The 70,308-nt window shown below is 52.6% G+C and overlaps 1 protein-coding gene across 1 annotated transcript; it reads left to right on the top strand.

Moving 5' to 3' along the window:
- The first annotated feature begins 39,699 nt into the window (after positions 1-39,699).
- SLC2A1 (solute carrier family 2 member 1) lies at positions 39,700-67,913 on the top strand. Its single transcript, XM_044237996.1, has 10 exons — positions 39,700-39,900; positions 51,745-51,840; positions 62,448-62,608; positions 62,757-62,997; positions 63,626-63,788; positions 63,886-64,073; positions 64,330-64,434; positions 64,891-64,992; positions 66,217-66,420; positions 66,837-67,913. The coding sequence occupies exons 1-10, from the start codon at positions 39,883-39,885 to the stop codon at positions 67,035-67,037; spliced, it is 1,479 nt and encodes a 492-aa protein (XP_044093931.1). The 5' UTR covers positions 39,700-39,882; the 3' UTR covers positions 67,038-67,913.
- Positions 67,914-70,308: the final 2,395 nt, after the last annotated feature.

Here is a 70,308-nt window from a genome sequence, read left to right as displayed (position 1 = left end):
TCTCCATTTTTGCAGATGAGCACGCTGGGGCTTGGAGAAGGAAAACTGCCAGTCCACGGTGACCCAGCTAGCTGGGCAGTGAGCTGGGATTTCAACCCAACTCCTTCCCACAGAGACGCTGTGGCCCTTCCACTGAGGACCCACTGACTGCCTCCCTCCATCTCCTTCACTATTATCATGCTCCTTCTGGAGCACCATATGCTGGGCATCCTGCTAAGGGCACTGTTGCCGGTATCGATGCTCTCACTGACTCTCCCCTGAGATGGGGACAGGCAGTAGGTGTTATTTACTGACATGGAATCCAAGGCTCAGAGAGGTTTGCCACCTGCCCCAGGTCACACAGCTCTGGAATGGGTGGAACTGAGATTTGCCCTCCGTCCTACTGGGTTCCAGAGCTCTGTTCCCTCATGCTGCCACCACCCTGTCTCTCCGACCCTTGGCAAGACTCCTCTGCACAGCAGAGAGCACCTTTGTGGTGGCCTTCATGAACGTTCATGAGAGTCAGCTTTTCTTCCCCCTTTGATTGATTTTTACAAAGTCCCTCTCACAGGGAGTCTGGGTAACAGAAAGACGAAGGGAGAAGAGTGCTAGAGAAGGGCAGATGGAGGAGGAATGTTCAGCAATTTATCAAGCGGTGAGAACCAACACCTCGTTCTTTTACAGGAACAAAAATTCAGTTTCTGGAAAATCAGCATAGAAACATGGTAAAGAAAGAGACCAAAGTGGGCGCCTGGGTGGCTCAGTGGGTTAAGCCGCTGCCTTCGGCTCAGGTCATGATCTCAGGGTCCTGGGATCGAGCCCCACATCGGGCTCTCTGTTTGGCAGGAGCCTGCTTCCTCCTCTCTCTCTGCCTGCTTCTCTGCCTACTTGTGATCTCTCTCTGTCAAATAAATAAATAAAATCTTTAAAAAAAAAAAAAAAAAGAAAAGAAAAGAAAAGAAAGAGACCAAAGTAAAGACTTGAAACCAGGACTTGGAGGTACAGTTAAAGGAGCTAGAACTACTTACCCTGAAGAGAACTAGTTCCGTTCATTCAACTAACAAATATGGACAAGACTCCTCCTCTGGGGCAAGCATTGTGGAAGGTGTTGGGGACATGGAAATAAACAGGACGGGCATGGCCTCTGTCCCCGTGGAACCTAAAGTGGGTGGAGTGATCATGGTCTCTGCCGGCAAGTATCTGAAGGGGTGTCGGGGAAGAGAGGACGTTCTTGTTGCGTGTGGGTCCAGAGGACGGAACTGGGATTGTCGTTTGGAGGGGGACGGCTGCCTCAGGGAAGCAGTGTGCTCCCTGTTCTGAGGGGAGAAGAGGGTGAGCTCTTTGAGAGCATGTGGAAAAGAGGCTGTGTTTGTCAGCTAGGTCTGCCAAAACAAAACATCACAGACTGAGTGGCTTTATTTATCAGAATTCTGGAGGCTGGGGAGTCCAAGATCAAGGTGTCAGCCAATTTGCTTTCCGGTGAGCTGTGCCTGACTTGCAGATAGTCACCTTCTCCCGGTGTCCTCACATGGCCTTTCCTTGGTGCCTGCATGGCGGGGAGGGAGGGGGATGACTCTGGTGTCGCTCCTTTTTTTTTTTTTTTTTTTTTTTAAGATTTTGTTTATTTATTTGACACAGGGAGAGAGATCATAAGCAGGCAGAGAGGCAGGCAGAGAGAGAGGGGAAGCAGACTCCCTGCTGAGCAGAGAGCCTGATGTGGGCTTGAGCCCAGGACTCTGTGATCATGACCTGAGCCGAAGGCAGAGGCTTAACCCACTGAGCCACCCGGGTGCCCCAGGTGTCTCTTCTTATAAGGGCCCTGTCCCCATCAGGAGGGCCCTGCCCTTGTGACCTCATCTAAACCTAATGATGGCCCAAAGATCCCATCTCCAAATACCATCACATTGTGGGGTTAGGGCTTTGGGGACAAACATTCGGTTCCTAACAGGGGTCTCGGCATAGACAGGGCAGCGGGATTGGGCTTCCCCTGGAGAGCCCTTCTGTATCTGAGTCTGTGCTTCTGGGGAAGCTGTGGCCCATGCGGACCCTTTGTGGAGGGTCCGCTGCTGACCTTGAGGGGTGGGGGGGTTGGTTAGGCATCAGACAGAACTCCTGTGTGGCTCACCCATGGCTCCCCTCAGCTCTGGGAGGAGAGGTGCAAAGATGAGCCAAACCACTCCTTTCTTATACACCCTGGGCAAGCGCCCTGCCCTCTTAGAGTCTTCTTCATCTGAAAAAGCGGGTGTGATCCTCCCACCTACTCAGAAAGCTATTGCGAAACGGAGATGATTGGGGAAATGTGTGTTAAAGCTCACCACAGAGCCTGACATGTGAAAAATACTCAGTGGATGGGAACTGTCATTTGTTTCTTTGTTTCTTTCTTTGTTTCTTTCTTTGTTTCTTTCTTTGTTTCTTTCTTTCTTTCTTTCTAGAAAGGGGCAAGGAAGGGACAGAGGGAGAGGGCTAGACAGAAGCTTAAGCAGACTCCCTGCTGAGCACAGAGCCTCCTGTGGGACTTGATCTTGGGACCCTGAGATCATGACCTGAGCCAAAATCAAGAGCCAGTTGCTTAACCGACTGAGCCACCCAGGTGCCCGAGAACCATCATTTCTGATGACTCAAAAGAGTTATAACAAGTGCCTGCCATGGGATTTCAACCTGGGTGGGGAACATTCAGGAACACAACTGAGGTGGTGATGGCATGGGGTCTCTCTACCCCCCCAGGATGTATCATTCTCACAGGGACCCCTCCTGGAGTAAGAGCAGGGAAAGACTTCCTGATGGAAGGACATGCTGAGCTGAAACATGAAGGAAGCCTGAAGAAGTAGAGAGATTTAGGGCAAGGTGGATGAAAGAAAAGACAGGCTGCTGGGCTTACTGGAGAAGGTAGCTCAGGTGACCCCACAAATACAGTCACCCATTCTCCCACTCCATCATGCACCACCTCCCACAGCCTCGCCTTGGACCCTGCCGACAGCTGTCACGGCTCCAGCTCTAAAATCACAACTTGAACATCCGCCAGTGGACCACAACCTCCATGTGTCACCACATGCACTGCCTGGGTCTCCTGCAACTGTTCATCACACTGGTTTCTCCAGCCACTGGCCCTCTATGTTCTTCTAGTGCATCACCTTTTCCTCCTCATGCCTTTCCCCTAACCCCCAGCCCCCAGCCACCCTTCTCTTCTGTCAGTTTCTATGAGTTTAACTGTTTTGTTTTAAGATCCCACGTATGAGTGATACGATCTGTATTTGTCTTTCTCTGACTTATCTCACTTAGCATAATGCCCTGACAGTTCATCTGGGCTGTCACAAATGGCAGGACTTCGTTCTTTTTCACGGCTGGATAATATTGTATTGCATACACACCAACTTTTCATCCATTCATCAGTAGATGGACCCTTAGGTCGTTTCCGTATCTTGGCTGTTGTGAATAATGCTGTAGTGAACCTGGGAGTGCACATATCTTCTCCAAGATCTTCTTTTCATTTCTTTTGGATATATACCCAGAGTGGGATTGCTGAGTCATGGGGTAATTCTATTTTCCATTTTCTGAGGAACCTCCATACTGTTTTCCATAGTGCTTACACCAATTTACATTCCTGCCAAAGGTGGACAAGTGTTCTCTTCTCTCCACATCCTCACCAACACTTGTTCTATCTTGTCTTTTGGATGATGGCCATTCTACCAGGTGTGGGCCATGTCCTCCTTTATTACAGCTCAGAATCAAGGTCCAACATTTCAATGACAGTCTTGCCAATGCCATGAATTCTCTTGCTCCCTGATCTTTTGATGGACTGGTTGAACAAACCTCTCCCCATCTGCTTCCTGTGGCTTCCTGTGCCGGGCAGTCAACTAAAGCGGAGCGCTCCATATCACAGACCAGAGGGCTTTCCCAGAACTCTGGAACCCTCAGCTCAAAGGGCTCATCTCAAAGGGGCCTTGGGCACTGCCCACTAATCAACCATTCTCCAATGGCCTTGTCACACCTTTACCACACTCCTCAAACCAGCTTCCACTGCTCTCATTCTCAGTGGTGATCTTACCTTCAACTTGGCAAAGAAAACTCCATCTCTTATATTCTCCCATAGACACACACACACACACACACACACACACACACACATTTCTACAGCCATCCTCTTTTCTTTTCCTTCTATTTCAGCATGGAAGCTGACTTTCTCATTAAAGGTTGATGTTTCCACCTGGATTTTAGAGCTCTCCCTTCACTCTTTTCCTAGAAACCTTGTATTTCTTCTTACCCTTTCTCTGTCTTGGATTTTTTCTTTCTACTTCAAGGCCCGCGAGGTTGGGCTTCCTCTCTCCTCTCCAGTCCCACTGCACCTTATGTGCCCTCTGTTCCTGAGCTCTCACCACACTGGCCTCTTTTGAGTCCCTTTTACTTACTAATTACTTTTACTTACTTTCACAGGTTTTTGCGCATGTTGTTTTTTGTCTGGAATGTTCTTCCCATTCATACTGCAGACCTTGGCCCAAGTATCAGTTCCTCTGGGAAGCCCTCCTGACTTCCCTAAGTTGGTCAGATTATCTTGTCACATCTTCACTTAGCACTCTATAGCTCTCTTTGTAGTAGTGCCATGGTTGTGACTTGATTATCTGTACCCTTATCTGTTTCCCTTACAATATCACTTCCTTCTCTGAATTTCTAGGCAAGAGAGTGGGTCTTTGCTGGGCCTTATGTCCTTAATGCCAGACCTAGTGGGCCTAGTCTCCAAGATTACTAGTAACAGTAAGGGTTCAATTAATGGGCATATAGGGAACATCTAGTCTGTGCCATGCTCGTCCATGCGTGTAATCCTCATGACACCTTTTGCTCTTTATACATGAGGTCATCAAAGCTCAGAGATGCTAAGAAACTTACCCATGGTCACATGCTGGAGATGACTGAGCCTGAGCAAGAACCTGTCCATCTGATTCCAAGCCAGAGTCCTTATCTGTTTCTCCAGCTGCCAGGAAAGGGAAGGAGACATTCTGGTATCTACTCCCATAGTCTGAGGGCCCCTGCCTACTAGATGCTCTAGAACCTTATCTCAGTTCACCCTCAGAATTTACCTATGAGGTGGGTGTTCCATCCTTTTCCAAATGTGGTCATTGAGATACAGAAAGGTTTTGTGAACACCTCCCCCCACTCCCCCCAGTTACTCAGCAAAATAGCAGAACGGAGCTTCTAACCCAGGGCATCAGAGCTGTCTTTACCATACTAGGCACGAAAGAACAGGTAAATGAAAGCTTAGCCAGGGTGGGGGATCTTTAAACCTCATGAAAGAACTGAGCTGGTTTCTGGGCCTCTTCTTTGGCCCACACTTGACAACTTGAGTCATCTTGGCTTTGAGGAATACTCGTGCCTGGAATTGCTCTGTTGACCCAAGACCCTAGTTCGGAGCGTTTCCAGACAAGGCGGGGAAGCAAGGGTAGGAGTCATGCCACATCCCAGAGCCAGTTCAAGGATCCATCGTCAAGATGGCAGCCGGCCTTCCACTTCCACTTCAAAATAAACTGTCTGGTCTTAGGGTGGCTTTTCAAGGACAGCTCCTGTCACCATCACCCTCCCTCCGGGGCACAGTGTGGAAGCGTGAGGGCAGGTATGGCCCCGGCAGAAAGTGTGAGGCGTCCACAGGCTCTGGGAAGAATCAGCCAGTTTCCAGATGGAGTAGAACCAAGAGCCCTTGGGCGCTGGAGCTGCTTGGGCCTGATCCTCACTGCCTGACCTTCTGGTAGGCAGGAGAGACACATTGCCTGCAGTGGCTTGTGCTAAGGGTGGGGTTCCTAGGAAGGCTTCTCTTGGGCTGGCAAAGTGACAAAATCACCATCCGAGGGGTGGGATGGACATTCTGCCCACGTGGGCCTCCCTGGAGAGGACCCACTAGTGCCACCATGGTTTCCTTGGCTCATGCCTTTATTCAAGAAATAACCGAATACAGCAATGTTTCTCAAATTATTGACAACATGTCTCAGACCCATCTTTTCGTTATTTCGCACTTAAATGTCAAATTGCTACAAAATCTTTCTAAATGCTTGCTCAGAATGTTGGTATTTAACTCACTGTGGCCTAATGATGAAGAGTGGCTAGTTCTTTGCCCAAGGGTCTTCTGTAGCAGCAGGATTGGAGGACTGATGGATTGGGTGGGCAAATGTTCTAGCTTCCTTGTCCCCCCGTGGGACACTTCTGCTGTGTGTTCTACACAGTTACTCAGAGGCCTCCAGTGGGACTAAGCCCCAGTTACCCAAGAGGCAACTTGCTCACTTTTATTGGCTTTCCTCCCTCCTCTCTCTCTTCCCCACTCCTTCACCATGCTTCCTGGGGACACCCTCTTAAATACAGACCCTGCACCTGAATCTTTGATTCAGCATCTGCTTTGCAGGGTCCCCAAATTAGGACACTTTCAAAGTTCAAGTCCTATCATACCCTTTCATGCACCCTTAACTGCAGCCAACTTCAACTATAAACTGGATGCCCCATGCCTTGGCCTTCCGTGTCTCTGTTCTTGCCGTGCCTGTTACCTAGAAGCCCTTCTGGCTTTCATGTTCGTCATCTCCTATCTGTTCTTCAAGAACTAGCTCAGGTTCCATTTGTTTCATGATAAGAACAAAGAGAGATGGCTCAACCCTTTGAACTCCCAGAGGAGTCTATCAGTATTGGTATGATCTTTGTCTTCTGGGTTTCTTGACCCAGTGGAGTCAACTGACAATCTCCCTGCCCTCCCCCCACCACACCTGCCGCCCCACTGGGGTTTGATCACTTACTCCCATGGCCACAACTACACCTTACCATGGCTCAGAAATGCGCAGGCTCTGGGATCTTAAAGGCCAGGGTCCTCAGGGTGCCCACAGACACTTCTCTTTCTCTGTCACTCCAAGGGTGTATGTCGTCATAGGTTATCCAGACCTCCATCTTCTCCTCCTTCAGCAGGACCTACTCACACAGCCCCCCGGTCTTTTCCCCAAACTCACCAGCCCCTTGGTCCCTTCAAGCCCTGCAATTGTACAAAATCCAGCCCTGGGTCGGTCCGCCCATCAGCCTCCTGGGTTCCCTCTTTGCCAGGAGCCTGAGAAGAAACACAAAGTGGTTCAGGGCACCCACACGAGGTATGGGGGTTGGAATCCTGGCATCACATACTCATTGTGTAACCTTGGGCAGTTATGTAAGTTTGGGTCTGCAGGTTCCTCATCTATTAAAGGGAAAAATAAGATATACCACTCAGACGGAGGTTCAATTTTTAAATGCCAAAGACACAGCAGACTCTCCAGAACTGCGTCTGTCCATATTGCTTTATTACTGTGTGCCCTTTTCCTTGGGTTGGTGGTGGAAATTCAATGAAATAATACTTGTAAAGCCTTCAGAACCAGGCCAAGCACTGGGTAGACACCCGTAAATGTCGGCCACTGGTATAATTACTGAGTTAGTTTCTCGGACAGCCATAGTAAATCACGGCAATAATAAATCACGGGTGGCTTCAATCAGCAGAAGTGTATTGTCCTCAGTTCTGGGAGCCCAGAAGTCTGAAATGGAGACCTCGGCAGGTTGGATCCTTTGGAAGCTCTGAGGGAGACTTGATTTCATGCCTCTCTCCTTGCTTCGGGTGGATGCTGACAATCCCTGGTGTTTCTTGTCCGTGGCTGTGTAACTAATGACCTCTGCCTCTGCCATCCTCTCTGTGCATCAGTCCCAGATCTCCCCTTCTCCTGTAAACATACCTGCCACCCTCCTAAATCCAGCTAATCTCATCTTGAGATCCTTAACTTAATTATATCTGCAAGGCCCGTTCCAAGTAAGTTCACCTTCATGGGTCCCAGGGGTTAGGATCTGGCCATATTTTATGGGGGACAGCATTTCACCCACTACAGGGATCGTTACAAAAAGTTTCAGTGGACAGGTGGGAGCAGAAGCCTGACTGGAAAGAATTAAGAGACAAAGAGGGAGAACAAAAAGAGAGAGAGAGAAGATTAATTGGGGGTGGGGGGAACAAAGGGGAGATGAAGAAATGTAGATAACTTCTGGGAAGACTTGGTCAGGAAGGAGAGCAAATGGAGAGGGAGCTGGAGGAGAAGGAGATAGACGAGGAATTTCTGTTCTTCCTTGAAATTACAGTCAAAACCTGGGTCTCTTGGGGGAAAAGATGGTAGAGAAGAAGGAAGACCTTCAAGATGGTTGAAGGAGTGAGGGGAGGAGCAGGCCCCAGAGCAGAGTCGCCCTCCTTAACTCAGGGCCAAATGGCTGACAACAAATCCCGGGATGGGCCCGCCATGGAACAAGTCAGAACAGAGACATCATCGGAGGAGCAAAAGGTGAGCCAAGCAGCCACCAAAGACAAGAGAAAACACAATCAACTAACTGCGGAAGAGCCTGAGACTTAGAAAGACTGAGTCAGAGATCATACGTTGGACAGTATGAAGCACTGTCTCTGTAAAGTTTTTTCCGGCGAGATAAACACAACACCAGGCAAAGTGGGTGCAAGGCAAGATTTATTTATTTATTTATTTATTTATTTTTAAAGATTTTATTTATTTATTTGACAGAGAGAGATCACAAGTAGGCAGAGAGGCAGGCAGAGAGAGAGAGGAGGAAGCAGGCTCCCTGCTGAGCAGAGAGCCCGATGTGGGACTCAATCCCAGGACCCTGAGATCATGACCTGAGCTGAAGGCAGCGGCTTAACCCACTGAGCCACCCAGGTGCCCCTAAGGCAAGATTTATTAAAAACACTCTCCGGCGAAGTTTCAGGGCTCAGGAGAAGGGGAGCCGAGAAAGTTGCACCGGGAGGAGGTGGGCACCCTCGGGCGAGGTTCCGCGACTCTGGAAAGCAGAGTGGCAGAAGTCCCGCCGAAGGCAGGGAGGAGGGGGCTTTTAAGGGGTCTTGAGGGGAGAGCTCAGGGGGCTTTTGGAAGTTTCCCTTATTCGGATATCTCGCCTGCTCGTCGGGATCCCATTGGTCCACTGGAGCCCGGGGCGGGAGGGTCTCAGATTCCTGCTTGGGCCTTTGTTCTCCTGTCCGAGCTCAGGTCTTGTGGCGGGAACTTTCGCCATCTTAAGTAACCCTTCCTGCCAGCCCAACAGTCTCCAGTCTCTTATCTGAGGTTCCAAACATGGCTGGAGGGCAAGCCGAATGATGATGGCCCTCAGGTGGGGGAGCAGAAGGCCTTGGGGTGACCAAAGAATCCACAGAGCCTCTAGCAGAGGAAGCAGGAAGCCCAGGGAGGGTCTGGGGTTGCTCTAGCTGGGCGCAGGCAGAGACACCTTGGAGGCCCCGTGCAGAGGTGGGCACTCTCATTGTACTGTTGCTCCCATTTCCTTCTGCACTCTCGACCCTGGGCTTCTTTCAGCTGGGTCAGCCTGGTTTTCTACCTCTTGGATCTTTCTCAAGACCCTTTCCAGAGCACCTCTTCTTCCTTTGACCCTTGACAGACCCCAAACCAGATTTAGCTTATTTGCTAGCTGGCTCCTCTTCTTCTGTTGGTTGGCACTACCGGCCACAAACCGGCCTCTGTCTCTCCCAACGTGCTGTCTCTATCACCAAGCGCTGCGTATTCTACCTCCTACGTACCTCCTAAGGCTGCCCGCCCCGTCCCGTTCTCTCCATCCCCAGGCCTTGCCAGCCCAGTCTTACCCAAACCCTGCAACAGGTCTCCCTGCCTCTTGGCTTCTCCAGTCCATCATCCAAATGGCTACACCCCAGTCTTCCTAAACGGCAGAGATGATGTTTTTTGCACACCTGTTGCTCACCTGTTTAAAGGTCTTTGCTGCCTTCTCACCTCTGTTGGGGAAAGCAAAACACAAACTGGCATTCGAAATCCTTTATGATCCAGGTTAATTTCCTCACAGTCTTTTTCCATATGCGGTTAGAACCTGGTAGAGTACCCAGCTCCCCACTACCCATGGCAGCCATAATGCGTATTTATATAGACATTGTATAAAATTGGAGTCATGCTGTTTCATAACTTCCCCTTTTCACTTACTAGCATATCTTGAGTGTTTCCTCATCTCTTTAATATTCTTTGAGAGTGTGAGATTTAATTTCCCTGCAGCCTTCCTTCTACAAATGTGGCATAGCCTATACCTCTGTCATTGAGAATTTGGGAAACTTCCAGTATACCCCAGTTATAAATAAGGCTGGGATAAATCACCCTTGATTTTTAGGGCGCATCCTGGAAGCAGAATTGCTAAATCAAAGTAGAACTCTTTCAAAGGCTTTCACACATACTGTCAAAGGGTCGTGCAGAAACGTACAATTTACCTCCTCAGCAGAGAAAAACAGGCCTCTGTCTTCCTCCACATCTTACCAACATCTGGTGTTTTCATTATTTTTATCTTGACCAATTCTATAGATAAGAAAAGCCGGAATCTCCTTTTCATTTGTACTTTGGGATTTCTGACATTTTCATAAGGTTTTTGTATTTCCTCGGTGAATTAAGTTAATCATCCTCTGCCCCTGGTGTCCACAGGTCAGTTCCTCTCATTGTTATGGGTTTAGCTGGACTTGAAAGGGCCGCTGCCGACGCGAGCCCTTGGGCAGCTTCCTCCCCGCCCTTCTGACCCACCTCCTCCCACATTCCCACCCTCCGGAGCCTTCCTCTGCTCCCCAGGGAACCTTTGTCATTCAAAATAGCCCCTGCTTCCCAGGGCCTTTTCCCAGGGTAGCGCGTTCGCACCGCTCTCTCCACCTTTCGCTAGCCTTCCCTCCGGGAGCCCCACATTCCTCCAGCTTCCACCTCACCTCTCTCCACACCCTGCACACTCACCCCTGAAATTCCTCAAGGAGGCCCAAAGGGACAGAGGACCCAGACTAACCTAGCCCTAGAGCCAGAATCCCGGCCCTACCCTGTTCTGGCCTGAAAGGGGAAGGACTTGGGGAGATGGGGAGCAGTTCAGAGAAAGGGCTGTCCCCAGAGGAAGGCCTGGGAGAGTGAGGCCACAGTGCGAGGTCGAAGAAGTAGCTCATTTTTTTTTTTTTTTTTATGATTGAGGTCTTTCTAGCCCAGAGCTCAAACCCACCCTGGGTCACCTCACTATCTGGCAGGGTCATGAAGAGGGGAACTGTAACATTATGTGTAAGCATGTGGGATGGAGGTCAGGTGCACAGATCACAAAGCCCCAAGGAGCAGGCCTGGCCTCCCCAGGAAGGATAGGCCTTGGCAGCGTCTCAGGCTGAAGGGACAGCTTGAGCCAAGGCTGGGGGACCAAGTTTCTGGTTGAGGAGGTCCTGTAAATGAAGGTTCTCAGGACACCCAAGGAGTCCCTAGGGTCGGTGCCAGGACAGGGAAGCGCCCCCTCCCCGCCCCCGTCCCGGCTCTCTTTCTGCCCCTCTCAGACTTCACTCCTTCACTCCTGCACTCAGGACACCAGTGTGGCAGTGGGGCCTGGGTCGGGCTGTGTGCTGGGCCTCGCCCTGTAGGTGGAGGGGATGCAAGCCTCGACCCGAGTGATCAGAACTGGAGGGTTCCCCGAGGACAGTGACTAAAACCGGGAGTCAGAGGCCAATTCCCAGAAGCAGCCTCCGAGCTAGGCCTTGAGGTGCAAGATGGTCAGGTGGCGAGGGGCGGGTGGCGCCTGGGAAGCGATCGCGGTCTCGGGGAGTCTCGGCGGCCGTCGCAGCTTGGGGAGCGCATGGGGGAGGGGCTGCCTGGGTCAGTCCCGCACCCCAGCGCGCAAGAGGGCCCCGCGCCTCCCGCCCCGCCCCAGCCAGCCGCCCTCGCACGTAGCGCTCATCCGCTCGGCGCGCCCGGACAGGTGACAAGAGGGCGGGGCGGCGTGGCGCCTGCCGGCTACTTGCCCGGCCGCCCGCGCCTCGGGGGCCCTGCGGACCGAAAGGGGCGGGGCTGCCTCGTGCACCTGGAGGAAGGCGGAGGGCTCCCGGAGCTGTGGTCGGGAGGTCTGGACCGGGACAGAGAGAGAGGGGGACTGCCCGCAGGGACGCGGCCGGCTGCCGGGCCGGGGGCGAGCGGGTGGTGAAATGCTCAGTCCCGGGGTGTACAGAAGAGGCGCCTGCAGGGCTCCCCAGTACTCACGCTTGCCCCGACCGCACCCCCACCCGCAGCGTGAGGACGAAGACTCCGCCCCAGACCTCTAAGCGGAATTCGATGTACAAGAACATCCAGGTACACAAGTCTGCGCTCCGGAATGTCTTATCTAGGAGCCAACCTAGATTGTCCGGTCTTCGAGCGGCTCTTTACGCAAGATGGTCCTGTCTTGTCCTCATCAAAGGGAGGGGGAGGGTGGCGCCGGTGGAGGTTAGTGGGGAAACGGACGCCGCCTGAAGCTAGCCGTGGCCTCGTGCCCCCAGGACGCCCCGGTGTTCGCTCACAATCCCGCGGGCACGTGTGTGTGGTCCCACAGACCCGCGCCCACCCCTGATCTCATACACGCACACGTCGGGTGGTGGGCCCCAGCAAGAGATCCGGCTGTCCAGAAGGGTTAGAGGATGAATCCCAGAAGGATCCTTTGCGTTAGCCCTCCAATTCCCTGCCTCCAGCCCCCACTCCCTCTTCACTTTGTCCTCGGTGCAGGGCAATCCAGGGGCAGATGGAGGAGAGGAATGGGGCCTGGCTCACCCGAGATCAAAAGCAGTTTGGAAGGGAATGTTTTCTGGACCCAGAGCAGCTGTTCTCCCCCGCCCCACCCACGGACCATCCCCCATCAAAGCAGCTAAAGGGAAAGCCAGAGGACCACCCAGAGTAGATTTGCTGCAGGGCCCCTTCCATCTGGGGGAGGCACAGTTGTTGCTTGCTTCTGCCTTATCAGTACAGTGGGGAACAGGGCTGAGCCCTGGGATCTGGCCCCTCCACTTCTGCCCTTCTGCTTTGGACCTAATCTGCAGACCTAGAGAGTGGGGCCCTTGTGTTCACAAATACCTCCCCCTGGCAACCTGGCATAGAGCCCCTGTTCCTTGGAGAAGGTGCTCTGGGAGCAGCAAAGAGAAGGTTCAGAGAGGTCAGCTAGCCTGGTCGATCTCCCTTAGGTCAGCCAGAAAGACAAGGAGACCAAACCCACCCACCCTGTCAGCCCCAGGTGCTGAGCCACGCTTGCAGACTTAAGTGCAGATCCAGGACAGCAGCCCAGGCGCAGGGTCCTGGGGATTAGTGTCCAAAGAGGGAGGGAAACCTCCCCAGACAGACACAGGGCTACATACACAGAGGACTGAAAGAACGAGTAAGTGGATGATTGAATGAATGTCCGACGCCTTGAGTTTATCTGGGTTGAAAACCCTCAGCAGGTTGAGACTTTTTGTAGTTTGTCATTGCTCTGATCCTGGTGTGTGCTACAGCTCCCCAGGGGCTGGGGAAAACACTTCAGCCCCTCCACTCCTGCGGCCAAGGCCTGATGTCCACAGGAGGGCAAGCTGTGCTCTCGGAATACCCGGAGCTGGGGTGTGTTGAGGGTCCATTGCCCCAGACAGAGAACTCTTCACAGGCCTCTGCAGTGCCTGGGTCACCTTCCTTCCCGTCCTCATCTCAGTGTCCCCAACACCATAGGACAAATTGTGCCAGAAGACAAGGACCTGAAATGAAGACCACTTCCCAGCTGCGTGGCCTTAGCAGTCATTTCTCTCTCTCTCTCTCTCTCTCTCTGAGGTTTAGTTTCCTTAACTGTAAAATGGAGGAGACAAAAATGCCTTCATTGCGTTCCTGAACGTGGGGTCACCTGCAGCTCTGCCCCTCCCCCTCCACACCCAGGGCTCTTGAGTTCACTCTGAACACCTTCCTACCCGCTCCTCCCTGTCTATCTGCCTTCATACCCTCACTAGCAGTCCTCTGAGGGCAAGAATCCGGTGTCCCCCACCTCTCCGTGCCCTCTGTTACCCGGCGTTGCCCAACACATGGGCAAGCACCTGGCGGGGGAAGTAAGTGTTCCCTGAATGGTAGTGATGAGTGAAAGCCCTGTTAGCCAGATAGCTTTGGTCGTGTGATAATGTTTGAAGTCACAGAGCTTCAGGACCAAAATATATTTTACAAATGAACCAAATCCCCCATTTGACAGGTGGAAAAACTGAGGTCCAGAATGTGAGACTGCCAGGGATCCTCTCTGGAGGTTGTCGTGCTTGGACTTCAACTGAAAGTCTCCTAGTCCCCGGCTTGGGGTAAGGGGCAGAGAAAGCCTCTCCACAGGTTGTTCTCAACAGACTTTCCCCCCTCCCATCCCCCCAGGGCTCCAGCCAGTGCAGACCTGGGGAAGTCCAGCACTGATCGTCCTCCTTCGGTGACTGCCGACTTCAAGGCGCCCGAGATCGAGGAGCAGATCCGGGCTCTCAAGGGCTGGCGGTGGGGGCGCCATGTTATAGGGACTGGGAACTGAGTTGGTGATGAGGGAACAGAAGGCAAGCGGAGGACAAAGCAGGAGCTGACACCCAACAACCCCCACCCCCCATGGGATATATGTGACATTCCTCAGGCATTCCTGGCTGCCCTAAAGGAAAAAACAAATAGTTAACTTGTAGAGATCACAATCCTGCAAGACCTGAGTCTCCCTCAGTTTACAAAGGTCCTAGAACAAAGCATTTCTCGCAATAACTAGCTTCCAGAAGGAAATGTAGATAAAATTAAAATTCCGTATAACCCGCAGCCCGTTGACAGTGAAGTGGGCAGAGTGTAACGTTGCTCCAGGAAGCTCCCAACTATCTTCATGTTAATGCCTTGCCAAGGGGAAAAACAACCTTAACTTGACAATGGCAAGGCCTCCGTTCTCCAGTGAGTCTCCATTAACATATGAAAATCCTTTTGAAACCTCCCTTTTCCTTACCTCCCCCAACCCCATAGTATGTAATCTGTCACTCCTCACAACCCAGGTGCAGCAGCTATGTCTGCCCAGGGGTCCTGTCCCCGTGCTTTCATAAACCACCGTTTTGCACCAGAGACATCTCAAGAATCCTTTCTTGGTCATTGGCACCAGACTCCACTGAACCTCACCTATATTCCAAAACCTCATCAGCTGGTGGTGCCGGGGGTGCAGACTCCGTGCTGCGGTGTGTGCTGGGCAGAACTGGAGTCCTACTTGTGACTTCCGGCTGAGCCTGGGCAGGTGGGAGCAGCGTGGGCTTCAGGGGTGGACCAGCCTGGCCTGGAATCTCCACTCTAACACTCATCAGCTGGATGAGTTAATAGGACAAGTCACTTCATCTGTTAAGCCTCCATATCCTCACCTGTCCCATAGAGTATTAATGTATAGTTGAGAAAATTCCATAAAGACATAAGTACGGGGGAGCCTGGGTGGTTCAGTGGGTTAAGCATCCACCTTCGGCTCAGCTCATGATCCCAGGGGTCCTGGAATGGAGCCCCATGTTGGGCTCCTTGCTCAGCAGGGGGCCTGCTTCTTCTTCTCCCTCTCCTGCCTCCCCTGCTTGTGTCCTCTCTCTCTCTCCAATAAATAAAATAAAACCTTAAAAAAAAAGGCGGGGGGTTGAATACTTAACCAACTGAGCCACCCAGACACCTGTAAGTTAAGGATCATGAGAAGAAGAGAAACTTCTCTTGAATTGTCCAGGGGACCCTAAATGCCATCACATCACAAAGTGTCTTTATAAGAGAGAGGCAGAGGAACAGAGAGAGGAGAAGACATACAGACCCAGGAGAAGGAGGTGTGAAGACGGGGGCAGAGACCGGAGTGCTGGGCCACCAAGCCAAGGAACAGTCTGCAGCCACCAGAAGCTGGAAGAGGTAAGGAACAGAGTCTCAGAGGGGAGTGGAGCCCTGCTGATCCCTTGCTTTCAGATTTCTGGCCTCCAGAACCATGAATGACTGCATTTTTATTGTTTCAAGCTCCCTAGTTTGTGGTCATTCATTATAGCAGCAGCAGGAAACCAACATAGGTCTCGTGGTTCTGGCTCCAGCTTTTGCCAGTCCCCTGCCTCTGGAACTTCTCATCTCTTAGCCAAACCTGGACCTAGAATCTCAGGCCCTAAAGTCTGATTCTGGGTGGGGTGGGACAGCTGCCACCCACAGTGTCCGCTGCGTTTTAACTGCCACCTGCTCCTTGGCCCTATCTGCCTCTGATAGACTGTACCACCAGTTTCTGGCCCCACCAGACTCCAGTGGAAGTGGGAAGTGGGCATGTGTGCAGGGGTCAAGTACTGGTTCATTGGGCAAAAAAAGAACTTGGGAAAATCAGGAGGCCCATACTGCAATTTTGCCTCTATACGAACTTGGACCACAGTTTGCTCACCTGCCAGATTTGTGGGTTGGAACACATGCTTTTCCTGAGCCTTTTAGTTCTGACTGTGAATGAGCAAGGAAAGGAGTGGGAGCGTTTGGGAAGGAGGATGAAGATAATGAATGCTGAGCATAAAAATGTTGAGTTCTATAAATGAGGTTTGGGTTTCTCTCATGGATTGGATGATGAGCCATTCTGAGGTCACACAGTGACTCAAGGTTTACCCGGAGGCAGGGCCTCGGGTTGGAGGTCTGTAGGAGAGGCGGGACCCACCCAGCCACACTCACCTTCAAGGTAGATCACTCTGTCCCCAATCTTACAGATAACGCATAGACCCAGGGACTTTGACCCCGTAGACAGAACCAACCGGAAGGAAGAAGGGGGACGTGACCAGAAGGCTTCCTGGCAACCAGTGACATGGAGGGATAAGATGAGATAGGCAAAAGTAGACTGCTACACTTGGGAACTTGAAGGAGGAAACATTGGAAAACATGGTAGGAAAATGGGAACAAAGGAGTCATGGTTGGCATAAGTCCACAGAGCTGAACCTGTTCAAGCCAGTGGCTGAAATAAAGTATTAAAAGGAAGTGAGTTGGGGGACCTGGGTGGCTCAGTGGGTTAAGCCTCTGCCTTCGACTCAGGTCATGATCTCAGGGTCCTGGGATCGAGCCCCACATGGGCCCCTCTGCTCAGCAGGGAGCCTGCTCCCCGCCCCCTGCCTGCCTCGCTGCCTCCTTGTGATTTCTCTCTCTGTGTCAAATAAATAAATAAAATCTTAAAAAAAAAAAAAAAAAGGAAGTGAATTAGTGGGCAGAATAAAGTGAAGCAAAGCTGGATGCTAGTTGGATTGTTGAGTTAGTGTTGAGATGTGAAAGTTAAAGTCCACGCACTCCCACTGCTGGTGGTCCTAAAGTATTAAGAGAGACCACAGACTCAGAATTAGTAAGAACGTGGTTTATTAAAAATGCACTGCTAGAAAGAAGGAGGAACATGCCCGCCAACCAGACACTGAGGACAGCCTCCTCGTTTCTGAACACATCACTAAAACTGAGTTTAGCAAGGTCACAGGATACAAAGCCAACGTTCTAAATTCAGTCAAATTTCTTTATTTCTTTCTTTTTATTTTATTTATTAGGGCACCCGGGGGGCTCAGTTGGTGAAGCATCTGCCTTCTGCTCAGGTCATGATCCCGGGGTCCTGGGATTGAGCGCCCTGTTGCACTCTCTCCTCAGGGGGAGCCTGCTTCTCCCTCTGCTGGCCACTCCCCCTGCTCGTGCTCACTCTCTTGCTCTCTCTTTCTGTCAAATAAATAAAATCTTTTTAAAAAGAAAAAGAGATTTCATTTATTTATTTGAGAGAGAGTGAGAGCCAGAGAGATCACAGAGGGTGAGGGAGAAGCAGACCTGCCATTGAGCAGAGAGCCTGATGCAGGGCTCCATCCCAAGACCCTGAGATCATGACCTGAGCCAAAGGCAGACGCTTAGCCAAATGAGCCACCCAGGCGCCCTCCATCAGATTTTTATATAGTAGCAATAAACAACTAAAAACTGAAATTTTAGAAACATCTTTTGAAGTTGCTTCAAGGGGTGCCCAGCTTGCCCAGACAGTGGAATGTGCAACTCTTGCTCTCTTGGGCTTTGAGCCCCACATTGGGTGTAGCGATTAGTCCAAATAAAATCTTTCAAAAAATAAATAGAAATAAAAAAAATAAAATTGCATCAGAAAATCGAATAGTATTACATTTAACAGAATAGATGCAAGATGTGTGTATTAGTTATCTATTGCTGTGTAACAAATGATCCCAAACTTAGTGGTTTAAAACAACAGACATTTGTTGTTTTATTTCAGTTTCCACAGATTAGGAAATCAGGAGCACTTGAGCTGGATGGCTCTGGCTCTGGCTCTGAGTCTCTCGTAGGCTGTACCCCAGATGTTGGACAAAGCTGCTTCATCTGAAGCTTGCTGTGGCTGTCATCAGGTGGAATCCTCCATAGGACTGCTTACAACATAAGCTGGCTTCTCCCAGGGTGAATGATCTAAGAAAGAACAACCCTACAGGAAAGCCACACTATTTTTTTTTTTAGGACCTGATCTCCACTGTCCCACACTGTGACTTCTGCTTTATTCTCTCATTAGAACAAGTCCAGTCACTAAGCCCAGCTCACACTCGAGGGGAGGCGAATTAGTTTCCACCTTTGGAAGGGAGGTGTATTAAATAATTTCTGAATGTTTAGTTAGTTAGTTAAGATTCTATTTATTTATTTGACAGAGAGAAACACAGCAAGAGAGGGAACCCAGGCAGGGAAAGTGGGAGAGTGAGAAGCAGGCTTCCTGTCGAGCAGGGAGCCCGATGCAATGCAGGGCTTGATCCCAGGACCCTGAGATCATGACCCGAGCGGAAGGCAGACGCTTAACAACTGAGCTACCCAGGCGCCTCCATGAATGTATTTTTTTAAACCACCACAGCCAGTAATGCTGAAAACAACAAAACACTGCTGATTAAAATTTTTAAATGCAAAGATAAAGTGTGTTTGTGGATGAAAAGACCTGATACTAAATCCATCTTGGACTGATCCATAGATTCAGTACAATCTCAGTCAAAACCAGCAGGATGTCTCTGTAGACATTAACAAGCTGGGCACCTGGGTGGCTCAATTGGTTCAGCGTCTTAATGGTCTCAGTGTTTCTTTTTTTTTTTTTTTTTTAAAGATTTTATTTATTTATTTGACAGAGAGAGAGATCACAAGTAGGCAGAGAGGCAGGCGGGGGGGGGGGGGGGGGGAAGCAGGCTCCCTGCTGAGCAGAGAGCCCGATGCGGGGCTCGATCCCAGGACCCTGGGATCATGACCTGAGCCGAAGGCAGAGGCTTTAACCCACTGAGCCACTGAGCCACCCAGGTGCCCCTACGCAAAGATTTCTTAGATAGGACACAAAAGTCAGAAACCATAAAAGGAAAAAAAAAAAAAAAAGACCCTGATAAATTAGGTTTTATTTTTTTTTTTTTTTTAAGATTTTTATTTATTTATTTGTCAGAGAGAGAACAAGTGAGAGCGAGCACAGGCAGACAGAGTGGAAGGCAGAGTCAGAGGGAGAAGCAGGCTCCCTGCGGAGCAAGGAGCCCGATGTGGGACTCGATCCCAGGACGCTGGGATCATGACCTGAGCTGAAGGCAGCTGCTTAACCAACTGAGCTACCCAGGCATCCCTAAATTAGGTTTTAAAAATGAAAAACTTCTGCTCTTTAAAAGAGCAGAATCATCATTAAAGGGGAACCTGGGTGGCTTAGGTTAGGTGTCCAACTTTTGATCTCAGCTCAGGTTTTTTTTGTTTTGTTTTGTTTTAAGAGTTTAGAGCATGTGTGAGAGCGAGAGAGATCATGAGCAGGGAGAAGGGGTAGAGAGAAGCAGCCTCGCGCTTGAGCAAGGAGGCCCGGTGAAGGACTCGATCCCAGAACCCTGAGATCATGACCCAGGACCCTGGGATCATGACCTGAGCCGAAGACACTTAACCAACGGAGCCACCCAGGGTCCTCACTCTCAACTCAGGTCTTGATCTCACGGTTGTGAGTTCCAGCCTCACCTGCAGATGGGTGAAAGCATTTGCAAAACATGTATCAGATAAAGGACTTCCAGCCAGAATTTATAGAGTTCTGACAACTCAAAGTAGGAAGGCAACCAGTTTTGTTTTTTTTTTAAAGATTTTTATTTATTTGCTTGACAGAGAGAGATCACAAGTAGGCAGAGAGGCAGGCAGAGAGAGAGGGGGAAGCAGGCTCCTTGCTGAGCAGAGAGCCCGATGCGGGGCTCGATCCCAGGACCCTGGGATCATGACTTGAGCTGAAGGCAGAGGCTTTAACCCACTGAGCCACCCAGGTGCCTCGGCAACCACTTATTTTAATGGACAAAAGAGTTGATCAGACACTTCATCAAAGAAGATACACAAATGGCCAATAAGCGCACAAAAAGAAACTCAACATCATTAGTCATTTGAGAAACATAAACTTAAATCACAATGAAATGCCACTACACATCCATAAGAATGACTAAAAATAAAAAATGGCAAGTACGTGGACAGCTAGAACTCCCCTACTCAGCTGGTGGGACTGTGAAATGGTGCAACTTTGGAAAACAATTTGGCAATTTCTTGTAAAGATAAATATACACTTAACATTACATCCATGCCATTCCTTTCTTCGGTATTTACCCAAGAGATGTTTACCGAGAGATATTTACCCAAAGAGTTAATAAATGAATGTTCGTAGCGACTTTATTCTCAATGGCCAAAAGTGGAAAAGAACCCAAATGCCAATTAACAGGTAAGTGGGTTAACAGTTGTGTCTATACACATAACAGAATTTACTCATCAATAAAGAGAAACAAGCCACTACAGTTGTGATATATATATATATAAGAAAATGGATAAATTTCAAAATCCTTATGCTGGATGAAAGAACCCAGACATAAAACAATGCATATTATATGATTCCGTTTATAAGAAACTCCAGGAAATTCAAAATTATAGTGACAGAAAGCAGATCAGTAGTTGCCAGAGGCTAGGAGTTGGGGGAGAGGACTGACTTCAAAGGGGCACAGGGAAATTTGGGGGTGATAGAAATGCACTATATCTCCATATATCAAGGAATAGATATATGTTTATCTCTATATATAGGAATTACACAACTGTATACATTTGTCAAGATTCATATTTTACACTTGAAACTGGAGAATTTCATTGTGTGTAAGTGGTGCCTAAATAAAACCTATTTTTAAAAAAAATACTGGCTTCTTTTTATACATAAGGCCACCTCCCAGATTGGTCTTGTGGTTAGCAGTGGGGGAGGGGCCCCACAGCTCCGGAGTAGGAAAAATGAGACCTTGGGAAGTTGAGCCAGGAAGGGGAAAGGCACTTAGCACTTTCCTTAGCAAAACTTTTAAATTCGAAAGAAGTTCTAATACCATATGTTTGAATGAGTTTACTGTTTTGTCCGGTATAATATAAATGAGTTATAGGATTTGTCCAGTGGAGATTGTTATTAAAGATCTATAAAGGAATCACAGTTTGTCCAGTGAACAAATCATTTCAGGACCTCTTTGTTAGTCGAGATTACTGACATTCAGACCCTGACATGAAGTCCCGCTGATTAGATAGGGACCACCCTCATCATTAGGGGCCTTCCCAAATGTGGACCTCCCCAAGGCTCCGGGCTGTAGGGTCTTTGTCAGAATGTCCTTGGCATTTCACTTAGTGCTGGTTGCACCATACATATTCTCATACTCATACTAATGTCCCTTCATCCTTTGTTTCTTGCCCCTGAAAGCTCTTTACCAGAAAAGGATCAGAGTCGTAGTTTATAACTAAGGATTAGGTTGATTAAATTTAGGATTATGGGTATGGAAAGCCTAATTCACACTACTCCTCCCAAGTGTGTCTGCCACATAGGGAGTGGTGAGTATATAGTATTCAAATCAATGAATGAATGAAAACTGATTGAAATGGAAGGAAGCTGTTAGTTGGCTTCAGGTGGCTCAGATAACATCATGAAGGATAGAGAAGGGGTTGCTCTTTATTTCTCTGTCCTGACCTCTACAGTGTCCTTTGAAGGCTTCCCACCCCTCACCACCTACCTCTGTTCTGCTAAAAGCCTCCTTGTGCTCCCCTGTGCTGGACAGGGACCATAAAGGGGAGTGTCCCTGGTTGCACCATGGAGAAGAAAAGCCACTTCTCCTTCTCAGGAATGCCAGAAGTCTCCTTGCTTTCCACTGGCTTGGATTTGGTTTGGGGCCCAGCTCGGACCTTGGCTGAGGCTATATGGACTGGCTAAAACCAATCAGAACCTACTCTTGGTGCTGGGGAGTGAGCTGCTTTCTGCAGTTGTCAGGGGAATGGGTGTTTGGCAGTCAAAAATAACAACTGTCACAAGGATGTCAGGGTCTGGATTAGAGCTCCCAAAAGGCTCCAGGGTAGACTGAGCAGTGAAAAGGCTGAGTTGTGTTTCTTTTAGATCAGGATAGGGAGGAAAAAGCATAACACTTTGTGCCCTGTGTTCTGCTTTTCAGGACTGCCTGAAAACAAAAAAGCCACCTACCTAAAAGCTATTCTTCACAGTGTTCTTCATGTAGAAGAGTATTATAAGACCTCGTAAACATGTAGGGTTGGGGGAGAGGGAACAAATTTTTATGTACGTTACTGAGTTACGGTAGTAAAAATACTGTCTTTATATGGATAAAAATATGGAAAAATAAATATCACCAGGTGTGCTAGGATATTTAATGACATACAGGGATTGTTGGAAAGCAATTTAACGGCTTCAGTTTTCCACATATATCATCACCGTGTTTGCCTAATCATAAGAATACAGCGCAACAGGGGTGCCTGGGTGGTTCAGTCAGTTAAGCGTCTGCCTTTGGCTCAAGTCATGATTCCAGGGTCCAGGGATTCAGCCCGGCATCTGGCTCCCTGCTCAGCGGGGAGTCTGCTTCTCCTTCTTCCTCTGCCTCTCCTTCTGCCTCTCGCCCTGCTCATGCTTGTGCTCTTGCTCGCTCTCTCTCAAGTGAATAATAAAAAATCTTTTAGAAAATGTAAAAAAAAAAAAAAAGAAAAGAAAAGAAAACACATCAGAACAGAGTTTGGGTTAGGTAAGGGATGAATGCTGGGGCTTGGGTGCCGATGACCTTTCCCTTTGAGAAATGGTGTAACCTCTGCAAGCTTTGGTTTCCCCAGATGTAGGACAGAGGCAAGAGCGACAGAGACACCTCACAAGCGGTCGTGAGGGTTGAATGAACACTCTGTCTATCCCGTGTCGAGCACACAGCGGTTGGTACCCGCTAACCTCTCTCGGTATACCCTCGCGGTTAGGAGGAAGACAGGGGAGGGATGCCTTGTAAAGCTAGGACTAGCTGTGACTGCACACAACTGGCATCAGATTTGCAAAGCGGCTGTATTAGGGTAAAATGGACATGCAATAAACAACACATGTTTCAATTATACAATCGGACAAGTTTTGAGGATGTAGCCACCCTTACAACCATCACCACCACCAAGATAAGTCCCCTATCTACCACCCCCAAATGGTCCTATTCCCCTTGGAATCCCCCCTCTCATCCCTCCACCCTGCTCCGTCCAGATAACCATGGGTCTGCTTTCTGCCAACACAGATTAGCTTGCATTTCCTAGAATGTCATGTAAATGGAATCATAGACATTATGTACTCGCTCTCTCTTTTCTGGCTTCTTCCATTCGACTTGTTTTGAGATCTTCCATGTTGGTATTGTACTAATAGCTAGTTCCTGCTTTTTTATTGCTGAGTAGTACCCCATTATATGGCTATCTCACAATTACTTTCTCCAGTCCCCTGTTGGTGAACAAGTGGGTTGGTGCCAGTCTTTGGCCATGACCCAGAGTTGTTATGGGCTTTTGCTTACAAGTCTTTGGATGGACATACGCTTTCGTACATCTTCTGTAAATAGCTACCAGTATGATTGCTGGATTGTAAAGTAAAAAAATAAAAAAATATATATCTTTACAAGAAACTTCCTGGCAGTAAATGTGCCATTCCAGGTGTGCCCCTTTGCAGGTGGAGCCATTCCAGAGTTCAACCTCACAGGACCTCGGAGCCACGGGCAGGACAAACCCACTGCGGACTTCGGGTCCCCAGCTCAGCAGCAGGTGGTAATTAGAGTTAAGATGAGGAGGAGTCTGAGGGGCACCTTATCTGAAGGGGGTGCCAAGCATGAGCAAGAAAATAGCCCCAGGTGCACCTGTAGCCCATCTTTCCAGGTAGCCATAAAATTGAGGTGGTTCGTGACAGAAAGTTTCAAGAGCCCGGAGTCCTCTGCTCTTCGCCATGTAGCCTCTCCCTTCAGAATCAGGGCCCCGTGTGACACCCTGCCTGGCTCATGCGAACGCTGTCCCAGGGCTGGACCTTGCCACGCCCACTGGAGTCCTGCTGAAGACGCGCCAAGTCTCTAGACACAAACCGAGTTGCATCTGCCGACCTTGAGACTATGGAAGCCCAGAGCCCAGGGGTTCCAGGAGCTCAGTCTGTCTTCAACCTCAAGCTCTGGACACACCCAGCCGCCGTGAGCGGGGCCGGCTCTGCAGCCTGTCTGTCACACGCTCCCCTCCTTTCTTATGCCCAGACAGCCTGTCTGTCCCACGCCCCCTCCTTTCTTATTGAGCCACCCATCTGTCCCCACCCTGGTTCCGTCTTGGTTTCTCCCACTTGAGCTATATATCTGGTCCTCTTCTGGCTGCTCTACCTGGCCTCCCTTTCTCCAGCCCATTCCCTTAATCCATCTTCCACACATCATCATTCTAAGATGCAAATCTTTTCTTTTTAAAGATTATTTATGGGCGCCTGGATGGTTCAGTGGGTTAAGCTGCTGCCTTCGGCTCAGGTTATGATCTCAGGATCCTGGGATCGAGTCCCGCATCGGGCTCTCTGCTCAGCGGGGAGCCTGCTTCCTCCTCTCTCTCTCTCTGCCTGCCTCTCTGCCTACTTGTGATCTCTCTCTGTCAGATGAATAAATAAAATCTAAAAAAAAAAAAAAAAAGATTATTTATTTATTTGACAGACAGAGAGATCACAAGTAGGCAGAGAGGCAGGCAGAGAGAGGGGGAAGCAGGCTCCCCACTGAGCAGAGAGCCCAATGAGGGGCTCCATCCCAGGATCCTGGGATCATGACCTGAGCCAAAGGCAGAGGCTTTAACCCACTGAGCCACCCAGGCGCCCCCAAGATGCAAATCTGACGAAGTCCTTCCTCTGCTCCCAATTGCCTATAGTGGAAAGCTCTAGTTCCTTAGCCTAGCATTCAAGGCCCTCCATGGACTGCGTCTCTGACCTTTCCAGCCTCCACTCCCTCCATCCCTTGAACCTTCCCTGGGCTCTAACCATTGCAAACCATTTTTCACCACCTTTATACCTGCTGTTCCCACTGCTTGGTACACTGTTTTTAAGTCCCTATTCCTTCATTAAGAATCAGCCCTCCCTTGGTTCCTTCCTCAGTTTCTGGCACCCTGTGCAAAACTTCACAGTGACAGGGTGCCTGGCTGGCTCAATAGGTAAGAGCATGTGACTCCTGATCTCAGGGTTGTGAGTTCAAGCCCCAACTTGGAGACAGAGATTACTTAAACAAACAAAACCCCTTCCCGATGCCAACAGCCACGCTGTGTTAGACTTGTTCCATTGTGTTTGTTGGCCCACCCAGCTGGGGGTTCCACATGCCTATAGCTCCATCTTTAGTAGCCAGCACGTGGTACCTATATGTCGAATGAACGAGGGAAGAAATGAATGAATGGCAGAGTGAGTGAGTGGGACAGTGACCTGCCAGCACCCACGGTGGTGATGGTGTAGGTGGGTTGGAGCAGGCAAAGGATGGAGATGAACCAAAAGAACAAAAGGAAGACACAAAGAGACGGCTCCAAGGGGGAGGGGAGGAAGTCTCCACAATGATGATGTTCTAACCCTATCTCTCTGCATGGGTCCATCCTGTAACCGGGCTGTGTGCTCTGAAATCCCCCAGAATCCCTGTCATTTCCTCATGTTTGTTATTTCTGCTACCCCTATGAGGAAATGCTCCTTGACCTCGCCCTTGAGAAGAGTTGCTCAGGCCTTACCCAAGGCTGTTGCTTCTTTGCAAGCTGGGAGGTAAGGAGGGGACAGCACAGTTAACCCCTCCTCTGGGCTCCAGGACCCTCCTGGCAGGGGTCCCGTGGGGAGGGCCTGAGAGCTGAGCCAGCAAGGCCTGAGCCATATGGGAGAGGAGGTTGGGCCTGTGGACAGGGGGAACCAGAAAGCCATGGGGTCTGGAGGCTGGGCCACTGGGCCATGCTGCTGTCTCTGTCTGAGCACACCCCCCACCCACACCCACATCCCAGGTGGGTTTCCTGTCCTAGTTCTCTTGTACTTAGCTACATTCCTGATGACAAAGCACTCACTCCATGCTCAGCCAGCAAAGGGAAGCAGGACTGATGGAAAGTTTTTTGCGGGGTATGAAGTATCTGCCTCATTCGGTCTTCACCACTGTAACTTCAGGACCCGATACCATGCCTGGCACATGGTGAGGGAGCTCAAAACTCTGTCTGATGAAAGGATGGATGGATGGATGGATGGTTGGATGGAAAGTTCTCTTGCCTGGGACCAGAGGGCTGTAGGGGAGTAGCATCTCTATTGTCCATCCCTGGTGGCAAATGTGGCCAGGAGAGTGTGGGACTCCCTTGGAAAGGGGTAAGAGGCTGGGGGTCTGAGTCAGGGGTCTCTTATGCTACCTCCCCACCTTCTCAAGCTCTCTGCTCCAATCTTAGAGTTCTGGGATTGGAATCTCAATGAGGCCTATCCCTGCTTGGAGACACCCCTTCCCCACAGCAGAGGTCCGCATATCTGGCTAGGCATCAGAACTTCAGGGCTGTGTTTCAGGGGAGGTTGAACCACAATGATTCATGGTTTCCACCTGAGATCCACTGCTCAGAATATTGCTGGATGGGACCACAAATTCTGTGTTTTTTAAAGTATCCTGAGTGATTAGGAGTTCTGCCACCTACCGGATCAAGTTTAAACCCCCAAGTAAGGCATTCTGAGCCCTTTGCCATCGGGACCCAGTGTCCACGTGCACCCTCATACCTTGCCCTTCACCCCAAACATGTAGCCCAGTGAAACAGCGCCATGGTCCCCAGTCCTGTTCAGGCTCTCTCGCCACCTGAGCCTTCACTCAAACTCATCTGTCTTACCTGCCCCCCTCTGCTACCTGGAGAACTTCCATACATTCTCTGAAGCCCAGAAAATGCCACTTCCTTCCCCAGGAAGCCTTTCACACCCTTCTTCTATCCAGCCAGGCAAAACTTCAATCTCCTTCCTGTGAATTTCACAGTCCCTCCCACTACCTAGACCATTGCACCTGTCACCCTGCTTAGTCATTATCTGATAATGTTTGCACCAGCAGCCTTGTTAAATCCTCCCAGACACCCTCTGAGGTAAAGGATGACAATGACAGTGGCGGTAGCAAAGTCCAGTTATGCATAAAGCCTGCTGGCAGCCCTCAGCACGTGCTGCTAGGCCCTTAAATCCTCACAAGAGCCTGGTGAGGTAAGTACTGTTATTACCAGGCCCCTAATACGGATGAGGAAACCAAAGCCCAGAGAGCCAAGCACCCTTGCCCTGGGCCACACTGGGTGTGGTAGAGCTGGGATCTAACCCAGGCAGTGCTCCACATACCACAGTCTAACCCACCACACATCGGCCCTTTTACACTTAAGGCTCAGGGAAGTATTTGCCCAAACTCACCATTCTCATAAGCAGCCCAGACATTCTTTGCACCTAGGAGCCCCTGATTCTCGAACTCCACGCTCCCACGTGGCCCCTTTTTGGTAAGTAATTGCAAGCCAAGCCCCATTCCAGGCTCTCTTCCTCACCCCGGGACCCTCCCCCCCGTCCCCCAAGGACCTGCCCTCTCTTCCTGGCCTGGCCTGCCCTCTCAGCTCACTCCTGCTCATCCTGCCCCACCTCAAGTTCTGAGTTCCATGGAAGGAACGCCCAGCCCTTGCTGAGGCCACATCAGCTGGCAGGCTGAAGTCTGACATTGCTGGCAACTTCTCCTCCATGACTTTCCCGTGCAGCATTCTGGATCGAGCAGTCTGGGACAAAGCAAGCCTCCTCCTCCTCTCCCTCGGCCTCAGTTTCTCCATCCATAAGGCAGACAGTGGTCTTGCCCTGGTTGTCTTCTAGGGCTGAGAAGAGGCTCTGGTGATCACACTGTGACAAGGGGCTTGTTAGTGCTGGTGGGCCAGCCCTGAGTACCTCACTCCTGGGCCTGGTTAGGAGGGTCAGATCCCCAGTCAACCTGCAACCCTACACTGCCGCCCTGGCAGGTTACCTACCTTCCCTGTGCCCCAGCACCCCATTCAGCAAATGGGATCCCATGAGGACCTTTGCACACAAGCACTGTGGGAATGGACTGCAGAAAGGCATGGGGTACATATAAAGGGCACCTAGACCAGGGCAATACCGCCAGACATAAACGGTAGTAATTCCTAAGAGCCCTGCCTCCTTCTGAGGGACGAACAGACCAAAGCAGAATCACAGCTGGGAAGTCAGTCACCTTTGTAGACAAAAAAAGTGGTAACGTACATGCAGCAGTAAACTTGGCTTTCTAAGGTGGGTCCCCAGCCCAGCCATCCCACGCACTGAGAATGCTCTACCAGTCCAGCGGATGTCTGCAGGGCTTCAAAGTCGTACTGGGCTAGCAGATGATCTCCACGACGTGCCAGAGCTCTTTCGCATGTCCTTTTCTCACCCAATTCTTTACAGAGCCTGTAAAAGGAGATTCCTTGGGCTTTGGTTCCAGGCTGGCCTGAGCTCTTGTTTCCAGTTCTGCTACTTATGAGCTGTGTGATCTTGGGCAAGTTATTTCCCTCCTCTGAGCCTCACTTTGCCTCATCTGTAAAGTGGGCAGGTTAGTCCCAACCTTTGAAGATCCCGTGAGAGTTACAGGTATCAGGCATAGAGAAGGTACGTAATCCTTAAAGCTCTATAACCCCCTTGTTCTAGATGAAGAAACTGAGGTTCAGAAAGCCTCCACTGCCTGCTCCACAACCAGAAAGGAGCAGGCTAACTCTAGCTCACGACCCCTGCTACCACACAGGAGGGTGTCTCCCAGTTCACAAGTTTAGAGGTCATGAGGGATGGCTCTGGCTGTTCAAGGTCAAGGACATGGGGTCCTGCTTTACAGGCTTCTTATAACTCTCGTTTGTCAGAGTGGGCCAGATCCAGACCTAATCATCAGGCCCTCCAGAGTGGGTCAGAGGGGAAAGGACAGACCCAAGATGGCTGTGGCAGGCGTGACAAGTGTGACAGGTGAGGCCGTGCACCCTGTGACTACTGGAAGACCCACAGATACTGGGCCAGAAAGCAGAGCCCTTGCCCCAACCAACTGCACCATGAGGACACAGTGACCTCATCTCTACCATCAGGAGCTCAGCTATTAACACTGTTCCTTCTTAAGCCTCAGTCAGTGAACAGAACCACATTGCATTGCACTGGCTTTGTGTCTGCTGATTTTATTAGGGCCACTTCTAGATAAAGCAAGTTATAGTCGGCATGATTTGCATGGATACCAGCAGGCTTGATATGTTCTTTCCACACTGGGGTTTGTCCTCTTGGAACCCTCCTTACTGGCCCCAGCTCCAGTGCTGTAGGGAAGCCCGGGCTCTGCTGCTGGAGACAGAGGAGAATGTGACACCATGTGCTGAGGATGGCCCCCGCCAAGCATCTGGCTGAATGTCCCAGCTTCACCACAGGGAGCAGAAGTGCCGAATCCACAAAATTGTGAGAAATAATACCTCATTGCTGTTCAAAGTCACTGACTAGGTTTGGAGTCGTTATTCCATTCCATGGCAATGGAGAGCTGAAACACCCCAGTGTTTTCATTTCCTAGATTTTCAGTGTGTATATAGACCATTAGAGCGGAAGCACCTGTGTCTAAGCGCCTAGTGCCCTGTGTGCCCCCCACCCTGAAGGCAGAGCCTCAGCCGTCCCCTGATGATTGAGCCTCTACTGCTGGCCACACATTGTGCAGCTTTCCCAAACACCATCACGTCCTAGATGCGTACTACTTATTGAACAAGCAAATAAATGCCTTAGCACACACTGCAGTCCCGTAACAGTTGTTTTATCATCACTCAAATGAAACTGATTCTTTAGAAAAAAAATCAGAAAGATGCAGATATTACAAAAGAGGGAAAAAAACCATGACCCCTAACTCTACTACCCATAATTTCAATTAACATTTAGCATGTATGTCTAGAGATTTGATTATATTACGTATGTATCTTTACTTTGAAAAATGTTGTTGGGGCACCTGGGTGGCTCAGTCAGTTAAGTATCTGCCTTTGGCTCAGGTCATGATCTCAGGGTCCTGGGATGGAGCCCCAGGTCAGACTCCCAGCTCGGTGGGGAGTCTGTATCTCCCTTTCCCTCTGCCTCTCCGCCTTGCTAATGCTCTCTCTGTCTCTGTATCTCTCTCAAATGATTTTTAAAAAAATAAAATCTTAAGAAAACAAAACAAAACAGAAAGTTCTTTACATATTGATTTGGGACACTCCCCAAGATAAACCACACGGACCATCCTGGTGGCCACCACCTCACTGAGGGTTGGTGGCTGAAGTTGGCTCAAATGCATTTATGCTTGCAACCAAAAATTTGTCACAATTACTACTCTATGGGTTTGAGAAAGAAGGGACTCTCCACCACAAGGCCAGGCCTCTGAGAACCAGTAAAAAGAACAACCCAAGACAGAAGAATATTGCACCTTCCATAAGCAGAGGCTCTACTAGCCACCGTAAAAAAATGGGTACACAGGGGGCTCCTGGAGGGCTCAATCAGTTAAGCATCTGCCTTTGGCTCAGGTCATGATCTCGGGATCCTGGGATGAAGCCTTGATTCTCCTTCTCCTTTTGCCATTCCCTCTGCTTTGCACTCTCTCGCTCTCTCTCTTAAATAAATAACATCTTTAAACAAACAAAGCCAAACCAGGTACATAGGACGGAATACGAGCTGCCTGAGGGGAGGGCCCCATAGCCCAGCAGTCAAGGTCCTCTCTCTATGCCATGGCCTCCACCTTCCAGCCTCAGCAGCAAATATCTGTTGGCCACCTGCCTCATGCAGGGCACTGCGCCCAGGGCACAGATGTATACGGATGCATAGATGTCCATGTGTGACTTTGGACAAGTCATTTCCACTTCTCTGGGCCTCAGCCCTCTCATCTCTTAGTAGGCTGAAATGTACAGTCTGAGTATCTTTCCAGCTCTTAACCTATACATCTAAGCCAGTCCCGGTCCCAGGGCTCCAGGAAGGAGACAGCTCCAGAAGTGGCATTGGGCTTTCCAAACGCCTTCATCCATTGTCTCCTGTGATCCTCCCAACAGCCCCGAGGCAGGGCTCTTAGGCCAATTTGAGGGATGTGGAAATGGGAGATGCGGAGAGATGAAGCAACCTGCCCGAGGCCACACGGCTGTTGAATGGATGAGCTGGAATCTAAATCCAGGTCTGAGCCAACCGCCCCATGGAGAGAAGGAACAAACAACCCTTGACTTTTATTAGCATGGTTCAAGATGAGAAAGTTTCTATGAGGTCCCTAGAGCAGTCAAATTCATAGAGACTGGAAGGAAAAAGGTGGTGGCCTCAGGCTGGGGGGTTCAATGGGTAAGGTGTTTCCCTTGGGCAAGATGAGAAATTCCAGAGATGGAGGGCGGTGATGGTTGCCCAACAGCATGAAAGGATGTAATGGCATGGAACCGTATGCTTACACATGGTTGACAGGGTACATTTTATGTTCTGTATATTTTACCACTTTTTTAAATGAGAAAAATGAGGTCTAGCAAGATCAATGGAGTAGGTGTAGAGCAGTTTGTGAGAGCTCTAGGGGCAGATTGGGTTCAGTTCTCAGATCTGCCACTTGCTCACTTGCTTGACCTGAGGCAACTTGCTCTGGAACAGTGCCTCAGTTGCCCTCCTTGTAAAACGGAGTAGCACCCGTATATCTGGGATTGGTTAGAGGAATGAAAGAAGAGAAGTCCATGCCAACCCCTTAGTCATGTGCCCGGCACATGGCAAACCGTCTATACACGTGACTTCTTCTAATGATGAGGCCTCTCAAACAGAGCCACAAGAGCCTTGCAAGACACCTGTTGAAGCCCCTTTGTTACAAAATGGAAGAGACCGAGGCCGAGGCTTAGAAGGACTTAGAAAGGGACTTGCCTGAAGCCACCCAGCAGATCTGCAGCGGAGCCCAGCGAGCAGCAGAACCGCCACCCGAGATCTCCGTCTCCAGCCAGCCCACAAGACTTTTCCTTTCTTCAGCGCTGAACTGCCATGGATTTGGGATATTAATCTCAAGCCTGGAGGAGGAAGGGAGGGCTTCTCCGGGCTCCCAACTGGTTTTTCACTCTCCCTCTTCTGAAGTGTGAGCCTGCTCTGGTACAACCGCTGTGAGTCAGCTGGCATTCCGTGACGAATGCGCGTGTGACTGCCAGGTGGCATCCAGGTGGGGGCTGGGGGAGGGGGTGAGCACCATGTGACACCTGCTGGGTCATGCGGGCTGCTCGCTGCTTCTGGAACCAAGCAGCTACACAGTGGTATCGGCAGTTAAGGGGTCCACGTTTCATACCTTTAATCTGCTACCAAATTCCTCCTTTGGTGTGACCTCCAGCAAGTGCCTTTAACTTCTGTGTGCCTCAGTTTCCTCAACCGCCCCATGGAAATGTGAATATAGTCTTACCCTCAGCACAAGGTGTGAGGAATAAGGGAATGATATGTGAGAAGGTATTTTTTTTTTTTAAGATTTTATTTATTTGACAGAGAGAGAGAGAGAGAGAGAGATCACAAGTAGGCAGAGAAGCAGGCAGAGAGTGGGGAAGCAGGCTCCCTGCTGAGCAAAAGCCTGATGTGGGGCTCCATCCCAGGACCCAGGGATCATGACCTGAGCCGAAGGCAGAGGCTTTAACCCACTGAGCCACCCAGGCACCCTGTGAGAAGGTATTTTGCACACTCAAAAAGTTGTATCAGCATAAAGGACAGTGTTATTTCATTTCTCAGGAGAAATAAGTTTCTAAGAACAAAACAGAGCCCAGCCAAGCTATTTATTTGTTTTTTTCCCATCAGTCCTTGGACTTCTCAGGGTGGCTGAGACCCACCGGTCTCCTAGCTGATCCTATGTGAGGGTGCCAGATTAATTCCTCAGTGTCAGCCTTAATGGAGAGTCTACTGGGCACCAGGCCCAGGGGCAAGCCACTGAACCCTCCCCAGAGCCCCACAGGGTCAAGACTGTTCTGAGCTCCATTTTACAGAGAGAAAACCAAGGCTCAGAGAGAGAGAGCAACTTGTCAGAGACGGCACCACCGGCAGCATGGAGCTGGGCCATGAGGCCAACTTCTGACTAAACCCCACATTCTGTCTCCCTGTAGGCTTGAGAAAGAAAGCCCTGGGGGGCTGCATCGGGTTTCCTCCTTCCAATTCCAGAGACCTCCAGAAAACAGTACATGGAAACTGAAACAGGTCGATTCCTGCCACCCTGAAGTAAACCAGGCTTTGCAAATGGAAAACACAGGCAATATTTATCATATTTACCATTTTCAAGTATATATTACATGCCAGTCACCCGACAACCATGTTCTCACTTCCTGTTCTCAATAAATCTTTGAAGTAAGTACTGAGTCTCTCATCATTTTGCGGTTGGGGAAATGGAGACTCAGAAAGCCCAAGTAATATGCCCAAAGACACACAGCTAGCAGATCTGTCTCCAAGGCCTGTGTTCTACTCACCCCATATCGCTGTGAGACCTCTCATTCATTCGTCCTTTGTTCCGTTTCTTTATTAAACAGAGCCTCTTCCTTGTGCTAAGTAACTAACAGGACAGAGGGAGGGTGGGAGTGCTTGAGCCCCTGCCTGGGAAGAGGTCATTACCTGGGGAAAGATAAGGCTCAAATAAATTGTAATCTAAGTGATCGGAGCCAGACCCAGGTCCAGTGCCCGTGCTGGTGCTCCGTCAGGTAAAGCGGTGCTTCTTAGAGTTTGGTTTTTAATTTTTTTCATCAGAGGTGCTTGAATTGACCCTCACTACCTGTTCACTATCTCACTACCTACTCCCGGATCTTGGCCAAATGACTTCACTTCCTCAAATCTCTGTTGACTCTTTGAGAAAAAGGGAGAGGGGGCACCTGGGTGGCTCAGTGGGTTAAGCAGCTCAGGTCATAATCTCAGGTCCCAGGATAGAGCCCCACATTGGGCTCCTTGCTCAGCAGGGAGTCTAATTCTCACTCTCCCTCTGCCTCTGCCCTCATGCCCGCTCTCTCTCTGAAATAAATAAATAAATAAAATCCAAAAAAAGAAAATAGGAGAGAAAAACATTTATCTCATCAAGTTCTTGTGGGCATTAACTGGGATGATACTGTACCCATTCATTCAACAAATATGTACTGAGTCCCGGTTTGTGCCAGGTACTGTTTTGGTGTTGCAGATGCTAGAGGAAGTAGATGGCAGATATTCCCTTGGAACCATGGAAAGATCTGGGTTTTTTAAGTCAAAAAAAAAAAAAAAAAAGTTAATGGAGGTATACATAGTATGCATACAGAAAAGTGTAAAAAGTGGAGGTGTACAGCTTGATGAATTGTCACAAGCTGAACACACCTGTGTAACCAACACCGTGATTACAAAATGTTACCAGCAGTGTCAGGACTAGGATATGGTAAGTGAGGCACCCACCTCCACAGTAAAATTTAAGGGGGTGTTAAAAGCACAGTCATCACGATAAACAATGCTTCAATGTGATAGCTTTTTTTGTCGTTTTAAGGATTTTTATTTATTTATTTATTTGACAGAGAGATACACAGCGAGAAAGGGAACACAAGCAGGGGGAGTGGGAGAAGGAGAAGCAGGCTCCCCGCAGAGCAAAGAGCCCAATGCCGGGCTCGATCCCAAGACCCTGGGATCATGACCTGAGCTGAAGGCAACCGCCCAATGACTGAGCCACCCAGGCGCCCCAGTGTGATAGCTTTTAAAAATCAAAATTCATGCCAAAAAATTCATGATGACAAAATATCAAAATTTTAAATAAGACAGGATTAGTAATAGTGTCGTGTTGAGTCATATGGAAAGCTCAGGGCAAAAGGAAAACATCAGTAAAGTTGACCCTGCCTTACCTTTGTCCCAGCCCTGGTATCAGCTCCCCTCACAGTCACTGCCTCCCCTGCAAGGGTAACTATTGTCCAGACTTCTAATCCCAGAGGTAAGTTTTGCCTGTTTTTGAACTTAGGACGCATGAAATCACGCTCTTTTGCATGTGGCTTCTTTCACTCCACATTACGTCTGTGAGACATAACCATGTTGAAGCATGCCCAGGAAAAATGTTTAAACAAGGGAAGGAGGTGGTGGCTGGGTGTTTTAGAGACCAGTGTGGCGGCAGGTGGGAGCATGGATACACAGGGGGTTCTAGACCCTGCTGGCTCTGGGCCTGTGGGGATGAGGAGGAGAGGGTGAATTCCAGTGATATTTTGTAAGGATAGAGGTCACAGGACTGACTGGCTATTGGGGATGAGGGAGAGAGAGGAGGCAAGGAAGATGCTCCATCTCTGGCTTGCCCAGTTTGGTGGACAGAGGAGCCATCTCTGGAGTGGGCACTGGGAGGGAGGGGAAGATGAGTTTAGATTTAAACAACGTGAGTGCCAGGTACCTGTGGGACATTCCAAGGGCTGACCTGGATCGAGCTGTCCAGATAAGCCTGGCCCTCAGGAGAGGATGCTGGAGCGATATGTTCCCCCTGCCCACACCCCAACACCCCCCCCCCCACCCCAAGCATCAGCGAGCAGGCGGCAGCCCTGATGAGAAGCTGTGCAGAGGCCTGGGGAAGGGCACAGCAAGGGTAAAGAAAGGAACTGAAAAGTTCTTTGAGAGCAGCTGCTTTGAACAGGTGTGCAAATCAGAATGAAAATATTAAACACCCAAAACTGTCCTGGTTGGTCCATCAGGCCTTCCTAGAGTCCAGCCCCGCGTTTACCTGCAGCCTGGGAAGATTTGAGTTGCAAAACATCCTGAGGATTAGCGGACCGCGCCACACCCCCCCCCCCCCACCCCCCGCATCCCCCCATCCCCGTCCCAACCCAGGCCAGCCCCTCTCGAATCCGCAGCGATGGCTGACTCAGCAAGGCTTTTTTTTCCCTCCGGGATGCTTGCCTTTAAAGGGAAAAAAGAAAAAAAGGAAACAAAAAAACCCTCTTCCCGGGTGCCTTACTCACACCAGACTCGTGGAGCAGCTAGGACCGCCCAGCACAGCGCCCCGGAGCCCACGTGCGTGCTCTCAGGCACGCACCCCAGCGCCGTCACTGGGCCACCTGGCACCGCCCCTCCAGTCCCCGAGAGCCCTTCCTCCCCTGGCTAGGGCTGGAACTGCTTGGAATCAAACCCAGAAAAAGTACGAGTTCCTTCCAGGGCTGAAGGCAGCCTCTGGGGAACAAAGCGGCCAGTGTGAGCACAGTTAGGGGTTGGGGGGAGTGGAGGGGGGGCTCGGATCCTCCAAGCCCAGCACTAGGACTCCGCAGCCTCCTCCCAGCCTTCTTAAAAGCCTCAGGGTAGGGGAGGCTTGAGGGGAGGCTGAGATTTCTTCACGACGTACCCCTGCTCAGAAACCCTCCGTGGCTCCCCACTGCCCACTGAATAAAGTCTTACATCCTAGAACCTGGCAATCGAGGGCCTTTATGACCCCTGTTCTTCAGCTTTTTTGGCTCAAATTCCCCCTAACTTCATCTCCTCTTTCGCCAACTCCCTACACAGTGGACACAGGGGCTTTGGGGCTCAGGCTGCACCTTCCTGGCCCGCTCTAGGCATTCTTAGCTCCTGGTCTCTCCTCTCCTGCCTCCCAACCTTTCAGGCTCAGATGCCATTTAGACTTTCTCGGGCGTTCCCTCTGTGGTTGGAGTTAAATTCTGTTTTCCAGGACTCAGCCACCCCAAAAATAAACTAGCACTCCTGAGAGTCTAACCTCTGATCCAGTGTTAATAGCTTCTCATGAGTTTACCTCGAAACTGTAGCGTCTAGGGGCTCATAAAACTTTTAAAGAGAGAGAACACCTAGAAATGGAATTTCAAGCAGAGAATGGGGGTCTGTCTGGGCAGGTATGGTGAGGTAGGGCAAAAGGAAAGCTCTTTTTCTGGCTGCTCTTGCTTTGTCTTCCGGTGCTACCCTGACCAGAGGAGGGGGATTTGATTCGACATCATGAACTAGGACCGTTTATTTCTTTATTTTAAAGATATTATTTATTTATTTGACAGACAGAGATCACAAGTAGGCAGAGAGGCAGGCAGAGAGAGGAGGAAGCAGGCACCCTGCTGAGCAGAGAACGCAATGCGGGGCTCGACTCCAGGACTCTGGGATCATGACCTGAGCCTAAGGCAGAGGCTTTAACCCACTGAGCCACCCAGGTGCCCCAGGACTGTTTATTTCGATAAACTTTTATACATATCCATTTTTTTCTCAGGCTGATCCAGGAGGGAACTGTTATACCCATTTTATAGATATGAATCTTGAAGTTCAGAGAGAAGGGATTTGCTCAGTGATGATTGGTAGGCCAGTTGCAGAGCTGGGACTCGTGAGTCTGAATCCAGGAGTCTGCCCTTAGTCTCTGGGTGTGGTCTAGAGTCTGCCTTCCTTTCAGCAATTTCTGTCTGCTGTCTCTATGCATGTTCTTCCCTCTGCCAAGAATGGCCTTCCTTACAATCTACCTGGTGAACTCATATTTAGCCTTCTAAACCCTGCTCAGCATGCCCCCTCCCTTCCCTAAAGCTCTCTCTATCCCCTGTCCTTCTCCTGTGGTACGAGTTCTCCTTCAGTACACATTCTTATCCCTGTATTACTGCTGTCCATTTCCCCTCCTGTGTCCTTTTCAGTTTGGGGGCCCCATAAGGCTAGCAACAGACTCACATGCCCCTGATCCTAGGGAAGCAACCCACCCAGGGCTGGCCTGGAGAAGGAAAGGGAGCCTGGTGGTGAGTGTGACCCAGGGGCAGAGTGAGACATACCCACAGCTGGGAAAAGACACACACAACAGACTGGGCGTGCTTGGAAACAGAGCTATGGAGACCTTGAGCCGGGAAGTGACCAAACCAAAAAGGTACTTAAGGGAAGACTGCAAGCTTTGGCAGGAAACAGGTATGTAGGCTACTCATCTGATCATTCATTACTGCCTGCCTTCACGCTTTCCGCATGTGTCTCCGCCACAGATGCCATGCTCCATCTGGGGGCAGACAGACAGGACCAGCAACACATGAAGAAAACACTGAAGGGGAAGATTCTGTCTTGGGGGACTCTGGGACACTTTCTGGAAGCCCCACTGCAGAGGTACTCTGTGCCATCAGAAGCACTGAGGTGGGACTGGAGGGAGTCAGGCAGAGGTAACAACCCAAGCAAAGGCAAGAGTTGAAGAAACTGCGGGTGGCAGAGGTGAGGCGCAGAGCTTGTAAACTAAGCGAGGGCCTACGGCCTCTCAGGCAGCATCAGCCGTAGGAGCCCAAGGGTGTCCATCAGGACTAGAGGAGGTGAGACCAGAGGAGTGGAGGCACAGCAAACAGCAGGGAGGAAGGGAGGGAGGATGAGGTAGGTGGTAGAGAGAGTGAAAGCAGCAGGAATTTGGTGGCCTCTGGTATGTGGGGCACACGAGGAAGCCCCAGGCTTTGCAGGCTGAGCCGCAGGGAGACCATAGGAACAGAAGCTGCGGGCAGAGATATGCTGGAGAGAGGCCTGCTTCTCGTTCCGTGGGCTGCTCCATGCCCAGCTAGGGTGCCCCCTTAGCAGCACTGGACACACAGCCCAGACAGAGGAGTCCAGGCATCATGTGGTCAGCTCAGTCTCCTCCTTTCCAGCCAAAGTAACCCCTCCTTGTCCCTCTTCACAGGGAAAGGGACACTTGGCCTGACCTCAGGACTGTGCACTGGGCGAGGGGTGCGGGGGTGGGGGGTCGTGGGTGGTGGGGTGTCTTTCCCTTCCCTGTCTTAAGAAAGACACCGGTTTAGAAGAGGAAATAAGGCTGAAATGATACCACTGCCCCTAAAAAAGGAGTCGCTGTGTGTCAGCAGGTGCTGAGTACTTCATGGATTTATCTGGAAATTATATCTCTCACGACAGCACATGAGCCTGGAGGTGGTATTCATTCCGTTTTACCCGTAGTAAGGCCGAGGCTCAGAGGCCAGCGCGTCGCCTAGAATCGTGCTCGGACTGGTCTACAACAGAGCTGGCTCCAAACCCAAGGACTCCTGTGTTCTTGCCGTTCATATTTTTCACACTCACCTGTCGCCATAGGTTCCCATGTACGGTCAGGAGTAGAGGAGAGTTCACAAAGGTGATAGGAAAGCCCAGAGAAGAGGTGGGTATGGATTTTCAGGCAACGGGCCCAGACTGTGCTAAAAGCAAGGCTTGGCTTGCAAGCAGGAATGTCGGGGGTGGAGGTGGGTTAGGAGAAAATCTCCCAAGGAGACCTCCTGTAGTTTGTCTCACAAATACTCCAGTACCACTTCTCACGAAGCAGACGCTGTTCTAAACACTTCATAAATTTTCACTAACTTACTCTTCATAACAAACCTATGAGATGGTACTACTATTATCTTTAGTTTTTGCCGAAGTTATCCAGTGGCGCAGTGAGGACTCCAGAGTCCTCGCTCTAAAGCGCTATCCAACGCCGGTCCCAATTCGCTGTACAGCTCCACCATTTTGCTAGAGGTCGCTGAGGCTCAGAGAGGTGTGCACACTGGCTTAGCGTCACACAGCGAGCGCGCTTCCCCGGACTCGGGGCACAGGTAGCGGGGAGAGAGACCCTTTAGCCAGAGCGCGGGGCCGGCAGGGTGCCCTCCAACCCCCCTCCCCCGAACCCCCTCCCCGCCGAGCCCCGCCCCGGACGTGCCCCAGGCCCCGCCCTCAAGCTCTGCCCACACGACCCCCCCGACACACAGCGCAGCGCCAGCCAATGGCTGGGGTCCTATAAACTCTACCGCCGCTGGCTCAAGGCGAGAAGCTAGAGGTAGCCCGGGCTAGTGTGGAGCTCGTGGGCCGCGGGGCTTGGGAGCGAGCTCGCCAGGGAGCAAGAGGCCAAAGGACCGAAGTCAGAGTACCAGTCGGAGTCTCCGAAGCGGAGCAGGAGCCCGAGCCGGAGCGCGCCGCCCGTCCGCCCGTCCCCGCCCGCGCACTCGGCGCTGCCAGAGCCTCCGGCGCAGCGCGGCCATGGAGCCCAGCAGCAAGGTGAGTCGCGCGCCCGCCGGCCCTCCCCGCCCAGAACAAAGGCGCGGACCCTCCGACCCTCCGCCGGCTCGAGCCCCCCCACCGCCCCGCCGCGCTGTGCGCCCGGGGCGGGCGCCGCGCCTCTCTGAGCCTCCCTCGGCGCCGGCCTGCAGCGCCGCGCTCTGGCAAGGCTGGGGGCGCGGGTGCGGATGGGCTCGGGATGTGGCGGGCGCAAGGGCGCCGCGTGCGTAGTTGGCGCCCGCACGGGTATCTGGCTTCCTTCCGGGGGCGCCGCGCAGTCCACGCGGCCCGCTGGGGCCGGGGCACCCAGGGCCCAGACGCTGCACGTCGCTCACGCTCTTCCTCGCGGAGGCCCCGCGCCGACTCCTCCCGGGGCGGGGGAGGGGGCTCGAGCGCGGCGCCCATTGGCTGAGCGGGCCGAGCCCCCGGCCCGGCCCCGGCCTCGGCGCGCGGAGGCGGCGGGACCCGCCCCCACTCGGCTGGCTCCGAGCCGCTGCGCGCTTCTCCCGGGGGCCGCACTACGCGCGCGGCCTGCTGTTTGGCGCTAGACGCGGCCTCACGCGGTCTCCCGCGGCAGGGCTCCGAGGCGGAGGGCACTTGTTTCAGGCGGGGGCTCCAACTCCAGGATGCCCAGCTCCGGGGCGGAGACTGAAAGCCGGTCTCTGAGGCCCTTCTTGCCTCGTAGTGCAGGCCCCAAAGCTTTGCCAAGTGCCGGGGAGAGGTGCTCCGAGATGGCACGTTCCCTGCTGGGGCGGGGCTGGGCCGAGGGAGCTCCCGGGGGGCCGCCGCCGCCGCGAGCCCCGGGCCGGTGGGGGGTGGGCCGGGCCGGGAAGGAGCCCCAAGCCAGAGCAGATCTGGAGGAGCGCACGCCGGGGTCCGGGTCCTGGCGTCCGGGGGACACTCCGTGCTCTAGATGTGGCCTCTTCCCCTGGGGACAAACAACTGCCCAGATAGGGATCTCTTTCTTCGTCTCGTAGAGAGACTCGTCCTGCAGGGGATCTTTGTGACTTCCAGAACGGTTCCTTTTCAACAAATATTTGTCGATCCCCTCCTGCGTGCAGGGCATTGTTTCTTTCTTACCCTCCCTTTCCCCTCGCGACGAATATTTTCAAGTGACTTTTTTCTTTGAAGCGCTCCCTCCCCGAATCTTCCCAGCTCTTTGGCAGGGGAGGCACAAGGGTACCCCCCCCCTTTTTAAAACGTGGAGTGTGGGGATAGGACTGAACTCGGTCTGCACTGCGCTTCCTTTGGGCCGTGGAGATGTCCAATGGGACTGAACGGGGTCTTGTCTGGCCATAGTGGCGCCTGCCGGACGCCTGGCTGCCGTCGGTCCTACATACCTGTTGAATCCACGGAACTTGAATCACCCACGCTTGCCCTTGGGCTTTAGGGTGAGACCCTGAGCCGCAAACCCAGCAGTCAGCCGTCAGCCATCAGTCGCTATCCTGGCATGTGGATATGACAAAACAAAGATAAATCAAGTGATTTTGGCGAGTGGGAAGGCCTTGAGAGCTTTGCTGTTTTATCTCGGTGCTCTGACAGCCCACTTCACCTCTCTGGGCCTCAGTTTCTTTGTCTGTAAAAGAGAATCACCTTTTTTCCCCCCTTTTTCTTTCTCCTTTTTACTTATTCAAAAGTAAGAACTGTCCTGTTCGGAAATGCCACTGTGTTACTGACCGTCGTAGTTCTGGAGCTCAGAGAAGAGAGGTAACTTTTGCAAAATCACACAGCAAGTCAGTGGTGGAGCTGGATTTGAACCCAGGCCAATCCAAAAGGGCTTTCGGTCTCCGCTGACCTCTTTCACCACACCCTTTCTTGAATTTTGGGCCAACGGGAGATTTTGCGTAAAGTCAAAGGCTGTCTTTATACGTAGGAGCTGGTTCTAAATGTTGTAGCCAGTGGGTGTTTTCATGCAATACCTTCCAGACTTAGGACTGTCTGCCCATCAGTAAATTACTTTGGAGCACCTCCTTCTCAGTGGTTTATATTTACAAATTCATGTGTATACACTCTAGTAGATTTTATGCCTGCCTAAGGTAGAAATTTTAAAAAGACACACAGATAATAGTTAACGGTTAAAATTTTTTTTCATTTTTGCGAAACCCTCTCTGGGTCATTAGTATACATTATAGAATAAAGCCTTTTGTTTTGGAGACAACACATACATTGTAAGCACAGCCCTTTTGTGCATGATGTTAGACTAAGGCCTGGAGAGGGTTTGTCCGTTGCCTGAGGTCTTTCAGTCAGGTGTGTCTGACTCTGAAATTCTTTCTCTCTTTTTAAAAAGAAAAAAAAAAAAAAAGGAATCTCTACATCCATCACGGGGTCCAACTCACAACACCAAGATCAAGAGTTGTACGTTCTACCAACTGAGCCAGCCAGGTGCCCCTGATGTTTTTTCTGCTGTGTTCCCCTTCATCTCTTAGGCACTGAGAAGAGACCCAAACGACTTTGCTATGTTCCTTCGTGTCCTCTGCACATTGGTGTCCTCTCTATGCATTGTGCTGAGTTGAACTGAGTAGGAAGTGGGGGACAGGTTGAATGCCTCCCCTCTCAGCCAGAGGTTCGCTCATGCCCCCTCCTGGGCAGTTGGCTAGGTGATCCCCTGAGCCCGGCGCTAGGACCTCTCACCCATTACGAAGAATTCCTGGCTAGTCCCTTGTGGCGCCTGGGGCCTCTCCTGGGCCTCTGCCTTCTCTGTCTTCCAGATAAAGGAGAAATCAGAGATCTGCAGGGCTCCTCAGCCCCGCAGTGGTATGAAGAGCATAGACTTAATTTTAAAGTCCTGTGTATGTGGTTTTGAATTCCAGTTTAGTTCAGTTGCCTCGTTGGCAAGGTGATGTCATTTTCATTATTAGAGTCTAAGATTTTAGAAAGAATGTTTCTGTCCCCATAGAGGTACCATAAATGTTCTTGCTTCCCTGGACTCCTGAGATCCATTGCACTTACCTGGGTCTCAGGTGACTGTACCTGGGTTGTGGCCTCCGTCCAGAAGTTTGACATTCTGACAGTGGGAGCTTTTGCCGGGATTCCCGGGCAATGAGTGTCGGTCGGTTGAGTCAATCATTAAAGATCCCACCGGCCAGTTCTTCTGTAGCAGGGGTTTGTTGGGAAGCCGGTTTGGGGGACTGGCACCTGGGTGGGAGTGCGGGGCCCAGAGCTGGGTCAGCTAATGTCGCTGCCCTGCCCTCTCCTCTGAGGGAGATACGGGCCGCAGTGACATCACTGTCCAATGAAAAATGACTTTCCCAAGGTCACACACTGAACCTCCTACTGCAGAACATGCTGCCAGCCTCTCCGGGATGGCCCAAGAGCATCAGGGAAAGAGCCGGAAGGAACTTTCCAGTGCACGGCCCAGCCCTCCATTTGACAGATGGGGGAAACTGGGGCCCATGAAGGAAAGACATTTGTCTAAGAAAAGGCTGAAACAAAGAATTAGAGATATTCCTGAGTATTTAAAAAAAAAAAAAAAGGATTTTTTTCCACGGCCCTGCCCAGTGTGCGCCCCTCCACTCACTCCAGAGCAATAGGAATTCCCATCCTCCACGACCTCCAAACTCCTTCTGGTGCAGTCAGAGTCAAAAAGTGGGATTAGACATAACTCGACAACCGAAATCCTTCCGTGAATGCAAGCAAAACATGTCCTCAGGAAAGTATGACCTTGGGCAAGTAACTCTCTTCAGAGCCATGGAGCTGGAAACCTGCTACCCCATAGCAGGTATGATGAGACTGGCCCTGTTCCCCAACTCAAGGTGGTGGCTGTTTAGGTGGGAAGACCCTTTGCATGGCCATTTTGGGTGCACAGAGTGTGTAAACATCTCCATCAGGATCCTTGTCCCACGCTGAGCCCTTTGGGGACCCAGCCCTGCCTGCCGCAGTACTGGGTCAGTCCCAAATCCCCCATAATCAGCTTGTGACTTCAGGGAGCTCAGCTCTACCCAGTGCCTCCTGGTCACGGGGTGTCAGGGCCTACAGTGCCTCCCTGGCTCTGAGGGTACAAGGCATCCAGTTCCCCCTCCCCTGGGGCTGGCAGAGCTGGGGAGGCCTAGAACAAAGGGGGAAGTGTGCAACATTGGCTTGGGACCTGCAGCCTCACCCTTCCCCCCGCCTTATTCCTGGGTGCACAGGTGACAAAGCCACTCAGTTTGGTAACTGGCCTCCCCCGGATGGTGGAGGCTGAGAAGGCTCCTGGTTGGCCTCGTGGCCTCACAGAGAGGCTGTGACCAGGCTGGCAGGCCCAGGCCTGGTCACCAAAACAAACCTCTGATTGTTACCTCCCTCCGTGGGAGGGTTGGAGGGAGCAGAGCCAGAGGCTCTGCCGTCCAGCCACCAGGCTAGGGAGGCAGTAACTAAAGCATAAACCGTGGGGTTTTATAGGAACTGAGCCAGGCATCCAGGCCTTGAACTCAAGGCACGATCAGGGCTCGGTTCACCCTCTCTAAGACCTCGGCACCCACCCCTTGCTGGCTTTGGCTTCTTCAGGGCCTCGGCACCCTGGAAGGGGAGAGACCTCTTGCCAGATCCAGCTTACGGAACCTTCAGCCACTGAGGCCTCTCCTGGACAGGACGTGTCCCCAGACTGCCTGTCCCAAAGCTGGCCTCCCGCTGGTATGTGCGAGCCGGCAGGAAAGGGAGGAAAGGGAGCGGACTGAAACAGCTCTACCATTTGACCTCAGGGAAGCCACACCTTCTGTTGGAACCTGTTTCCTCAACTGCGGTGGGGATAATATCTACTTCTCTGGGTCAGGTCATAGATTCTTTGAAAATGACAGAAACAGAGAGGCGTCTGGGTGGCTCAGTCAGTTAAGCATCTGCCTTTGGGCACAGGTCATGATCCCAGGGCTCTGGGATGGAACCCCACATCTGATGGAGAGTCTGCTTCACCCTCTGCCATTTCCCTGGCTTGTGTTTTTTTCTCTCTCTCTCTGTCAAATAAGTTAACAAAATCTTAGGAAAAAAATACAGAAATGATGGAGTCAATGATAAAGAAGCATACAAGGAAAAAGAGTAAACATCACCTGGTTGTAATGGTTTGTTTGGTGTTTCTCTTCACAGACTTCTTTTTGGGCACGTGTGTGTGCGTGCCTGTAAGTGGATCACACTTTCTACATAGTTCTGTGTGCCCTGCACAGCCCCTTCTGTTTGCCCACCATCCCTGAGACGTCAGTATCTACAGATGTATTTGCTCTGCCCATACAAGCAAGTATCATCGCTACAAGTTCATTTTCTCCCGCTTCTTCCACAAAATGTACATCTGACACCTTGTTTTTCCGCTTGCTTTTTTCCTTAACAGTCGGTCCTGGCACTCACTTCCTATCAAGGACATACAGATGTGTTGCGTTCTTTCCAGCAGCTGCATAATATTCCATTATAGGCGTGTCCCACCATTACGAAGCTTTGGCACCCGCATCACTTTCTTTCTTCATATCATGTGCCACCTGATGTAGTTGAGGTTTTATTTTCTGCCCTCCCACCCCTAACTGAAATACCAAGTTTCAAGGAGGCAGGGGGTTGGTTTGGTTTAGTGCTGAATGCCCATTGGCTAGAATAGCTTTGGGAACAAGAATTCCAAGTAACTGCTTATTAGGAAAGCTCTCTTTTGGAGAAAAAGAGGTCTGGTCTGGAGGGAGTGGGCTTTCTCGGGTCAACCTAGTAGGGGGAGCTGGGACTTAAACTTGTCCACGGACAGGGACCTCTGCATATTCTCATGGTCTGACCCAGTGAATTTCATCAGGGTTGAATTGGTGCCCATCTCACCCTTTGGATGGGTATCGGCTTTTCCAGATGGCTGGTACCTGCACACAGCCCCGGGAGCGACGTAGGTTTTGTTTTAGGACAGATACCTTTGGGTTATTTAGAGAGGATGATTTGGTTTCACCTGGAAGGCTTTGAAAATCCTGTGCACATGGGCTAGGTTTGCACAGAGCAGTTCTCTTTCTCTTTCTCTCTCTCTCTCTTTTTTTTTTTTTTTAAAGGTTTTATGTATGTGAGAGAGAACACAAGCAGAGGGAGAGGGAGAAAGCAGGCTCCCTGCCCGTCACCCTGGGAGCAGGGAGCCTGATGGGGGAGTAGACCCCACGGACCCCAAGATCATGACCGTGGCCTGAGCTGAAGGCAGACGCTTAACTGACTGAGCCACCCAGGCTCCCCAACACAGAGCAGTTCCAAGGACCTAGGGCTTCAAGCAGGAGCTGACAAACTTTTTCTGCTCTGTGATCTCCTTGTGTCATTGTCGTGCAGAAGCAGCTGTAAACAATATATAAATCAATGAGTGTGACTGTGTTCCAGTAATATGTTTATTTGTGGTTACTGAAATTGGAGTTTGATATCATTTTTTTTGTTTTATATCATTTTTATGTGTCACAAAATACTAGTCATTTTTTTTTTCTTTTCCAGCCACTTACAAATGGAAGCTCCGTTCTTAGCTGGCAGGCTGGGTTTGGCCAACAGACCCTAGTTTGCCAACTTTGGCTTAGAGCAAGATCCAATCAAATGGCCAGAGGTTTCTGAGCTTTGACCTGGGCTGTCCTGGCTCAGACTGGGCAAGGCCCCCAAAGTCCCTAGAATAGAAGTTGACCTACATAGAAAGTACCAGGTAGGAACCTTGTTTCCTTCGGGGGCCGGTGCCCGGAAGCAAGGGGGAGGACATGAGCAGGAAGGGCATGGGATTTGGCCTCAGAGACCTCCTGCTGGAGGCATCACAGAGGCCAGGGACCTTCTGGTTATCTGCTTTCCCCTCTCCCAACACCCCCTTTCCTCATCTGTGAGGTGGGAGCAGTCTCTCTTCCATAGCATGTCCACGGTGGCTGAATCGGGGCGCACTAGCAGCTGCTGGCATGGGGCCGGGTGCCTTGCTGGGGCGGTGGGTGCTGATAAAGGCAGCAGCTCCCTCCTCTCCTCTCTGCTTGCAAGACTGAGGAGTACCTTCTGCCCCCAGGGCCACTGCGGGGTGCAGGGGAGGCCAAGCCATGCTTGCAGAAGTCCTGACCTCACTTGAAAGCCCGAGGGGATGGCCTCCAGAGGAGTTGCCTGAGGTCACCAGCAGGTTAGGCTTTGGAAGGGGGACCCATCCCTCTTCTTTTTGAAAAGAGTTGGCAGGATGGAAAGGGCCAGAGGGTAAATTGCAAGTCAAGGAATCCAAAGAACTCAAGGCCCAGCCCTGGCTTTTGTTTGCTGAGGAGCCTGGGAGTCTGCCCTCTGAACTTAGGCTCCCCGTCTGTCACAGGAGACTGTGAATAGCAATTCTGCAACTAGGGGAGCCTCTTTCTATTTTAATGCCCAGAATTTTGTTCAAATGCGATCTTGGGGGGAAGTAAATAAAATAAATAAAATAATAAATAAAAATTTATTATTTTTATAAATAAAAAGGGGAGCTGTTATGGGTTTCATACTCCCCTGCCTCACCCCCTCCTGTCCTCCTTAGAACTTGGGGACCAAGCTGCTAGAAAGACTATGTCCTGTGCTTCCGCGCCTGTCAGGAAACCTCTCGAGAAGCTGTGGGAGGAGGATGGGATGGGAGCAGCATCTGGATCCAGCCAACACGGGACCCTGCTCCTACAGGGAAAGCCCTCCCTCTGCCAATATTGACTAAGGGCCTGCTGCTGGCCAAGCCCAGGGCTGGAGCACGGTGCTGAGGAAGGGCACCTGGGCAAGGGTCAAAAGGCCACAGTGCTTAGCAAATTACACGGCATGGCCAGTGTGCCATCTGGCATTCCCAGTATGTGGGAGGAGAAGTCCCCAGGCTGACCCTGCATCAGGACCCTTGCATTGGGATAGGGCTGATGGGGGTGGGGGTGTGAGGTCCTCCTCTCTCCTGGTCCCTGAGCCTGGGCATGTGCTGAACTGAGAGGCCTGTGGCACTCCTAGGAGAGCCCAAATTTGAACTTGAGGTCTTTCCTCTCAAGTCCCAGGCCGTGGGAGTTACTGTTAGCCTGTTCGTGCCTCTCGGAGCTGATGTTCCAGTGCCCACCCGGGGTTCGATAAATGGCCGAGGTAAAATCTGTAAGGATGAGCACTTTTCTGGCCAAATAAATACCCTGAAAGGAAAATTCGGAAGTGGTTACGAATGAATGATCTGTACGGTGCCCAACCCTGGGCGCGCTCTGGCTGCAGAGCTGGGTAAGACTCAGGCCCCATTCTTGGAGGGAGTTCCCAGACTGGTGGGTGAATTGCAGGGGACGCAACAAGGGCAGCACCCTGCGAGAGGGCAGGTTCTTCTAGAAGGTAGCATCAGCCCCAGGGTGGTCCCAGATGGGTTGACCAGGGTGGGCTCCTCGGGGTCACAGATTCTAGATTCCAGATTCCACATTACGCTTCCACTCTTAAAGAAGGCTTCACAAGAAAGCCACGGCTGTGGGTTTGTTCCCCTTCTCCAAGTCGCCACCAAGTAGTTCGTCAGCTTGACACCTAAATTAAAGGTGCGGAATGAATGGATTTCATTGTGGCACCCAGATGAGCCACAGAGCAGGTGGGGGCAGGTGGTGCTGTGGTGGCCCAATGGAGAGTGGCTTCCCATGCTTCCCAGGTGCAGCAAATGCTTGTCAGGTGAACCCTGCCAGGTTCCCTAATGGCCACGGATACTGAACTTGACAGCAAGTCTTTAGGGAAGGAACTTGGATCCCCCCATTCTCTGTGAGGAACCTGAGCCCAGAGGTCTCGATGTGTCCCAGCTTCGAAGTGAAGAGAAGTTCTTCTCTGCTTTCCCGCCTGGGTCTCCTGATCTCAGTACAGCTCAGATCCCAGATCCCGCTGGGTGTGGTGGGGGTGTGCCTCCCTGCGGGAAAGGGACACAACATCTCCTCCCCTGCACCTAGCATCCGGCCACACTGAGCACTGCCTGTTTAATCCGGCAGAATCAGGCCCCTCTTCTTCCCCCTGCACAGACTGTTCTGTCTACCTGGAATGCAGTCTTGCCACTGCTTCCCCACTTGGCAGACTCTGTATGTCCTTCATGGCCAACTTCAATGTCACCTCCTACAAACCTGTCTTCGATTGTCCCAGGCAAAATATGTTGTGCTGGGACTGGGGTCTGTGTCATCCAGGGCCTGGAGCATGGCTCACTGAGCATGCCTGAGTCCTAGTGCAGCAGCCTGCTGGGGTGGCTGTGGCTATAACCAGGAGTGGGTAGGCAGGTTTTCTTTAAAGCGGAGTTTGACCTTGACCTGCCCATGGGCAGTTCTAGCCTAGGGGTCTGTCCTTGGCTCCCAGTAGCCCCCATTGTCAGAGGCCACAGCTGCTCAACGGGGGTGGGGAGGACACAAGAGTTAACTTCAGAGTCGCACACACCCCTAGGACATCGAGCCAGATTGAAAACGGGGTCTGTGGTAAGACAACTTAGCGCTCACAGCTCTGCTGTGCTGTTCATTTCCTGATCTCGGGTCATCTGTATTGCGGTTCACTTCATCATCTGTGTGCTGTTCATTTTTATTTAAATGCTTTGTTCTAAGTAATAGGAAACCAAGGGGTTTATAAGTAAATTCTTTTGAGTAGGTGATACAGTCACATGGTTCAGAGTTAAAAAGCATGCAAACAGGTGTAAAGTGAAACCTCTACGCCACCCAGCCTCTGCCATCCAGATCCCAGGGTACAGCGTTACCTTTCTTATGTGTTATGTTGTGTTATTTTATTTATTTATTTATTTATTTTAAATATTATTTATTTATTTGACTGGCAGAGGCAGCAGAGAGAGAGGAGGAAGCAGGCTCCCTGCTGAGCAGAGAGCCCTATGCGGGGCTCGATCCCAGGACCCTGGGATCATGACCTGAGCCGAAGGCAGAGGCTTTAACCCACTGAGCCACCCAGGCACCCCTTATGTGTTGTTTTAAGCAGGTAGATAGATAGGGTGTGTTCTGCCTCCCCTCCCATCCTCAGCCATTTCTTCTTTTCATACCACACACAGCATGCAACACACATTGCTAGGAAGCTAGCTTTTCCCTTAATACAGCTTGGGAAGTGTCCCAAATCAATCAATAAAGAGCTTTCTGGGTTGTTGTTGTTTTTTCCTTTTAAGTTTTTTTTTTTGTTTTTTGTTTTTTTTTTAATTTATCTGAGAGAGATGCAGAGAGAGCACAAGCCAGGGAGAGAGGCAGAGTCCTTGATGAGCTGGAAGCCTGACCTGGGGCTCGATCCTAGGACCTGGAGATCATGACCCAAGCCGGAGGCAGACACCCAACCATCTGAGCCACCCAGGCACCCCTAGAGAACTTTCTTTTTTTCCCCACTGTATTCTATGATACAGCTGTGCCATATTTTATTAAATCATATTTACATTTATCCTAACGTGAATTAGAGAAATCTCTCTCTGGCACACCACTAATACTGTACTCTGTGGAAAACCCCGAGTTCACACTTGACTCACCACAGGCAGGGAGCCCTCACATGGAGGCCTTCAACAGCGGCTCTCCAGCCCTCCTCCGTCCACGCTTAGTGCCTTGTGACCGCCTCTGCCTTCATCCCGGCGGCCACCCGATGATGAGTTAGCTTGGCTGGGGCCCACAGAGCACGTCGGTCAGGTGCTCCCCACGCACACAGGGCCCACAGCCCTGGGTCTGGAAGCTCCCTGGGGAGCTAAGGGAAGAGAGACTTTGGAAGGCGTGCAGTCCACTGTGAGGAGAGCCCCGGCCCAGGATGAATGTCCAGAGTTGGGCCAGGAAGAGGCCAGGTGGCCCTGTGGGAAGGACGGTCCCAGCACTCACCTGCTGAAGAATGGACTCCGCCTGAGCGCTCAGGCTAACTAACGAAGTCTCTTCCTCTCTCCGCCTCTAATGTGAGAACCTTGGCTTTTGCAGTTGTTGGCCTGACAGCTTCTAGAGGGTGAAAAGACCATGCTAGAGGAACCGGTCTGAGTAGCCATAAACCCAGTGCTGTCTGTGAGGATCTTGAAGTCGGGGCTGTTTCTGGGTTCTGTTGGGAAACCGAGTCCAAAGGGTATATGGCACCTTGTTCACCCAGGGCTCTCCTGTCTGGGGCCTTCATGCCCCAGGCTGCGGGGGGACAGAGACCCACCATGCTGTTCTTCCCCCAACCCTTTGCCCCTTGAAACACCTTGGCCCAACACACTTACTTGCCTGGTGTCATGTACTTTCCAAAGCACATTCCTGCCTGTTACGTCATCTGTGTCCACATAACCCTGGGAAGCCCATGCTCTGCGGATGGTTGCCATGAGAGGCATGAGGTGGGGAGTCAGGAGCCCTGAGCTCCAGCCTGACTCTCCACAGACCCCTGCATCATCTGTCTTTGCCTCTCAGGACTCAGTTTCCTGCTCTGTGAATGGAGGGAGGGGGAGGGCAAGACCACAATTCCGATGCTGCCAAGCATGATTGCTCCTGCCTTGTACACAAGCAAATGGGGGTCCGGACAGGTCTAGGGAAGGGGGGCAGCCTGCTGGGATTCGGGTCGGCTGGAACCAGAAGCGAGCACTTTCTGGCCCAAAGTCAGGGTGCTTCCACTGTATGCTGTTCCTCCCACGTAATATGGCCCCTCCCTTGCATAGGGGAGTTGATTACTGGGCCTCCCAAACAGAGTCTGGAGCCCCCTGGACCTGGGCAGGTCATGGTTCCACCAGAGGAATGAGACTCCAGAGAGCCGAGACCTGGCTACAGAGAGAGAAGACCCGACTTCCCCTCTCCCCCAAGGAAAAAGAGTCTGGCCAGCCCAGTGTCTAGAAGTTTGCAGGGCTGGTTCAGGCATCTGAGGTCAGGAAGTGGCTGAGTTTCCTGGGAGAAGGACTCATGTGGTGCCAGGAGCCAAGCCAGATATCTGAACACGGGAACCTGCCCGCCTGTGCCCTGGAGTAACCTGGGCCCAGGCATTCCTTTAACAGTGTGGGTCTTCTTTTCTCTGCAGAAGCTGACGGGCCGTCTCATGTTGGCCGTGGGAGGGGCAGTGCTCGGCTCCCTACAGTTTGGCTACAACACTGGAGTCATCAATGCCCCGCAGAAGGTGAGTGCTATGCCTTCCTAGGCTTATCAACGCCAGCCTGCTCTGCTGGGCACCGCACACCCCACAGGGTCCCGGTCCCCTGCCTCTCTCAGGTGCCAGTCATTTACATCAGTTCACCATCTGATCCCACCAGCCAATTGTCTGGCCCTGAACAGGTCAAAAATTCTTGACTTTGGCCTTGGAATCCTGGAGCTGCAAAAATCGTGGGGGCTTGTCATCTTGACCAGCCTCCTACCCAGCACAGACACTCGTAATCATCAGAGCAACGCGTGATACAATGATGCTGCATTTATGTGACACTCTGGGGTTCCAGAGGGCTTGGTGGTGCTTATCTCCCTTGCTGCTCCGTTTGCCCAGGCAGGCAGGCGGGCCGGTGGGCCGGCAGGCAGGCGACAATCACTGCTCCCATCCTGCAGGTGGGGAGAGTGGCCAGAGAAAGAAACCTGCCCTGCATCACCCAGCGAGGCAGGGATGGAGCTGGTGTCCAAGCCCAGTCTGCCTTGGAACCTTCCTGACCGGGTAGTCCCCAAGCCTGTGCTCATACATGTCCACAAACAGCACTCTCCCTTGTAAAGGCCTCCTGTTCCACTTGGAAATAGCCTTCTTCCCCTGGAGGCCCCCTGTCCAAGTAAAAATGATGTCTTGCCCTAGGGAACCATAGGGAGGAGGGGTCTGTGCTTCCTTGCTTCTCCCTGCAGCACATCCCAGATCTGTCCTCACTTGTTCCTTGGATATCAGGCCTGGGAGGGAACCCCTCGACCACCTCCAGCTCAGCACACTTGTTTGAGGGAGGAGAGAAGAGGAGAGGGGTCAAGGGGCAGAAAGGAAACCACCGGAAGGCGTCCCTTCTCTATACCAGCCTTTTTGCACACGTTTATGAGGTTAAGTTCCATTTTAGAGACACAAAGACTGAGGCCCTGGGCAAATGAAATAACCAGCAGGCTCCACACGTAGCTAGTGAATGGTGGATTCAGAAGCCACATGGTTTCTGTAACCTCAGGCTGTCTCCCTGACCAGCTGCCTCATCGGTTGAAAACTCTGTACCTTCCTGGGGAGGACGAAATGAGAGTGGACAGTCCTGCCAGGGCCATATTCGGCCCTCCAGAGGGTGAGGCTAGAAAGTGAGTGCGGCCAGCTCCTGAGGACCAGCGGCCAGTTCAGGGGCACTGGGCACTGTCGGGAGTCAGAGCTGGTCCTCCTCCCAGTAGGCAGAGGGTGGCTATGGGGGGCCACGCCTGATACCCGGGAGCGGGTTACCAGGAAGGCCTGGCCTGCTGAGTCATGCTCAGCTGCAGCAGAGGTAACAGGACTTTTCCAGACTTGTCTGAAATGGCGCTCATGCTTGGAACAGCCCCAGGCCCTGCTTTAGCTAAGTGTTCTGAGCAGCTCTTGCCAAGGTGTGTGCCTCGGAGCTGGCTCCATCTGGGAATCGCACAGATGGAAATTCTGCACAGTCTTAGAGGACGGCTGAGTTCTGCAGTTGATTGCCTCTTGGGGGCTCCTGATTGCCCCTTAGGAGCCCCCTGGAGACTCCTGTCCTGATGTGTTCAGTCCAGGGTGCTGTTTGGCCATTTTATGTTTAACACGCCCCAGCGATGCTTACATGTGGCCAGAATTGGGAGCTCCTGGGTTAAGTGACAGTCTCGACTGTGAACACCTAGTGAGTTAATGACAGGATGAGGACTCTGAGATCAGGATAGCAGCGTTTTCCAGAAGCAGAACAGGGCTGGGTAGGCAGAGGAGACAGACAGTCCAGGGTAGGGTGAATGGGAGGAGAAAGAAGTCTGGGGAGGCCACCACCGGAAGCCCAGGCCTGACTTACAAAGGGCTTCGTGGGTCGATTTCACCCACAGAGTCACGCACTGGTGTGGCATGGCCCGGCGCCAGCAGGACAGGCCCGTGGGCACCACGGCGTGGGCCAAGCTAGGAGTATGGACTAGAGTGAGAACAATAGGGCCTCATTGAAGAGGACAAATAGAATCAGATTTGCATTAGTGGGAGGGTCTGAGAATGGGAAATGAGAGGTAGGGAAATTGCGAGAGAGCTGCCCCGAGTAAGTGGGGATAGGAAAACAAATACCGAACAGGAAGAGTGGGCAGGATTTGGTCATCAGTTCAGTGTGAGGACAAGAGTAGGGTTTGAAAGTGGCTTCTGGGTTTCTGGAGGGGGAGCCGGTATGGGAGGGACCGAGAGGTGCGAGAGGGACATGCCAGAACTGAGGTGCGGTGAGACACAGCTGGAGATGCACAGGAAACATTTGGACTTGGGGGTCTGTTCCTCCCGCAGGTAGTCAGCTGGAGAAAAACTAGGAACTGGTCACCGCTATTCAGATAGCAGGAGAGGGGGATGCTCTAGAGAGACTGGGATAAAAAGAGGAGTTGGGGAGTAGGGTGAAGGGGTGCTGTCTGGAGCCCCAGAAGGTGAGCTGGACCAGCTGGCCCCTTATTGCCCAATACCTAAGACCGGATGTTGCCAGTGTGGTGGCCAAAGGTTGACTGGGTGGGACTGCGTGGGTAGAAACCTCCATCCCTCCATCCCGCTGGTGGGGGTGGAGGGGGATGGGAAAGAGTAGGGAGGGTCCTTCCAAGAGATTCAGTGGAGAAGGGAGAAAAGAGGTTGGTGATTGGAGGGGTGGCCCACCTGAGATGCCTTTTCACTTGGGAAGACTTCATTTTGTTTTACTTTATTTTATTTGGTAAGATTCCATTTTTAAAATGTGCCTTAGGGCATCAGCAGAGGGGGGGTGAGGGCGAGTTGCAGGGAGGGGTCTCCAGAGGCAGGGGCTGGAGGGGGGTGGGCAGAGGCACCAGGGTTGCATTTGGCCACGAGGAGCGACTGAGAAACTTCTGAACTTGCAGATGGGGACAGATGTGTGGAGCAGTTCTCCCATTCTTCTGTCGTCCTGCCTAAAACCAGAGACCGGCAGAAGGCAAGAACAGCTGGGGAGGGCTGGTGGGCCGCATGGAGGGTCCAGCCGAACAGGAGATGTCATTGATGGTGGCATCAGTGGGCCTCTGTCCAAAGATCACTTGAGGAGCTCGCGGCCATGAGGTCCGCAGTGAGGACCCGAGGGGCCAGTGCTCATTGCCCACACCCTACAGTGGAGCGGGCTTTCTGGGGGTGGCCATCTGTGGCACTGTGTTTATACCTGCACTTTGCAGGTAACTTCTCGTCAGCCTGGCCCAGCCCTTCCAACCAGGAGTGGACTTGCTGTGATTCATCTAAATGATGAAGGGGGGATAGGATGGCCAAGAGAGTTAAGAGATAATGGCTGGCCTTGGAGCTGCCCCTTTGTGCCAGGAGCCGACCTGTGACTCAGTCCTTCCGAAACTTTCTCTCCTGCGCAAGGCACTGTCCCAGACAGTCTGGGAGGGTAGAGCTGTGACACATGGTCTAAGCTGGGCCCCACCCAGTCCAGCCCTAACTTAAGACTCCGAAGGGGAGGGGCGGGGGAGACGTGGGAAGAGCCAGAGCATAATTAATTGGAGGGTGGGGTTCTTAATTCATGGAGGGCTTGGGGTGGCTCTGGATGGAGCAGGGAGGAAGGCAGGCTAATGCTGGTGTGGGATTGATGGGGGCGGCCTTTCAAGGAGGAGTTGGCAGCTGGGCAGACCCTGAAGGGGAGTTGCGGAAGGAGGGACAGGTGAGGTGGCCCAGGCAGTGCAGAGATGGAGTGGCAAGAAGTGTTGCCCTGATGTGGAACTGCCCACACCCCGACTGCTTGGCTTCCTAGGATGCAGCCCTGGGCTGGTCCCCTCAGCCTGCTCTCTGAAGGAGACTGTACCCCACTAATGGTGAGGACGCTCGAAGCTGGAGCTTATAAAACAGGCCCCAGAGGGCTTCCTCCTGGAAGTGGTTAATTAATCATAACATTATCTTAAATGTTTACAAAGCACCTCCCGGTAAATTATCTCCTCACAGCTGCCCCGCAAGGTGGGTGGGGCTGGGTTATCTCCTCCTTCTAGAGGAGGAAGCTTTGGACTGGTGAGGTCACTTGGAAAGTGAGAGGCTGAGCTACGGGTGGCCTCCAGGCGTCACCAGGGAGTGATGACCACATCCCGATGGTGCCCCTGCCAGGCCTCCTGTCTCCTGGGGAGGAGGGAGGAGGGAAGCCCGGCCACAGAGAGCAAAATAAGTGAACAGGGCATCCTGACCACTGTCCTGGGTGGAGAGAACTGCCTCTCCCTTCCCCAAATGGCCGAGTTGCCAACAAGGGGTGACTAGAGGCCATTTAGAATCCATGCATTCCTGGCCACGGGACATTGTTGGACATGTCTTGGAATAAGGCAACCTCAGAAACCAGAGTTGTGGCTGGAAGGGGCTTAATGGTCCACTGGCTCATCATCCCTTGTTTGACAAAGGAGGAACTTGGCCTGGAGAGCAGACAAGGTCAGCCCAAGATGACCCAGCTTGAAGAGGGCTCCCATTACAGCCCTCTGCCCACTGGGGCTGCGCTGGGCTCCAGGCTTCAGGTTCTCAGCCCCAGGCAGCCTCTCCTTAACTTCCATCAAGAACCAGAGAGTTCCTGGTCCTCCCCTCTTCCCTTCACCCATCTCCACTAACACAAACCCTTACAGCTTACTGTGTGCCAAGTCTTACTCTCAGTGCTTCAAAAATCATCCTTCAGTTTCCTTTATAATAACCTTACTAGGTAGGCCCTAGAATCCCTGTTTTACAAGAAAGTGGGGGCACAGAGATTTTAAGCAATTAAACGAAGGACACACAGCTAGTTAGCGGCAGAACTGGGATTTGAACCCGGGGAATCTGGCTCCAGTCTGCATCCTTGCCCACCACAGTAGGAGTGGCAGTTCCATACTACAGTCGGATGGGCAGCCATACACCCTCTCACACACCTGCAGCTGACAGCTGGTCCCTCTTGCTCTGACTTCCCAGGCCAAGTCAAGCACAGTCATGTACAGACCTCTCAACGGTTTCCCACACACAGTTGCACAATCCCTTACACCATTACAGCCTGTCTGAACTGCATCATCGCTTCAGCCCTTCAGAGAGGTGGCTCATTTATCAGTTAGTGATGATTCTTTCTGCTTCTGGCCCTGTTGCTGGGACCTAGTGACACAGATGAATCCTCTCCCTACCCCATGTTGAAATTGAGTCTAGAAGGGGATACATGTCTCCTGTGACGAGCTGTCTCAGGGCAGCCATGGAAGTGTGCGCCAGCCCTGTGGGAGCAGAGAAGGCGGAGGGAGAAGGTGCGTGGCCCGGAGAGCAGGGCTCTTCTCAAAATGAACGTCAGGGCCAGATCTTTGGCGTTGGTGGGGGTTGGGGGGTGCTCGCCTAAGTGGTGTCGTTTCATTGAGCAGCGTTCCCACGAGTGTGACAACCAACAGTGCCTTCACACATAGCCAGATGTCCTCTGCGGAGTCAAGTTGCCCCTGTTAGAGAACCACTACAATGGAGGGGGGGTGTTGGGGATGGCTCTCGAAGTGTTTGTGTATACTCTGAAAGGTGATGAAGGGCCCATCGGGGAGAAGACAGGAACAGCACATGGGAAACTGCAGAGATGCGGGGTGCCAGGGTGGTCTGGGGGGGTGGCGAGGGGAGGGCAGTGGGGAGCCAGGCAAGGCTGTGAGCGGGGCCTGCTATGGGGACCTGAAGATCCCTCTGCTGGCAGGGGAGTCCCTGGAGGCCAGGGACCTGTGAGGAAGCTAGAGCAAAGGCCAGGCCTGGGTTTTAGAGAGAAGCCATCTCAGGGCTCTTTCAGAGAAGCAGCGTGGGTGGTCGGAGCCTCTACTGGGGGGTTGTGACCCAGCTTCTAGGTCCATCTGGCTTCTAGTCCCCTCTGCAGGCGCTGGGAGGTGCCCCAGGGGACCAAGCAGGTGGGGCTATCTGTCCAGCCCCACCAGTAGCATCTGCTGGAACTCCCTGCTGGCCCTGGGGTGTGGCTGAGAGTTGCTATGGGGACATAAGCTTTGGGGGAGGGGAAAGCAGGGACTAGGAAGTCGGGGTCAAGGCCAGGCTGAGGGACTAAACTGGACAAGCTGGCCCTTCTGTCTAACTGGAGCTCAGAGCTTAGGTAGCTCTTCAACCCCTTCACACCGCCGCACCCCCCCCCCACCCCCAGAACATCTAGGACAAAGAAGAGAGGCTGGAGAGGGAGCTCTGACTCTCACTCCCAGGATGATCTAGAAGAAGACCCTGGAGTAGAGGAATCTACAGAGAAGGATGTTGAGACCAGCCAGAGGTTCCAAAGCAGTCCCCTTCTCTTGGCAGTAGTTGAGAATTCTAGATCAAGGGTTGACAGGGAGGCCAAATCCAGCTAGAGACTTTTTTTTAAGGCCCTTGCACTAAGAATTGTTTTTACATTTTTAGAGGGTTGGGGGTGGTGGAGAAAAATCAGCTGTGCCCATTTTTAATATTTGCTGTCTAGCCTTTTACGTAAAATGCTTAGCAATCTCTGCGCTAAACTTTGACTTGTATGCTTCCTGCTGACAGGGAACTCACTACCTGTGACTTGAGCAGTCCCATCCTCTGAAGCCTAGGAAGCTGCTCTTCTGAGAGCTAAAGTCTGTGTCCTGGGGCTCTGTAGGTCTGCTGGGTTTCTGTGCCTGGGGCAGCCAGGCAGGATCCGAGGAAAGACTTTAGAGGCAGGTCCCTAGTTCCTTCAGGTCCTTTCTGGCACTAAATTCCTTGGGATAATCCTTTGTCTTCAGGTGGCTTGAGTAACCGCTTTTTCTGTATGCTGGGCAGCAGATGCTGCTTCATGCCCAGGGCCTGACTACCGACACTACCCAGACACAGAGGAAGTCCGAACTTCCTCCGCAGACAGGCACACATGTCCTTCTCCCACAGTTGCCTGTGCCCGGGGAGGGGTGGGGGGATTCCCAAGGAATCAGATCTGTGACGCAAGCCTCCCCCGCCACCCCCAGGAAAATTGCAGGCTGAAGAAGAGCTTTTTACTGGGAACCGTCTAATCCAGGGATCTCCGCTGCCCAGAGGAGGCCCGCTTCGTCCCACTGACCCCTGCGGTGTCCCCCATGGGCATCTGCCTTCTAGGGTCAGTCAGTAGGGTGATTGGACAGAGATCCTTCATAGCCCTCAACTCCTGAGAGCCTGATGCCATGGTAGTCCTTGTTCTCCCAGCGTTCAAACACTCACGCGGACCCTCGTGTGGGAGGGGTTGGGAAGGGAGCAGAGCCTGGAGCGTTGGACATGCAGGGCTTTGATGGCATGTTGGGGAGTAATTAATCACGGGAAGCAGAACCGCTTCAGTGGATGGGAGGGGTCAGGAGCAGAATCCAGCGAGACCTAGGGCAGGTGCTGCATGGCTAGAGAATGGGACAGATCAGGAGGGAGGTTTGGTGGGACCTAGTGACTACCTGCCTGCAGGGTGGCAGCAGGGTCAAGGCTTGTGAGGAGCGTGTGAGGTGGAAGCTTTCGGAGAAGCACATATGAGCTGGGCTTTTGGAGGCTGCCGGTGACCCTGTTGTGGAGCCTGGGTCTGTGGGGTCCTTTTGGGGGACTGTAGGCTGCCCTTGGGGGCAGCCACTGGTAGGATGGACACTGAGGGCACAGACGAGGTGGGGGGTAATCCCAGAGTTTCTCCCTGTGGAGCGTTCTTCTAATTCTCCAGGGACTCCCTGCCTTTCCTGGGCCCAAGGCCAGCTCAGGCCCACGTGGGCCATGGACACCCCCCCCCCGAGGGGGGACAGGACACGGAGTCCCCACACTAGCAGCAGAAATGGAAAACCAGACATACCTTTTTCCCAGAAATCTCAAGTGCCAGATCAAGAGGCAGGAACCCACTGTGCAGCCTCAACTTGGCCAGGAAGTGCCACTGGGGAGCGGAAAGGATGAGCCTGGGGCTGGGGCTTCGGGGAGGGAGAGGGTGGAGGGGGCTGGTGGCTCACCCTCAGCCATCGCCATTGAGTGGTCTGAGTGGCCGGGGAGCTCACGAGTCGAGCCGTTGAGCTAGCTCTGGACAAGGTTGGGTCCCTCTGACTTGCTACCACAAGCAGCACACTTAACTGGGGGCAGGGAAATGTGGTCCTCTTATTGGCCACCTCAGCATCCCCAGCCACCCCCCAAGAAGAGGGTTAAAGACCTGAGCTGCTGAAAGAGCTCAGCCTCACATCTTCAGGCTCATTTAGGGAGTAAGCCCTTACTCAGCACTTGTGGACTCTGCACGCAATTCGGGTAGTTCCGCTAGCTGGCTTCTTGGCAAAAATCAGAAGGATCTATGTGGAGCGTTCTCTTGAGACAACATTTGAACCACGGTGGGCAGAGGAAGACCCTGTAAACTACAAAATGCAAACATTAAAGGTGATCTGGGGCCGAGGGGTGGTCTCCCTGCCCCTGGAGAGAGTCCCAGGGGCAGCAGAGTGAGACTGACAGACAGATTTCCACCCCATTGATGGGTTCTCGGTGGCCTGAGTGTCGTTTATCTGGACAGTCCCCTTTTCCAGGACGGCCTGTTCTCTGCAGAGCCTGATAAATGGAGCATTACTTCTCCCAACCAGTCCTCCTTGGGGGTTGGTGTTAGCCCTTGAAGAACAGAAGCACTTTGTTTTGTTTTGTTAAAATCTGCCTTCTTTCTGCCCCCCTCCCCCCAGGAGAAGCAGAAGCTCCCAGGAGGAGAGCCTGAGGCCCTCTCTTGGTTTCAGCCTCCTATTCCCTCACCAGGTGTCCCTGACACCAGTCCTGGGATAGGCCCCAGCCCTGGGATAGGCCTCAGCCCTGGGATAGGCCCCAGTGTGAATCCCTGGGGTCCCTGTCCTCAGAGATGACAGACTCCTGGGATCCTGTGAGCTGGATCTCACAGGTTCTCAGCATGGTTAAGGCAGGATGGTCCTTCCAGATGGAATAACCGTGGAGTGTGTGGAAATGAGTCCTAGAGCTGAGGTAGAGATGGTGGGAGGTGGGGAGGCCGGACTGGTATCTGACCCAGAGCCTTGACTTTGAATTATGGGATGCAGGGTTGGCTGGACCTTGTCAGCGGTCTGCACTGCCCTCGGGCCAGTCCCGGAACGTGATGGGGGTCCCTTGGCTCAGTCCCCAGGCACCACGCAGGCACTCTTGTCTCATTGGTTCCCTGCAGCACTCTGAAGTAGATATTGCTGATGTTGCCATTGGAGATGAAATAATTTGTCCAAAGTCACGGTTGTGATAACGGGGTAGAGCTGGGACCTGAACTCCGTTGTTGTCCAGGTTCGTAACCCCTGTGGGACAGATGGGGGCTGCCTCCCTCCGTTCCCCAGGCCCATGTCAACCCTTCCTAACCCCCTGGACCCTGGCCTCCTGTCCGCCGTCTCCAGAGACCTGGGACAGATCATGGCAGCAGGGCAGGAAATGGAGAGGCCAAGGACCCATTGCAGCCATGGGGCCAGGCCCAGCATACTTGATGATCCGTCCTGGGACCGAGGGCCTCCGTCCCCCGCTACCCGCAACCTGGGCAGTTTCCTCCTCTGCTAGACCCCTGGGTTAGGGAGGTCCGAGAACAGCGATGCGGAGGTGGTGCGAGAGACGGCACGCCGCTGCGTGCCGAGGGATTCGCCGCGTGCTGCGGGGAGGGCTGCCTGGACAGGCTGGGCACTGGCTCGGTGGGCAAGGAGCCGAGTTTGAGCTGCAGGTGGTGGAAGTGGAGAGAGACATGCAGGTTTGTGACTGGCTGAACCCAGGAATATTCAGACTATGAACAGCAGTGTGTGTGCAAGATGGGGCGAGTGCACAGAAGGCCGTTTCTGGGTACGTTGGGTCCATGCCCAGCTACGCATGTGGCTGGATGGGTCAGACCGGTCCCGTGGCACTGGGTGTGTGGCTGCGTTGCCTGAGAATAGGGTGAATGTGTCCAGGGAGAACCGGTGGATCAGGCCAGGCCCTCCTTTGGGTGGGGGCAGGGCTGCGGGGGGGCAGGCCTCTAGGACAGGTGTTGCCAGTTCCTGGAACTGCTTCCTTGTCCTTAGCCTTACCCATACGTTCCAGCTTGGCGCCTGGCACAGGGGAAGAGGTCATGGGTCATCCTTCGGGGTGGAACTCCCACATAGCTGGGCCGAGGGGTCAGAAGGCAGTTGTGTGAGGTTCAGGAGCACGTCTTGTATGCTGGTACTGAGGGTCAAGTCAGTGAGTCAGTGAGCTGCCCTTCCCTTTATCCCAGAGCATCTGGAACCAGGAGCCATCTGTCCAGCTATGTTTCCTCCCCAGCCATGGGGTTGGGGAGAAGGCATAGAGGCCAGGAGAGCCTTGGGTGCCATGAAGAGAAGAGGGGGACAAGTCGGAGGAGACACTTTCTCCCTGAACCTCTCCCTGCCCTGTGCCTGAACTTCACTGTGGGTCATTTGCTGTATCCCCCTCCCGCTAGCAAGTTCTGTTAACCTTGTGACCCCTGAGGGTACTGGAAACTGCATCTGGGGGAAGCTTGAAAGCTGGCTTCCCTCTTGGAGATGGAGCCCAGCCCCTTGTTCCTCACCTGGGGAAACCGAGGCCCACCAAAGGGAGGGACTTGGCTTAAGGATATGCAGTGAGCTTGGGGCCCAGCCAGGTGCTGGGCCCTCTCCAGCACGCTGTGGTCAGTGGCCCCCATGGAGGGGACCATGCAAGGGGATAAAGGGCCGCTGCCTCCCCTCCCCAGCAGGCTGCTTCTCCTCCCGCAGGTGATCGAGGAGTTCTACAACCAGACATGGATCCACCGCTATGGGGAGAGCATATCGTCGGCCACACTCACCACCCTGTGGTCCCTCTCTGTGGCTATTTTCTCTGTAGGAGGCATGATTGGCTCCTTCTCTGTGGGCCTTTTTGTTAACCGCTTTGGCCGGTGAGCAGAAGGGGTTCTGGCTGTGGCCAGGGGTTCCCAGACGGGGGGAGGGGAGACTTCCCTGCCTGTTCAGGGTGTTGTCTGTGACCTAGCCCCTGGGACTCTGGGGAGATGCAGGCACGCTCCTGACCGGTGACCCCACCCCCAGGCGGAACTCCATGCTGATGATGAACCTGCTGGCCTTCGTGTCCTCTGTGCTCATGGGCTTCTCAAAACTGGCCAAGTCCTTTGAGATGCTCATCCTGGGCCGCTTCATTATTGGTGTGTACTGTGGCCTGACCACAGGCTTCGTGCCCATGTACGTGGGGGAGGTGTCCCCTACGGCCCTCCGAGGGGCCCTGGGCACCCTGCACCAGCTGGGCATCGTCGTCGGCATCCTCATTGCCCAGGTAAGCCGGGGCGGGGTCTGTCTGCTCACACTGCCCGAGCCCCCAGCGCCCCACAGCTTCCGTGGTTCTCGTGTGTGTGTCCAGATGTCTCCACGATGACTGTTCTCAGCCAGCCTTCCTCAGCCCTGCAGCGAAGGGTGGCCTCGTGGCACACATACTAGTAGGCTCAGATCCCAGCGAACACTCCGCCACTCACGACTTCCCACGGCCTCCCAGGCATGAGAGCCAAGTCCAGATGACTTGGCCCTTCTCATCCCAGCCTCCTCAGCCTTGTGTCCTGTCCTTCCCCTGTATTTCCACATGCCGGGCTCTCCCATGCCTCCAGGCCTTGATGCCTTTACATGGACACCACCTTCTCTCCAGAAGGCTTTCCCCTTCCCAATCCCCAAAGCCCCCATGCCCTGTGACTCACCCTTGCCACATGTGTCCTCCCACTTGTGCTGTGAGGTAGGTCCTGCTTTTCCCTGTGTGACGACTGAGGGAACTGAGGTTCCGAAGAGCCTCGCCTCGCCTGACCAGCAGCCCCTCTACAAAGTGGGCAGAGGCCATGGGCTGGTGCGGGGCTGGGAGTGGGGGTGGCTAGGGCGGGGGTGCCCGGGGCGGCTTCCTCCATCCCGGCCTCCGCCAGGTGTTCGGCCTGGACTCCATCATGGGCAACGAGGACCTGTGGCCCCTGCTGCTGAGCGTCATCTTCATCCCAGCCCTGGTGCAGTGCGTCCTGCTTCCCTTCTGCCCTGAGAGCCCCCGCTTCCTGCTCATCAACCGCAACGAGGAGAACCGGGCCAAGAGTGGTACGGGCAGGGCCCTGCCCTCCTCCCCACCCCCCGGCCCTGGCCGCCTTCCTGCTCTGAGCCACCCCCACCTTCCCTCCGGTCCCTCCCCCTGCAGTGCTGAAGAAGCTGCGCGGGACGGCTGATGTGACCCGCGACCTGCAGGAGATGAAGGAGGAGAGTCGGCAGATGATGCGGGAGAAGAAGGTCACCATCCTGGAGCTGTTCCGCTCGCCCGCCTACCGCCAGCCCATCCTCATCGCCGTGGTGCTGCAGCTGTCCCAGCAGCTGTCGGGCATCAATGCTGTGAGTGCCCCCTCAGCCGCCCTTGCCCGTGGGCCGCAGCCAAGCCCTGCGGTCAAGTGTGTGCTGGGACCAGATCCCCCGCTGAAAACAAACACCCTTGCCGCAGCAAGGGCTTTCCTGCAGAGCCCAAACCCCTCAGGGCCCTGGTGCCAGGTCCCCTTCATGTCCTTGCCCTGGGTCCCGTACCCACAGGGACAGCAGCAGGAGAAATGGCTGTGGCACTCAGCCAAACCCCAACCATTTGTCCGTCCCCTAGGTGTTCTATTACTCCACGAGCATCTTCGAGAAGGCGGGGGTGCAGCAGCCTGTGTACGCCACCATCGGCTCCGGCATCGTCAACACAGCCTTCACTGTCGTGTCGGTGAGTCAGCATCAGGGCCCGCCCCCACTCAGCTGTCGGGGTCTGGCTCAAGGTGGCCTTAGGGCCTCACTGCCGTTCTTTACTGTGAGCCGAGCGCGTGTCAGGTTCTCGTAAGTGCGTGTCGGCTCATCTTCACAAGCCCGTCCAGTTCATTACTCAAGTCTAACAGCCCATGACACTGAGGCTAAGAAATGCAGTGGCTGCCCAGAGTCCCAGGCAGAATGCTCCGCGCCCTCTGGGGCCAGCCGTCACCCCATCCTGCCGTCCGGGTCCGGCTCTCCGCCCCTCAAGTCCTGTGTAGTCCCCAAGCTGAGCCCCAGGGTGGAGGCGGTGCAGTGTTCCCTGGTGTCTGCAGTGCCGTGTGGCTTTCCCAGCATTGGGGATGAGCCTCTGGATGGAGTTGGGGGTCAGAGAGGCAGCAGGAGTGGGTGGCGCTGACTCTGTGTCTGCCCGCAGCTGTTCGTGGTGGAGCGAGCTGGCCGGCGGACCCTGCACCTCATCGGCCTGGCCGGCATGGCGGGCTGTGCCGTGCTCATGACCATCGCGCTGGCGTTGCTGGTGAGTGGCCACGCTGTGGCAGTGGGGTGGCACGAGTTGGGGCATAGCACCAGGAGCTTCGGGTCCCAGGAGGAGGATGGCAGCCCCAACCTGTCCAGGGGCATCCAGAGCCCCGGTGGGAGCTGCCCTCTCCCTAGTTCTGCCCCTTTCTTCCCAACCCCACTCGGGCTCAGGTCTGACCTCCTGGCCCCCTAGAGCTGTCTCCTTCCACCCACTTAACGACTGGTCGTGCCCTGGCTTCTCCGGGTTTGGTGCATTCTTGCCGCAGCACCTCCGGCCCTATAACCTAAGCATGCTCTCCCCAGGTATTGCTCTGACAGTACTGAGCCTTTCAAAGTCTGCATCCATGGCCTTAGTTCATCTGTAGAAGAGCCCCAGAAAATAGGAGCCCCCGCAACCACCACCACGTGGAAGCATGCTTTCTCTCCGTTCTCAGCCACTGCCCCATGTGGTGCAGTTAGTATTCCTAGTTCCCAGGTGTGGTAAACGTCCAGTGAGGCGAGGAAGGCAGCAGCAGATAAAGGACAAAGCTAGGAGCTCATCTCAGGTCTGCTGGTTACAATGGTAACCGTGTGCAAGCCACCTTCCCTGCATAAACCCTCATTTGTCCGCCTCCAGGGCAAGGAAGCAGCAGTTTGCTCATTTGACAGCTTAACCAAAGTCTGTATCCAGAGTCTGGTGATGGCTGAGAGGTCTGGCACGCTGCAGGGGATTCGTAACAGATCTGGGATCAGAACCAAAGCCTATGGCTTTTCCACGGTGGCCTCCCGGAGGACGACAATGATATCTGGCCACCTGCTTGGAGCCTGTTCTGCTGGTCCTGAGCTGAGCACCCTAGAGTCCTTAACATTTACCCCAGGAATGTTCTTCCCCATCATTCAGCTTCCGACAGACTGCTCTGCGTCCAGAGCTAGGGAACCACAGGAACCTCTTCTTAGCCCCTCCCATGTACACCCCGTGTTACTGTTCCCGCACACCCGCCCTTACAGGACTTAAGTCATTTTGTTCAAATGAGGAAAGTGAGACCCAGTGGAGAGTCTATGTCATGTAGCCGATCCAGGATCAGCCCCAAGCCTAATGTAGCCAATCCAGGGTCTGCCCCAAGTCACCTGCCTCCCAGGCAAGAGCTCTTAGCCCTGCCCTGGGCTACGTCAGCAGTGTGTTTTCTTGGAGCGTCCACTCCCTGCCTAATCCAGCTTTCCACCCCTCTCTCGTCCTCAACAGGAACAGCTGCCCTGGATGTCCTATCTCAGCATCGTGGCCATCTTCGGCTTTGTGGCCTTCTTCGAAGTGGGCCCTGGCCCCATCCCGTGGTTCATTGTGGCTGAACTCTTCAGCCAGGGTCCTCGCCCAGCTGCCATTGCTGTTGCTGGCTTCTCCAACTGGACCTCAAATTTCATTGTGGGCATGTGCTTTCAGTATGTCGAGGTGAGAACCGCCCCGGTCTCCATGCCCACCGTTCCTCTCCTGCACGCAGGCCCCCCATCGCACTGCTGTGCCAAGTGCTCTCCCAGCTCTTCCCATCCAAATCCTGCTGAGGAGGAAGTCGAGGCTCCGAAGCCCAGATCACACAGCTAAAAACCCTGACCTCCATTCCAGGGTTCTTACTTAGCTTTGAATTGTCTCCATTCTGCTCTGCTGGTGGGTGGGGGGGGACCCTTCTCCCTGGAGCCTGTTATGTGCCAGGTGCAGGTAGTGTCATTTAATCATCCCAGCACTCCTGGGTTGGGGGCTTTTTCAGTTGTTCCTTCTTCAGATCAAAGGCCCCAAGTCTTACAGGTCAAGGCCCTACAGCCAGGAGGAAGGGTCAGTGCTCCAAGCGAGTGTATCTGTGTGTTTTTCAGCAACTGTGTGGGCCTTATGTCTTCATCATCTTCACCGTGCTCCTGGTTCTCTTCTTCATCTTCACCTACTTCAAAGTTCCTGAGACGAAAGGCCGGACCTTTGACGAGATTGCTTCGGGTTTCCGGCAGGGGGGAGCCAGCCAAAGTGACAAGACGCCCGAGGAGCTCTTCCACCCCCTGGGGGCTGATTCCCAAGTGTGAGGCGCCCCACACTACCAGCCTGGCCTGCTCCCAGCAGCTCCAAGGATCTCTCGGAGCACAGGCAGCTGGATAAGATTTCCAAACTGACAGATTTCAGCAGAGCTGGGCCTGGGGCTCCTTCCTTCAGCCAACAAAGATGTCCAGAAGAGTATTCAGGATGTTAATGGCTCCAGGATTTTAACAAAAACAAGACTGTTGCTCAGATCTATTCAGACAAGCAGCAAGTTTTATAATTTTTTTATTACTGATTTTGTTACTATTTTTTTATCAGCCAGAGTCTTCTCTATCTACACCCCAGACTTCACCCTGAATGGCTCAGTACCTGAAGGTGGGGACCAAGCCCTGCCTAGACACTTGCCTTCTTCACCATGCTAATCTGTAGGGCTGGACCTATGACCAAGGACACACTAATCGAACTATGAACTATGAGGCTTCTATCCCAAGAGGTAGCTGTGGCCACTTTCTTCTGAGGCCTGGATCTCCCTGCCCTAAGTGTCAGGCTCCATTAGGGTTCGCCCTTCCTACCCAACCACTTAAAGTAATTTTGCCTTGCCTGAGACCAATTGAGCACTGGAGTGCAGGGAGGAGAGGGGAAGGGCCAACTGGGCTACCAGCTTCTAGTCTCCTTTGCACTGAGGGCCAGACGATCATCACGAGAGGAGGGCCCTGGGAGGCTGAGAACCCACTGCGCAAGAAGACCACAGACACTCCTGCCCTGCTGTGTATAGATGGAAGATATTTATATATATTTTTTGGTTGTCAATATTAAATACAGACACTAAGTTATAGTATATCTGGACAAACCAATTTGTAAATACACCACCTTACTCCTTCTGTAACTTACCTAAACAGATATAAATGGCTGGTTTTTAGAAACATGGTTTTGAAATGCTTGTGCGTTAAGGGTAGGGAGATTTGGATGGAATGGGAGAGAAGCAACTGCCGTAGTGACCATGACCTTTTGGACTTCTGACTCAAGATCCAGTCCCTTCCAAGCACTTCTAATGAACACCTGCTTTGTCTGTCTAGGGCCATTCCTCCCTGAATGCACCTGACCTCACTGATCAGAAGCCAAACAGGGTTGGGCCTGATTAGTACTTGGTTGGGAGACGCCTTATCACCCAGAGAAAATCTAAATAAGCTGGCATTCGAGGCATTTCTCTTTCTTCACATGAGAGCTGGTTTTCAGATAATGATGTGCTAACCTTGATAGGCATTATCTTAAATGTGAGGTAGGTACTACATCTGCATTTGACAGGCCCAGAGAGGCCTGAAACCTCACAGCAAATCATTCTAGAACTCCTACTTCTCTAACAATTACACAACTCTTTACCCATACCTGAGTCATCCACGTCCTACCACCACCACCAATGGGCCCAGTAAGCACTGTCAGGCTGCCTTCATTTCATTTGGAAATGCCCCCTCTGATCCAGCTTAGATGCTACTGTGGCCTCTCTCAAGACTTCTGACCCCCCATTCCTACCCAGGAATTTCAAGAACTTCATCTCTTCCTTTCCTATCTACTCTTCCTCCTCTTAACCTACAACTCCTGATTTCTCCCTTTGGTATCAATTTCGTGGAAATAAGTCAATTTGGTTCATCGGGGTGTTTGGCATTAAAGGTGGGCTTGGCACACACCGGACACGTGAAGAAGAGTTGTGAAACAGCACCAAGGAAGTTAGTCCCTAGAGCTTCAACTGAGAACACTGGACGCGCGGGTGGGGGCTGGAATTTGCCTGTAGAAGTCTTCATAGCACGCAGAATTACGTAAAATTCCAAATTCCCTCGGGTGGAGAACGGTTGTAGGACGGAATGAGGAGGGGAACACAGGTACTTAGTAAATGTAAGTGCCTGTGGCCATCATTAGGTACAGAGAATCTGAGGCATTATCCATCCCCAAGTCACAAAGGGCTGTGGTTCAGAAGAGGGTTAACCTTGCCGGAGCCTGAAGGGTTAGGGCCAGGTGTTAAGTTTGACGGAGGAAGCTTTTTGAGCCTCCAAAGACGTTCCGTTGAAAGCAGTTACCTTTATAAGCTTCGAAAGAGAGCCTGGAGGAGCAGTGCGAAGAGAGGGGCCCAGGATGCAGGGGTGAGCTCCGGGCTCTTAGCTCATGGCGACACCCCTGGAGGCTGTTCGCTGGGTGCAAGGAAACCGTCAGGGGATGGTTGGGGAGGGAGGAGCGCACGAAAGATGACAAGTCGGTGGCGCCACCAGTCCGAGGCCTCGAAGCGGGGCAGAGCCGACAACATCCCAAACCCGCCCCGCCCTAGGGCTCCAGACCCGGGTGTGACAATGCCCGAGAACCCACCGCCTGTCCCCTGCCGTTACAAGGATCGCCCCTACGGGCCGGACGCCGGCCATTTCCCAAAGTGCGCGGTGCGCGCAGGCGCCGGGAGCCCGGACCCGCCCCAGCCGTGGCCCACAATGCCCTGGGAGGCACGGCTTCCGTCCCCTCGACGCCTGTTCTCCCGGCCGCGCAGTCCAGCACCACCGGGGTATCCGCCATCCACCCCAGACCCCAGCCCCAGTACGCCAGGACCCGCTAGGAGGTCGCTCCTTTCATCGCCTCGCAGGAAGGGCGGGGCTCCGCGCCGTCTCCACCAATCGGCCGCACTGTTGGCTCGCGAGGGGCGGGGGCCCAGGCCGCCACCAATCACAGCCTAGCTGCTCGGGCCCCTGCGCGGGCCCCCCGCCGAGGTCTGCGTGCGGACAGATGTGTGTGTGCGCGGCTGCAGCGCCGGCCCCCGGCGAGTGTAGCCCGGCTGGGATTCCTAGCGCGCACAAGGTGACGTGTGCGGTCTCCGACGGAAGGGGGTAAATAGATAACGAGGCTGCGCTCGGCCACCTTCTTTTCCAGGACTTAGCTCAGTTCGCTGACAGCTTGTGAGATCCTCCATCTGATACCCTGGGCTCAAAAGCCTCCTCTCCCTGAAAACCTGCATCGGGTTACCGCGCTGTGCCCCGCGGCGTGCTCTTTCCTCCATCGCTGACACAGGAGGTGGCTGTCCTTCCACCAGACTGGGGAGGCCCCTGCTGTCACTCCTTTGTCCCCAGGATGCCACCGCAGACTCAGCTCAGGGCTGTTGAGCGAATGAACTAGAATTTAGACTCTGACGTTCTACAATCTGAGTTGTTCCAGTGCAGTTTTAGGCCTGAAAATCCAACAATTAAGCGTGTATATTTAATAATAGGGAAAGAATATTAATTCTCTTCTGTGAAAACATTTTGAAAGCCCCCTTTCTCATCCTAGGATGTTTATTTCCTAAATCAC

Source organism: Neovison vison, chromosome 2 (assembly GCF_020171115.1).
Source record: "Neovison vison isolate M4711 chromosome 2, ASM_NN_V1, whole genome shotgun sequence".
Classification (NCBI taxonomy): Eukaryota; Metazoa; Chordata; class Mammalia; order Carnivora; family Mustelidae; genus Neogale; species Neogale vison.
Note: the sequence above shows the minus strand (reverse complement) of the source record. Positions and strands in the feature narration are given on the sequence as shown.

Excerpts from the sequence above, each read along its gene's own strand:
- SLC2A1 (XM_044237996.1), top strand. Across the intron at positions 63,789-63,885 it reads GGAGAACCGGGCCAAGAGTG|TGCTGAAGAAGCTGCGCGGG; the intron begins GTACGGGCAGGG and ends CTCCCCCTGCAG. Across the intron at positions 64,993-66,216 it reads CCATCGCGCTGGCGTTGCTG|GAACAGCTGCCCTGGATGTC; the intron begins GTGAGTGGCCAC and ends CGTCCTCAACAG.